General features: G+C 42.4%; 1 non-coding gene across 1 annotated transcript; it reads right to left on the minus strand.

Annotated features, from left to right (window-relative positions):
• Positions 1 to 34,270: 34,270 nt before the first annotated feature.
• Positions 34,271 to 34,384, minus strand: LOC125354050. The gene has a single exon (XR_007211435.1). It is a non-coding gene; the product is annotated as a U5 spliceosomal RNA (small nuclear RNA).
• Positions 34,385 to 72,089: the final 37,705 nt, after the last annotated feature.

Below are 72,089 nucleotides of genomic sequence, written 5' to 3' on the forward strand. Positions count from 1 at the left end.
AGAGATTAACACTATACTACAAAGTCCTGTCCTCTGGGAGTCTGCAGATTCCTTGGGAGAGAGAGAGCAAGCAAACAAACTGTGATCTGAGTCTCAGCACCCAGGTAGGCACTGTGGGAACCCAGCATCCAGCTCCTGGCTGCAAAGTACTAATCACACACCTCCCTGCCTTGTTCTGACATGGGCAAATGCACCACATCTCCTCCTGGCTGTAATTTCTGATTTCTTGCTTACGTTTCCTGGAAAGCTCAGTATGCCTTTCAAAAACTCAATGCCTGGGATCCTTGTTAGCACTTTTCTCTTTTGTTAGAGTTATTCCCCTCAAGTCTCCACTTCTCTGGATGCTACTAGCTTTTTACAATGCCTTCATCACCTGACAGACTTATGCCCAATGTCAACACTTTGCCAGGAGAAAAGGAATGCTGTCTCTCAGAAACTCAGACCCTCCAGTCTGCAAGCGACAGCCGGAAAATTATCCCCACCTGAAAGCAGCCCTGGGCGGGAAATAAAGATCACTTTTTCCTCTTGGCTCCAGAGCAGCAATTAGGCAATTCCTGGATATTCTTATCTGGCAATCAGTGCCCCTAACAACTATGGCTTTCATTTCCTGGGCTCTTCTATGTGCCAAACACTTCAGACAATGTTTCCCCTTTGTATTGGCTGGCTAGTGCTGCCATCTAAAACACTACGGCCTGGTGTCTTAAACAACAGGAATTTATTTTCTCACACTTCTGGAAGCCCAAAGTGCAAGATCAAGACATGAATGGATTCAATTGGTTCTCAGGCCTCTCTCCATGGCTATCATATGACCATTTTCCTGCTGTAAGCATCTGCACACTGATTTCTTCTAAGAACACAGCCTTACTCCCAATAACCTCATTATAATTTAATTACATACGTAAAGACCTGAGCATAGAGCTAGGCGCTGGCGGCTCACACCTGTAATCCTAGCTACTTGGGAGGCTGAGATTTGAGGATTGTGGCTCAAAGCCACACCAGGCAGGAAAGTCTATGAGACTTTTATCTGGAATTAACCATCAAAAAGCCAAAAGTGAAGTTGTGGTTCAAATGGTGGAGTGCCAGCCTGGAGCAAAAGAACCAAGAGAGAGATCCTGAGTTCAAGCCCCTGTACCAGCACACAACAACAACAACAATAACACACACACACACACACACACACACACACACACACACACACCTACTTTATCATCAAATACTGCTGTAATATACTGAAGATCGGCATTCATATGAAATGAGAACTTGACAGGGGACACAATTCAGCTTATAACACCATTTGAGCCCAAGGAAGTTCTTAGAGAGAAAGACCCCATGGCTCTGAAAGACTATACAGTATGCCTAAGCTCACGCCACTGGGGGAGCTGAGATTTGGAGCCCTGAGCCTATGGCCAGTGCTCTGCCCACACACCAGCTTTCACCTGCCTCAATTTGCTCAGCTGGAAATTGTTCCAGCCCTGGTCCATTCTCCCACACTATCCAAATTGAGTCCCAGAGGAGAGGTGTGCACAGTTTGATGGCCTCTTCCCGATATCAATGTGGCCTCACTGCCTTTCCCACCCCACAGCTCAAAGGCTGTGGGAACCCCAAGAACCAGGAACATCTCTGCTTCCCAGGACAACTTTATCCAGACACCAGAGCAACAGGTGTGATGCTGACAGTTATCTCTGGTCACAGTGCAGAGCCAACTCCACCTCCCACCACCATGCCTTTGCTGTGCCTCTACTGCCCTTCCTCCTCCCCAGAAGCCTCCTGTGGCCTGTTTCTGCCTCCAAAGCCTCCGGGGTGTGAGGAGCCCCATCGGAGGCAGAGGTCTGTGGCCATCCCTCACACAGGAGCAAAGTGGGAAACCGAGTTCAGTCAGCCTATATCCCCCCTCAGCTGTCAATCACCCAGAGATAACCAGAATTGCCAAGGAGACCTTCATAACTGACTTCAAAGACCAGTGTTAGAATCCATGCACAAGCTGGGTTTATTCTGCACTCCGAATCATTGTTCAGTATCTTAATGGGAGCACAAATACCTACTTAGCTAGCCCCTAACCCTGCACTATTTCCAAGGCAGCATAGTCATACAGATCCTGACTCTATCACCTCACCTCCCTCCTGTCAAGTCAGCCATCTGAGCTTCGGTTTCCTCACCTGTAAAATGAGTGGGGTTTTTTTGGTTTTGTTTGATTTGGGGGTGGGGGAAGTCCTGGGCCTTGAACTCAGAGCCTGAGCACTGTCCCTGGCTTCTTTTTACTCAAGGGTAGCACTCAGCCACTTGGGCCACAGCGCCACTTCTGGCTGTCTTCTATATATGTGGTGCTGGGGAATTGAACCTAGGGCTTCATGTATATGAGGCAAGCACTCTTGCCACTAGGCCATATTCCCAGCCTCACCTGTAAAATGAAAGTAACAATAACCCCTGTGTCTTATGATCATTATGAGGACTGAGAAGAGCAGTGAGGACAAGGCCTGTCAGACAGGAGGTCTGTGCGTGCTTCTTGTTCTATGTCCTTTCTTTCCTCCTGTCCTGAACTCCTGTGTACAACACACCAGCATCTCAGCACTAGAAACCCATGCCATGAATGACAAGACAGGCACTCACCGCTCCATTCCATGATGCTCAAGGATCCAAAGCTCCCAATTCAACTCTCTGCAAACACAAATGGGGCCTTCTGGCTTCCTATCTTTTGGGTTAACTTCTCCCTGGTGACCTGTAAGTCACTTTTTATTGCAAAGTAAGGATAGGACTGTTTGAGGTAAATGGAAATGCAGAATCACTTTCCCATTCCTCAGCCTTTTCAGTGGAGTTTAGTGATGTCAAGAGTCATAGTTTCAATCCTAAATAGAAAGAACACTGCTGGAGGAATTACAATACCAAACTACAAGCTGTATTACAAAGCTATAGTAATAAAAACAGCTTGGTATTGGCACAGGAACAGGCCTGAAGACAAATGGAACAGAACTGAAGACCCAGAAATGAATCTGCAGAATGATGCCTACTTAATCCTTGATAAAGGAGATTTAAAAAGTAGGATGGAAGAAAGATAGCTTCATTAACAAATGGTTCTGGCAAAACTGGTTCAACACCTGCAACAACTTAAAACTAGATCCTTATATATCACACTGCACCAAAAATCAATTCCAAGTGGATCAAAGACCTCAAAATAAAAACAGATACCCTGAAAACACTACAAGAAGGAGTAGGAGAAACACTTGAGCTCCTTGGCACAGGACGAAACTTCCTTAACAAAGACACAGAAATGCAACAAATCATAGAAATGTTGGACAAATGGGACTGCATCAAACTGCAAAGCTTCTGCAGGGCAAAGGACATAGCTCGCAAGATAAACAGAAAGCCCACAGACTGGGAGAAGATCTTTACCAGCCATACAAAGGACAAAGGCCTTATATCTAAAATATATGCAGAACTAAAAAAATTAAATTCCTCCAAAACAGAACCTCAAAGAACCAACAGCCCACTCAACAAGTGGGCTAAAGACTTAAAAAGAGACTTCTCTGAAGAGGAAATGAGAATGGCCAAGAGACACATGAAAAAGTGCTCTACATCATTGGCCATAAAAGAAATACAAATCAAAACAAAATTGAGATTCCACCTCACCCCAGTAAGAATGACCATTATCAGGAAAACTAACAATAACAAATGCTGGAGGGGATGTGGCCGAAAGGGAACCCTACTTCATTGTTGGTGGGAATGTAAACTGGTTCAGCCACTCCTGCAAGCAGTATGGAGATTCCTCAGAAGGCTAAACATAGAACTCCCCTATGACCCAGCAGCCCCACTTTTGGGCATCTACCCAAAAGATTACAAAGAAGAACACACTAAAGCCACCAGCACAACAATGTTCATCGCAGCACAATTTGTCATTGCCAAAATATGGAATCAGCCTAGATGCCCCTCAGTAGACAAATGGATCAGGAAAATGTGGTACATATACACAATGGAATTTTATGCCTCTATCAGAAAGAATGACATTGCTCCATTCATAAGGAAATGGAAGGACTTGGAAAAAATTATACTAAGCGAAGTGAGCCAGACCCAAAAAAACATGGACTCTATGGTTTCCTTCATAGGGAATAATTAGCACAGGTTTAGGCTAGTCACAGCAGAAGATTACAAGAGCCTAATAGCTATGCCCTTATGAACACATAAGATGATGCTAAGCGAAACAAACTCCATGTTATGGAAATGAGTGTTATATCAGAATTGTAATTACTCCCAACATGCCATGTGAAATGGTAGCATTTTTGTTGTTGTTGATGATCCTCTTGTATCCCCTTCCCGTGGTTGTTCCCTTGCTATCACTGTCTCTCATCTGAGTACCCTGGATACTGTATATACTAGTATTAGAACTAGAGAAGGGAAAGAGAATATCAAAATCAAGAGATAAAGGATAAAAAGACAAATGACTCCAAAAGCAATGCTTACAAAACCATTTGGTGTAAACCAACTGAACAACTCATGGGGGGAGAAGGAAAGGGGGTGGGCGGAGGGGGGAAATGAGGGAGGTGGTAACAAATTGTACAAGAAACACACCCACTGCCTTAAGTATGAAACTGTAATCCCTCTGTACATCACTTTGACAATATATAAGTAATTATTTTTAAAAAAAAGAATCATAGTTTGTTCTAATTTCACTGCTATCAAATGCCTGTGTCTCTGTCAGAGCCAGGGCTTTCCTCAGTACCCAATCAGGTTCATCATGACAATCATCATTTCAAGAATCATTGCATCTCAGTGTGAAGGTTTACTAAAGGGAGAATAGACTTACGTGGACATGTAGGCATGGCCGGGCATAACAAGTAGGAACAGAAGAGCCACCCCAACCCCCAGCTTTCCTCTCCTTGGGGCAGAGCTTCATTACCCTTCCAGGTCTCCTCCCACTTGGCTGCTCATCACCAATATTCGACTCTGAAGAAATGGAATCCATTTCTTTGAGAAGATGGAGAAGGAAAATACACCAACCTCCACACTCCAGCACCCATGTCCACTCACTCAATCCTGGACCAGATATCCATCCAATAGCACAAGGTCTAAGAACATACAGTCTATAGCTCCAAAAAGTTTAAAAAAAAAAAAAACTTTTTAAGCTCCTCTTCCAAATCAGCTTAAAAGCTTTCTGAAACAAAGACAGGTTTCACAGCAATGACTCCACTTATCTGGCATTCTATGTTAGTTTTTTTCATCCCTATGAAAAAATACCTTATGTAAACTACATACACAAAGCAGGAAAGAATGATTTTGACTCATAAGTCCCAACTCACATTCAGGATGGGTTCACAATCTCTAGAAACATTCTCATAAACACAACCAGAAATGTGCTTTACTAATCTCTAAGACACTGCTTAATCCAATCAAACTGACAATCAGGATCAACCATCCTATTTATACTATTCCTATAAGGGTATGTGTACATAAGTATATGTACACATATGTATACATGTGTATATATATGTATGCATACATATATATACTTTAGTCTTGGATTCTGTTGGGGTTTTTTCTCTGACCCGGCTCGGATGCTTATTTCTTTCTCTCTTATTACCCTCCGTATCGTCCTCTCCCCTAACCCTCGGCCTGCAGGTAAGTTAGAGTGAGACGTAGGGGTCACTCCGGCCTGGCGTGCACGTGACCTACGTGGTAATGTGGCCGCTATCCTTCCCTGGGAGCTAGCGTACATAGACCACGGAGTTGGCTTCTGAGAGCGAACTAACTTTATTGAGAGAAGGTCAAGGGGAGATGATTCCGAAGGAAGGGGGTTGGCCAGGATTCCGATAGGCCAAGAGCTGTCACATGACCTCCAAGGGCTATTATCACTCTGAGCGCACCGAACCAGGGCGGGGCTGGTAGGCGCCAGGCTGGCTGCCGGCTGAGTCAGGGGGCTATTTGCCCAACCGGTTTCTCTGGATTCCAATGTAGAGAGGGTGAAAGGGCCACATTCCCCAGCGGGGGGAGGTGCATCAAGCCCCTTCCATCCACGGGGGGAGATGGACCCCAACAGGATTCCATCTTCAAGATATCACATTATCTGTATGAAAATATTTCCAAGTCTTAAAAATAAACCAAATTTTAAATAAAAAATACCATCTGACTTAATTCTAAATGTGACTTGCTATATTATTCTTTGGTTATATATAAATCCATGGGCAGTGGTGTAACATGTAGGCAATTAAAATAATTTTCTTTTTATTCTTTCCATATTAAAATCAGCCCAGAAAACCAAAGGGTTATTTAAATTACAGCAGATATACCATGTGATAATGAGTATTAATTTGAAAAAGGTGAAAATATACACCAAACAGAATAAAAACACATTCTGGAGGAAACAAAAGGTTGTAGCAGCACATGCACACACACACACACACACACACACACACACACACACACTATACATGAGCATATGTTCAGCCCCTCATCTTTTAAAACGAAGCAGTTCCCATTCTTTCAGGATAAGATTTTTATGTAACCAGAAAGGTTAAGAATTTCTTCCTTGGCTAGGCATGGTTGCTCACACCTGTAATCTTAGCTGCTCAAGGGATCAAGACCATGTCTTATCTGGTCAAAAAGCAAAGGGGACCTCATTTCATTCAATATGCTAGGTATGATGGCATGTGCCTGAATTCCCCACTATAAATTAAAAGATAACAATTAGAGCCTAAGGCTGGTCCCACATAAAAACATGAGACCCTACCTTAAACAAAATCAAAACAGAGCTGGTAGGGTTGGGAAGCTAGCAAGTATGAGACCCTACATTCAAACTCTAGGGCAACAAAGAACAAACAAAAAGAAGGAAAGAGGGAGAAAAGAAAGGAGGGAGAGGAAGAGGAATGGAAAGGGGGAAAAAGAAGGAAAAAGATGAAAACAAAAAAGAAGGGAAGAATGGAGGAAGGAAGGAAGGAGGGAGGGAGGGAGGGAGGGAGGGAGGGAGGGAGGAGGAAGGAAGGAAGGAAGGAAGGAAGAAAGGAAGGAAGGAAGGAAGGAAGGAAGGAAGGAAGGAAGGAAGGAAAAGAAATAAAGTAGTTATCCTTAGGTATATGTATTGGTCCTTAGAAACACAATTTAATTTTCTTGGACAATTAAAGAGAGATCATGCTTCTGGTCCTAAGAAGATAGTATCCCCACTTATCACCAGGTATTAAGCAGATAGTGATCTTAATTTAAATGACCCACAGCATCAGAGCTTATTTGGTTGCCTACAATAATCTGTGTCATCATGATTCTGTCCTTTCTACCTAACTCCCTTAGCTACAGCAGCATTTTTTAACTTGGTTTTATAGAGCAATAGACCTGTGAGATGTTAATAAAAATATCCAATGTGGTAGAAATGTAAGTGGCTTTGTAAACAAATCCATTTGGAAAATGAGGAGCTAAATAATGTTTCAAAGGTTTTCTTACTCTAGGATATCCAGAACCTTTGTTTTTTTGGCCAGGGCCTATGAGCTATCTACCACTTTGAGTCATGGTGCCTTTTCTGGTTTTCTGATGGTTATTTGGATAAGTCTCACAGATTTTCTTGCCCAGGAGGATCAAACTGTGATCCTTGGATCTCAGCATCCTGAGTAGCTAGGATTACAGGTGTGAGACACCAGAGCCCATCTTCTCAGCATCTTTAATAGGCTAATATGTCTTATGAGTCAAAGGGATGAATAAAATTGTAAGATACACAGCACAGAGGCTGATACACAATCATCATCGATTGATATTAACTTTGTAAGCATTAGCTACCATAATCTGAGGCTTCCAAAGCTGACACATTGAGAGTCTCTTTCTTCCATAGGATAACTTTAATAGTCCTTGGAACACACTTAGTATTAACTTTTAATAAGTGTTTTTTATGTCCATGTGCCAGACAAAGTACAATATGATGCTATGTAAAATAATACAAGATTCAATAAGATCTTACACCTGACTTTGGAAGCATTTAACATCCAGAATTAAGACTAGTTTCCATTTAGCCAAAACTGTACTTTTTCCTCCCTATGTAGAGTTAATGGTTCTAATATCTTTATACGATGTTAATTACTATACAGTTACAAAAAATATAGGCACAATCATGCCTTAACAAAAATATTTTTTAACAAAATTTTTCTTACCAAAATATTTTAATAAGGGAAGGACTTTAGAGATCTAGAGAAAAATCACAAGTCATCTTTATTTAGTTATTCACACCAACACACAAATGTGCACAAATGTGTGTTATATGGGTGCATATGCACATATCTGTAGACAGTTCATTAGGTACAAATGCTGTGCATTGAGCCTGGTATGGTAGTATATACTATAATGCCTGCACTAGAGGCAGGAGGATCACAAGTTCCAGGCAAGCCTGGACTACATGGTGAGACCATATTCCTAGAATGAAACAAATCTCAATGAATTGAGTTGACTACATGAATAAATGAGTAAAGATATTGTGTGTCAGTGTATGTGCTCTAGAGAAAAATAAATGAGGGTCAGGAAATTCGGGAGTGTGGGGTCGGGTGGTGTGGGGCATGCCCGCCCGATGCCTTGCATCATTAAGAGGCGGTTCTAGCTGGCCCCACCTCCCAGCCTTGGGACCACGCGTAGCCAAGATGGCGCCTGGTGGTGAACCCAGAGGCGGTCCACATAGATGTAGGCTGCCCCTTAGGGAGGTCTCTCAAAGCTCCACCCTGATGGACAGCTCAGGCATCAAATCCCAGCCCCTATGTAGGTGCACATACCCCTCCCCTTCTGCTGCCCTCTGACCCTTTTATAAGAACAGCTCATTGCCGCCATTAAACGAGTCTTAGCACTGACTGGCTCCCGGACTGTCTGTGTGTCCTCCGTGGAGAAGGGGGCTAGGTGACAGTCTGTCAGCCCTCTTATCCTCTTCCTGGACCCATCTGCGTGGGGTGTGCTATCCCGTCTCTCCTGCAGGACAGGAGAGTGTGGGAGGCTAAAAACCCCTGACATTTTGGCACCCAACGTGAGGCACGAAGCATGAAGGTAAAACTTTTCGGCAGGCCAGGCCAATTGGAATCTGAGGAGGGGGGCCCCCGAAAAGATGGGGCCTGCTCAAACCCAGCATGATGACCAAGCACTCAAAGCACTGAGCTTCATGCTACAAAATGTAGGTTTGTGGGTCTCGAACTCTCAGACCAGGAGGGTCTCGAAAGCGTTGAAACACGCCGCAATCTGGCTGGCGGCTGCCGGCCTTTTCAGCCTGGCTGCTTGGGAGGGAGCAGCCCTCCCGCTGCCCTGGAGGGGAGGGAGGGGCCTGGACCAAGTTCCCCAGGTCCTGAGCCAAGCACCCCTGTGCTGCCGGAACGCGTGACAGACGAGCAAGATGGAGGATGGCTTCCGCCATGCCCCTCTCCCGCTGGGGGCGCTCCAATGCAAGCCTGGGGCCATACCTTGCTGCTGCCGCTGCTGCCGCCTCCTCCTCCCCCTCCTCCACCAGAGGTTTCCCACAATGCTTTGTGAACCAGGGAGAGGATGGCTTCTGAGGCAGCCTTAAAGAGCCTGGGAAACATTTGCTGAAAAGTGTTTTGTATGGAGGGGAGACAGGCCCCTGGCTGCCCAGGAGGAAAAAGAGCTTGCTTGCTTAACATCTGCTTTGAAAGAGACAGGAAAGGCCTTAGGTTTTTTTGTTGATGATGTTTGCTAAGAATGGGTTTTAACAAGCACCTCCCACCCTTGCCCCAGATGATGGGCGTGCCAAATTCCTGGAGGCTGGGCAGGGATTTGGAGATTCCAGCTCCTGGTAACTCTCTGTAACTGCAACGAACATGTCTAAGAAAAACTCCAAAAAGTTCTAATATACAGCAATGAGTGATTTGACTGGAATTTCTGAAACTGCCCCTTGAGACATAGTAGGAATTGGAAAAAGTTTTTTTATGGTTAAAAATTTTATTCATCTGATGTGATTTGATTCCTATGCTATTTTTGCAATTTAGATATATTAAAAAAGCAAAGATGCTGAGACCAGATTTCTTGTGTTTGTAATTCTGGTGAACACTGTTAAAAGTACTTTGTTACAATTGTTTTGGATATCAGTCTAATGATTCAGGTACTAAATTCTAAGTGTATACTGTGATGTAATATGTAAGACTCCTAACTATCTTAAGTTACATATAATCAGGCAAATATTTTAAAGTATGTATAATAAACTATTGGGGATAAAAATAAATTCTCATTAACTCTGCCTGTAGAAAAAAATGGGGGGGGGGGGCAAAGCAAGCTAATGTTTCTCACTAATTTATTGGAAAGCTAAATGGATAAGTGTTTCTAATTTTGTAATTGTAATTCTTGCATTAAGGAAAAATTGTCATTTGAGTTCAAAGGTCGTGCAGTAGCCGGGACTGGGGAAAAAAAAAAAGGTTCTTTTAAAACAGGAAGCCAGGAGGCTAGATGCCCCCTGGGTTTCAGAGTTTTTTCGGATGCAAATAAGGCTGAGGCAAAGATGTAAAAGACTCTACCTTTAAAGGCTTAAAAAAACATTTCTAGATAAAGGATTTGAGCAGCCAGAGTACTCAGAGCAACCAACCAGGAAATACTGGGGGATTTCAAATGTCTTTAAACAGTCTGTGTAGAATCTTGCAGGAGGTGTGACAGCCTGTCCAGAGGACTCTCTGAGATGCTACTACAGCCTTACTCAGATGCAACCCATCTCTCCTGCTGGCCTGCTAATTTTGGATGGAAGACACAGTCACTTCAGATCCACTGAAGCTGAGATTTTTACATTGTCTTAACCTTGCCGTCTTGATTATTATTCATTTGTGCTCTCTTCCACCTGCCAGTAAGATCAAATGGTATGATTTAAATTAATGGCACATAGATCTCATTCAGACTACTGTTCTCTAAGTGTTATGACAGAACTCTGACAAGCAGTTGTTGGTCAATTCTCAACAAGTTACAGATGGGGCTCTGTTCCTATTGTTCTCCTTGTTGCTTTAATTGGATATAAAAAGGGATTTTATGGCTAAAACTCCTCGGATCATAGTTCAAAGCCAGCCCGGGCAGAAAGTCTCTCTAAAACTCCATCTCCCAACTAACCAGCAAAGAGCCAGACTGGAAGCTTGGCTCAAGAGAACCAGTGAAATGCTGAAAGTGGCACCGTGGCTTAGGTGGTGGACCACTAGCCTCGAGTAGAAGTGCTCAGGGACAGTGCCCAGGCCCTGAGCTCAAACCCCATAAATGCCATTGGGAGCATACCATCCCAGCAACAAGCACCTGGACCCCTGGGACTCAGCCAGTCCAGGGAACAAGGATCATAGAGAGGAATAAGAGGAGAATGATGTCACATCCTAAATGGAGTCACTTTGTCTCGCCCTTTCAAAATTAATCAGAACCGGGAGATAAAGGGGAATAGTTGTTTACCCACCTAGAGGAATAGTTGTTTATCCACCTAGTGTTCATACCTGTCCATTTTCCATCTGGACAAAAAAAGACTTGCATTCTTACCTTTGTTACTTGCTATTTGTATATATATCTATATAGCCTCTGACTGGTTACTCCCAACTAGTCCACTATCCCTAAACACTTCCTTCCTGCGCCCAGTCCAGTTATTTCTCCTTCCTTGTAATGGGCCATAATTGGGTTTATGTTCCAAATGGAACTTTTCTGGTTCATGCCAAGGGTATGTTCTCCCATGTTGTTCATGGTAACTGGTCCTGTAAACTTGTCAGCCTTTTGCCTGACCTTTTCAAAAGTCTCTTTTAACAGGATAACATCCCTCACTGAGGTTGCCACCTGGGAACTTGCAGTTCAAGGCCATCTTCTTACTACACTGCTGTGCCCAGCGCAGACCTGGACCCTGAAGGACCCCAGTACCAGGGACTCCTTCACATGCCCAAGCTGCAGGAGGTAGCCAGATGAGACCATGACACCCTCTGGCCCTGATAACCATTCTCATGGAAATGATGAGGACTTTTACCAACCAAACTGGACGGTACCAGGCCAAATGATGAATCAGGGACCCCTGACCACTTTGCCCCTTTTCAGCAGGAAATAGTTCCAGAAGAGACAACCTCTGCCCATACTCCCAGCCTGGTACCCCTCCTCTATTAATAAAAAACAAAAGAGGGAGATGTGGGGCACGCCCACCCGATGCCTTGCATCATTAAGAGGCAATTCTAGCTGGCCCCACCTCCCAGCCTTGGTACCACCCGTAGCCAAGATGGCGCCTGGTGGTGAACCCAGAGGCAGTCCACATAGATGTAGGCTGCCCCTTAGGGAGGTCTCTCAAAGCTCCACCCTGATGGACAGCTCAGGCATCAAATCCCAGCCCCTACATAGGTGCACGTACCCCTCCCCTTCCACCACCCTCTGCCACCATTATAAGAACAGCTCATTGCCGCCATTAAACAAGTCTTAGCGCTGACTGGCTCCCAGACTGTCTGCGTGTCCTCTGTGGAGAGGGGGGCTGGGTGGCAGTCTGTCAGCCCCCTATATCCTCTTCCTGGACCCGTCCACGTGGGGTGTGCTATCCCGTCTCTCCTGCAGGACAGGAGAGCGCAGGAGGCTAAAACCCCCGAAAGGGTGGGATCCAGTTGATGAAGAGTTGAAGAAGGCTTCACTGCAGTCCTGAGTTGCAGAAAAGGAGAAGTCTTGCTGGTGGTGGGCCTGGTTGGAGCATAGGAGTCATTCTGAGAGAGGCCAAGTCTGAAGAATATGTGGTGCAAGATGAGGCTAGCTCCTTTTCCATGACCCTGCATGCATTTGTAAGTACTTTGGTATTTCCTCTGAGGAATTGCTGCCGGATTTTGAGCAGAGGAGTGTCGGGTCACAGCCCCCAGCATTCTCCCAGCCTGTGGGAGAGACGGGGAAGCTCACCCCAACTGGGGTGGGCCAAGAAAGGAGAAGGGTCAATGGACTGCCCGCAGCCAGCCCCCACTCACAGGAGTACAATCAGACAGAGTCCGGGAGAGATGTCAGTGCACTTCTAGCTTTATTGGAAGAGCTCCACTCTTAAAATAGGTCAGAGAGCAGCAGGAAAGGGAGGGGTTACATGCACTATCTAGGGACGGTGAAGGGCAGCCTGAGCTGTCCATCAAGGGTGGAGGGCCGAAGGACCAATCCTAACAGGCGGCCTAATTTTACGTCACAGCCCACAGGACCGCCTTCAGCTTCATCACCAGGCGCCATCTTAGTCACACGTGGTCCCAAGGCTGGGAGGCGGGGCCAGCTAGAACCACCTTTCTGAGTTCTGGCATAATAGCCACACGTGGCCCCAGGGCCAGGAAAACAGGTGGGCCAACTAATTGCCTCTTAATAATGCAAGGCATCCGGCAGTGGGCCCCACAAAGGAGGATATACTCTGGCACTATAAAGAACGCACTGCATGCTGGGCTGTTTGACCACTGTGACTATGGCATGAAGGGGGCAATTGTGAAAGCAGGAGCCACAACCCAGGCACACAGGACCATAATGGGCTTCCACTTCTCCTGAGCTCCACTTGAAGACAGCAATAAAATTAGAAGATGCCTCTGACATCATTTAGCTCCTCTGAAAAGCCTGTGGGATGGGAAAATGATTCTGTGCTCCTGTTCAAGATGGGCGAGAGGGAAGGACCTCCCATCTGGTAGGCACCATCTTCAATGTTCTGTGTATTTTAACTACATAGCCCTTAGAGTGACTGTAGGATACAAGAGTTAGTGTTGTTCTCATTTTACAGGTAAGGAAACCAATGCACAGACTTACAGAGAGGGAGGTGGTGGGCTAGGATTGGAACCCATGCCCATTCTTTAGCTATGTGACTATGCTGCCTTGCAAACAGTGCAAGGCTAAGGGTTAGCTGAGGAAATTAGACTGGCTCCCCTACCCACTTTCCTTCCTTAAGCCGGTGTTCTTTTCACTTTTAAAATGAAGAGATTAGCTGTTCCTCTCTCATAGGGCTTTTATGATTATTCCACAAAATATATCTAAAATGCTTCATAGGCTGACACCCAGATAACTCCCAATAACCACATGCAGTTTGAAAGATGAAAGGAAGAAGACATTTGGGCAAAGATTATTTACCATTCTAGTATGGAAGAGGACCCAGGATCTAGAACAGCTGACAGGTTAAATGAGCTCAGTGCTGGAAGAGTTCAGTATCTACAGTAGTTTTAGACAGTAACTACATGAGGCTATTGAGCATTCGACATGTGGCTAGTGCTACCAAAGAACAGATATTAAGCGTATTTAATAGTAATGAACTTAAACAGCCAAACAATGGTTACCCATAATGTGGAAAAGTAGAGACTGGTGATGTGAAAGTATGGTAGTGGAAGCTGTGGTGGCTACCCTGTGAAGAGACAGGTCCAGTGGGAGGAAGAAAAGTCTCTTGGAAGGAGCTATGAAGCAGAGTGAAGGAAGGCCATCTACCATTGGAGGATGAAAATAGTGGACAGCCATTATGAATCATTGTTCAATGGGTAAGTCAGACTCCAGCTTGTTAGCATGTGCCATCTTCTTCCCACCCAAATAATTCATGAAATCACAATGTAAACCAGGAGACCTGATGGATTACCATGGCTACAGGTGCTTGGCAACCAGGATTAGACAGATAGCTATAGATCTACAGATACAGTCTCCCCAGGGAAATAGTGTCCAAAACACGCTGGGCATCCAGACTGCAGAAATAGCCCAAAGCAGAGGGAAACACATTAGGTTGCCATCTCACTCCATCCAAGTCCCACAGAGAAAGGGCCACTTCACAGGCTAATGCCAGATTCAGGCTTTAAAGGGTCACACTCCAGATAGGAAATGACCCAAACTAACCATTTGCAGAAAGCTCTAGAGAATAAATGCAAGTTCTGAAGGTAGTCAAAGGAACTAGTTATTTGGACAACAAAAATGGAGGAGAAAGGAACATATTTGGCAGAAACAATGAAAGGAAACAAAACTTTATGAGAGTGGAACAAAAATGAGCATGAAACAGTAAGAGGGGATCATTCAGATGCTAACACATTGTGGTCCATAGGCCAAAGGACCCTGATAGTTATTTGTAAACAATGTTCTTTGTTGGCAAATAGCTATACTTGTTTTTATCATTTGCATATTGTTTATGACTACCTTAAAGGTAAAATGGAAGAGTTGAATAGTTATGATAAAGACCTGAAGATAATAAAACCTTCAGTATTTACTAGTTACTCACTCCAGGGAGGGCAGGCTCAGGTGCTGGTGGCTCCAGACTGTAATCCTAGCTAGTTGGGAGGCTGACAATGGGAGAATTGTGGTTTCAGAGCACCCAGGCAGAAAAATGCATAAGTCTTAATCCATTGAGACTAATCTCAATGAAGGGGAGCAGGCACAGTTGCACATATCTGTTATCCTAGTTATGATGGAAAGCCTAAAATAGATGAATCATGGTCCAGGTGCATTCCCAGGCAGGAAGTGGGACATTATACCAAAAATTACCAGCAAAAAAACAGGGCTGAGGGCATGGTTTAGCAGTAGAGCTCCCACCTAGCAAACACAAATCCCTGCATCCACATCTCTACTGCCAAAGAATCCAGCTCTGCTCCCTCTTGGTCCAGCTCCCCCAAGTGGGCTACAGACTATTTCTTCTTACTATAGTGGGACTTGAGGATGCCAAAGACTATGACCACACTCCAAATATACAGCCATTGGAAATATGGCCTAGTGGCAAGAGTGCTTGCCTCATATACATGAAGCCCTGGGTTCGATTCCTCAGCACCACTGTCAGGGTCTCTAGCTCCCCCGCGCTCTCCTGACCTGTGGGAGAGATGGGGAAACACACCCCTACCGGGCGAGCCAAGAAGAGGAAAGGGTCAACAAACCACCCACACCCAGCCCTCCCTTACCGGAGGACAAACAGATGGCTCGGGAGCTAAGTCAGTGCAAAGTCTCATTTATTGAGGTAGATCCTTCTATTAAATAAGGCCCAGGAGCCAATCAGGTCAAAGATTGGCAGGAAGGGGAGGGCTGTACGTGTTCCTATCTAGGGACTGTGAGGGGAGGCCTGAGCTGTCCGTCAAGGGTGGAGGGCCAAGGGACCAATCCTAAGAGGTAGCCTTATTTTACATCACAGCCCACCAGACTACCTCCGGGTTCACCACTAGGTACCATCTTAGCCACACATGGCCCCAGGGCTGGGAAACAGGTGAGGCCGGGTGGGACTTCCTCTTTCTGATGCAAGGCATCCAGGCATGCCCCACACACCACATATATAGAAAATGGCCAGAAGTGGCACTGTAGCTCAAGTGGTAGAGTGCTGGCCTTGAGCAAATAAAGGAGCCAGGGACAGTACTCAGGCCCTGAGTTTAAGGCCCAGGACTGGCAATATATTTATATGTGTGTGTGTGTGTGTGTGTGTGTGTGTGTGTATACATATATATATATACGTATACATGTATATATATATATATATATATATATATTTATATACAGCCAGCCTTCACAGTGAGGGAAAGCTGGGCATCCTGTGACCACAAGCTCATCTCCTCACCTTGGCAGGCTGAGTGCAGGCAGTATGTACACATGAGGACCCAATACCATTCCCAGAAGAGCAAGAAACAACAGATATACAGAAGAAGGAAAAATAACAGATGATTAAAAGCTGCTTTTGCTTAAAAACACTAACTACTTATTCGAGCTCATAAACTAATTAAAAGCAAGAAAAAAATCTTGGCATCCTTACCTCCATTTTGCATTATCTTTTCTCTAAGTGATTCTCTCTGCAATTACTTTGCAATTGTCTTGGAATCTGGAACCAAACAAGGGACCAAAACGACCCTTAAGGAACCATAGAACCACCTCAGGACAGGCCACCCATGGGGACAGAGACTTGCTGGCATTCCCTTGAGTGATGACATGATAATACCTTCTCTGGAATCCTTCCAGATACAGAGGCTGAAATGACAATTGGTGAGATCATATGTTGACCAAGAGTATTTGGTAATAATACACACTTCCCCCTTTCTTTGCCTTTTGTTTGATGCTCATGTCTACCTGGAAGGTGGCTGAAAATAGATAAAAGTGCTGTCTTCCCATGGCATGCCTGCATTATGTAATAAATTTCCTTTCTCCACTCTCACCTTGTCTTTTTGTTTGGCATATAGAGGTAAATAGCCAGAGTTGACATTTAGAACTCGTGAACTTTGTGTGTGTGTGTGGGGGGGGGGTCTAAAACTCCAAGTTCAAAGCTACATTAGATCCTCAGTACTGTCTTACCCAATTGTGTCTGCTCTAGATTCTTGTGTTAAATCCCTACACACACCACCTTTGGAAGGCATTAATTTTAGGTGAAGTCTTTTGGATGGAGTCCTCATGACATGATTACTTCTCTCATTAAAAATTACAAATATAGCATATACATTTAAAGAGTATAGAAAGTCAAGGTGACACTGTTCAAAAAGAAATGTTCTTATTGCCTGACTTATGTAATTGTAACCCCTCTGTACATCACTTTTACAATAAAGATGTTTTTGAAAAAAAATTTAAGTAAAGAAAGTTTTTCAAATGTAAGCTTGAATTTTTAATTACTAAGAAATGTTCTAATTTTTTCTCTATTTCCATAGGGAAATGTCTTCTTTAGAGATCATGATTAATTACACAATCAATATCCAATCAATTAGTTTGTAAACTATATTCTCTATTAAGTGTTCCCCTAACAGAGCATCTAATTTGTCATTCTCTCTCTCTTTCTCTCTCTTCCTCTGTTTCTCTGTCTGTACCTCCATCCCCTCTCTCTTCCCTCCATTCCTCCCTCTCCCTACTTTCTCTGCCATGAGAGGACACATTCAGAAAGTAGCTGTCTGGAAATGAGCTCTTGTTTGAATCCAGACTCATTGGCTACATAATCTCAGACTTCTATCCTCCAAAACAATGGAAAAGTAAATCTCATATATAGGCCATCATCTGTTGTGTCTCATTATGATGGCCTGTGCTGGTTAAAATTTTACCCAGGTGTTTCACCCCATCCTTGGTGTGACTGACAACTATGCAATTAAGACTGCTGAGGGAAGAACACAGAAATGTCACAGCCCCTCCTCCACTTTGGGGCCTGGACTCTCCTTCCCTAGCTCCTGAGAGGCCACATTTCAATGTTATCTCTTCCAAGCACCCAACCAGGAGTGGACATTGGACCTGGAACAAGATGTTAGTGTCACTTTTCCAAGAACTGATTCCTAACTAATGGCCCATGGCACCTTCCCACAGCCCCACAACCTCCTGCAGGGCTGCCATTTGCTGCTAACTGCTTTCTGGGATCAGAGCCCTTAGAAATGAGCTCCAAAAGCCTTCTAAAATGGCCCAGGCTTCAAATTTTCAAGAATTCTCATTAGCTTCTGTTTGTTTGCAACCCTAAGTTTTTGGAGAATTCTTAGTTGATCATGAGACTAGTGGTCACCTAAATTGTCACCTCTACTGGCTGGAAGGATTTTAGGAGATTTGGGATCCTAAACAATTCAAACATCTGTCCTAAACTTCAGTAGAGAAAGGTAAAGAAAGAATTATATTATGTTATAGTTCACACACACACATACACCCCACATTGTTGTCTCAGAGAGAAAGACAGAGAGAGAGAGAGAGAGAGAGGCCTATTAGACCCCACCAATCTTGCCTTCATAGCCCCAGAAATAGTTCAGAGGTATGAAATAGTGTGGAAGACAAATATTTTATTCTACAAGGGTCTCCAATCCCTACCTTTCTTATAAAAACCTATATAGCCAAAAGCCTTTTACTGCTTTGTTGAGAAATGGAGTTCTACTTGATTTGATAACAAAGTAATTTAAGACATTTCTCTAAAGTTGTTAAGCCTGGCCCCCAAAATGCTCTTGACAGTGCTGGAATTGTCTGATGCCTTCAAGTGGTGCATTTTCTGGGTTCCTGCCCCATCTACAGAGGGGCTATCTGTCCCTTCCTGCTCTGTAAGTCACAGGACAAGCAGGTCCCAGCAGCAGCTCACTCTTTCTCAAGAGCTGGAGGCAATGATAGTATTTTTATGCTATGTGCATTTTGCCCTTTTCAGGCATTCTCTGCTCTTATCTGGTCAATTTCTCTTCACCGTTGCTCTGGTAAACCTCGGAAGGGTGCAGAGGGAGAGAATGCTCATGGGCTTTGCCATCTCACACGTGGACACTGGCACAGCCGGTCCTTCACAGAGGAGGCCGTGCAGCTGGGAGCTGGGCCTCTTCTTTCAGAGCCTGTTGAAGGATTGATCATATTTTTTAATTTCACTAGAGTTTTGGGAGGGAATGATGAAAGAAGTGACATTGATCAAGATATATTATACTCACAAATTGACATGTTGAATTGAAACCCATTCATACAACTACATAAAAGATAATAAAAATAAATATTTTAAATGTTTTTTGCCAATTACAAAGGCTGACAGAAAGACTGGCTAACCATAAAGAGTTCAGGAACCAAAGGAAAAATAAACATTCTAATAAATGCCAAATTTCACAATAATCAAAGTTGTGAATGCAAATTTGAGCAGTAACAGTCTATTTTCCTCCACCAAATTAGCAAGGTCCTAAGAAAAAGAAATAAAAATAAACTACTCTATTTAAAAATCTTGTAAATTAACCAGGCACCAATGACTCATGCCTGCAATTCTAGCTACTCAGAAAGCTGAGATCTAAATATCTCAGTGCAATCTTTCATATCCAATTATTTTATCCTTCGGTCTTTTATCCCCAATATACCAGCAAAAAGCCAGAAGTAGAAATATTACTCATGCAGTCAAGCACCATCTATGAGAAAAAAGCCAAACAAGAGTGGGAGGCATTGAGTTCAAGCCCCAGCCTGGCACACAAACACAGTCATAACTTTATATAAACATTGTACTCCAGAAATATGTTCTATCTTATATCTATAAATAGATTAAGAAAAAGCATTCCATCGGTAGGAAGAACTCATGAAACTTATGATCGTTAATTTATTTGTCAACTTGAATGGGCATAGAGGCAGTATTCAGTCAGAATTACCTCAGGTATGCTGGGCCCAGTGGCTCACACCCATAATCCTAGCTATTCAGGAGGGTGAGATCTGAGGATCATGACTTGAAGACAGCCAGGGAAGAAAAGTCTTTGAGACTTATCTCCAAGTGCTGTTGCTCAAATGGCAGAGCACTAGCCTTGAGCACCCAGGACAGCACCCAGGCCCTGAGTACAAGACCTGGGATTGGCAAAAAAATAATAATAATCTCAGATGTTTCTTTGGGGGGAGTTTTAGGTGGGAATAACCTTCAAATTGGTGGACTCTGAGTAAAGTAGATGGTCTTCTGTAATGGCTTGACTAAAATGAAAACCGGACACCCAAGAGCAGGAAGAAATTCTGCCAGCAGATGGCTTTTGAACTTGAATTACAGACAACATCAGCTCCTTTCTAGCCTCCCAGTCTGCTGACCTCTCCCACAGACTTTGAACTTTCCATACTCTGTAATTGTGGGAGCCAGTTCCTTTAAAACCTTCTGTATATGCAGATAGATGATAGCAAGCTAGACAAATATGTATTATCTCTCTCATTCTCTCTCTCTCTGTCACACACACACACACACACACACACACACACACACAATTGGGTCTATTCTCTGGAGAACTCTGACTAATTTGGTTGCTGTATTCTTTCCCTCAACTCTGTACCTTTCAAATATTCTATGGAGCTGACTCATCTTGTCCCTTGAGCAAAACATGGGTGAGCCCCTGGTGATTTGTAGCCATATTTATGTAATAAAAAGTCATCTGATCCCTTCCAGTCACAAAGCAGGAGCTCATCCCTGCTGCGTAGACTGTCACATGAATGCTGAGAACTGCAGAAGGCACTTACCTCTCTAAGGCCCTTCCTCCCTCCAGACCTAGCTGGCTTTTCACTGTCTTCCTGCCAGCTCCCCTAGGCACTTCTCCCTAGGCTGCCTCCTGCTCCTTCAGGGGATATATGAGGGAAAAGAAGATGCTCCCATACAAGAAAAAAATCTTTCCTACCAGATAATGACAAGATCAGCCATTGGGGACCACCTATGATCACTGTTGAAGATTGGCTTCTATGGGACAATTTCATGAACTCTTCGGAGATGCCCCTCTTCCGTGCCAGCCCATTGCTGGAGTCTTCTACCCACTTCTTCTCAGGGACAGCACCTCTTCTCACTGGTCCACAGCTCCCCTGACTGCCAGGAACCCATTCTACACAGACATTCCTTTTCCATTCCCACCTGTGAGGAGCACACTCACCCAACCAAGGTCAAAGAATGAAGTGTAGCAAAAGTGAGACATTGATGGCCACCTTGCAAGATCAGGGTCTGCTTGATGGCAGGCATGCTCTTTGGAATTACAACAATTACATATCTAGTACATAAAGATCCCACCTCCTAACTCCTCCCTGGTCCAAATACTCTGAGGTACACATTCTCTCCCAGACACTGCATCAGTTACATTGTGGTGCTCAGTGGAGCACCCAGTGCTTCAAATCACCCAGTGATTCAAATATATATGCCTCTTGAGGGTGATTGAACTTTAGAAGGGGTTTGGCTTTCTCTACTCCCTTTGGTTCTTTTATGGTGGGAAGGCTTTTGGGATTTTTAGCATGTATCCAGGTTCTGCCTATTTTCTTATTTTATTGCAGTCCATTCTTCCCCTTTGATCATCAGTCCCATTCTAATCCATCCTATTTATCTATGAGCTTTCCAGTGTGTGAATTTTGTCACATCTACAAGTTGCTTTACACATAAGCTACTCATAATTTTCTACTCAGGGTCAAATGTCTTCTCTTAAAAATGGGCCACCACTGGCTATTTCTAACATACAAAGGTGGCTTTAAGCTGGTTCCATCTCCCATGCTAACTGAATGCTGCATAAGACAGACGGGGTCCATGCCATGCGAGTGAGAGTCAGCTGGGCTCTTCCCATAGCTGTCTGCAGTGAAAGCACACACGTATAAGCACCGTCTCTTGGGTGGTACAGTTGCCTATTGGTGTCTGTGAAGGGCTCATCTCCAGGACCCTATGCTCTCCAGGATATCAAACCCCTGCACATTAAAGTCCCTTATACAGAATGCTGTCATATTTGCATAGACTCAAAAGCAATGCACCTCCAGAATACTCTAAATCATCTTTCAAATAGATTTCTTATGATCCTTACAATAATGACAATGCTAAGAAAGCAGTGGTTAGACTGTAGCATTTACAGAGGCAATAGAAAGATAATTGATTGATGGTTGGTTGATTAGAAGTTAGAGGTTGTTGGTAGGGAGGGCTACCTGCCCTGTTCTCAGGCAAGCTTTGTCCCTCCTTGCAAGTGCTGCTTAAGAAGCCTGTCTAGTCTCACATTGGAAAGTTAAAGTAGATGATGAAGGAGGGACAAAAATGGAAAGTAGGCAGATCAACCTACACAGCAGCCAAGTGGAAACAAGGCCCCTTTCTCCTTCTAAAGAGCCTGCAAGACAGAGGGAGCAGCCCAGACAGACGCAACACCCCTGAGCACCCTGGAGCAGACCTACACAGGGGACAGGCACCCCTCACTTTGGGGTGAGGTGAACAGTGGCCCAACCAGAAGCCAGAACAGCCGAGACTTGCCCAAAAGGGCTATAAAAGAGGGACTCCATGAGCTCTGCAAAGGGCTACTGGTGTCCAGGTCACCTTCTCTTTCTCTCATACCCCTTCCTCTTCCTCTTTCTTGCTGGAGAAGCAGGTGAATGGCTAAACGTGGCCTTCCAGTTAGGAGTCCTAGTTGAGTGGGGTTAATCTTTATACCAATCTGCCAATAGCCAAAAGGCTTTCCTCAACTTTTCTGATGACTTACTCTCACTTTTCAATCAACTTTGCCTTTGCTCCCACTTTTTCTGCCTCATAACTCTTTATTTGGTGGAGGAAATAAGGGATGTAAGACACCCTTAGATTTTATCAGTGGCAACTGTACAACCTGAAAAAATCCCACAGGGCTCTCCTTTTGACATCCTTCTGTAAAACCTCTTACACCTTCTCCCCACCCCCTAACAATCCCAGAAAGGTGATCACAGCTTCACACATGCCAAACATTAAATCTCACTGAAATTAAGACTAGTTTCTAAGATCAAACAGTCTTTGGGCAGGCATGGATGTCAACAAATAATTGTCTCCAGCTCAAGTTCTTGGCATCACATCACAGTTACCATTGAAAGGCTTTCAAAGAGGGTTGGTCTCAGTTCATTGTTCAAAGTACAAAGACACCACAGAGTGGAGCTGATTCGGAACTGGGGTGAACAGAGCCTAGAAGTAAAGGCTGCTCACTGCAGGAAATCTGGGGCAGCCCCTATCCGGTACAGCAGCACCCTCAACCTAGCAAGACACTGACCGATGGCTCACACCTTATAATCCTAGCTGTTCAGGAGGCTGAGATCTGTGGATCAGTTTGAAATCCTTCTGAGCAGGAAAGTCTACAAACACACACACACACACACACACACACACACACACACACACACCCTCAACCTAGTCCCTCTCATTTCAGAATATTCCCCACACCATACTCTCTTGAGAGATGGACACAGAATAAGAGAAAAAGAAGGAAAAAAAAACTCTCTTTACAGTGTAGCAAAGATAGGAAAATCACCTTCCAAGCATTTGCTTAATCACATTTCTGTACTGGGAGAGGAAATTACCTGTAAATCTTTCCTTCCTGTTAGGTGTGAAGCTGATGGGTCTTCCCTTGGGAGATGGGTATTTATAACTCCCTAATGACTAGAGAGAGAGCAGAGCCCTGCATTCCTGTGCCCACCCCAGGGAAGCACATCAAAGAAGCTTTTCACAAACTGGGACATCCCCCTTTCCCCTACACCCTGGATGGAATGTATAATAAGCTCCACAGCTGACCCTAGAGGTCACCCCACAAGCTCTTTCCTGTTGGAAACTTGTTCTGTGAGCGCTGAGTCATTATGTAGCAGCCCTGACATTCACATCCCCATTAGATGCAAGAGCCTCAGTGTCTACACTACCTTGAACACAAAGGCTGTGGGATTTCGGGTTGCTTGGATTTGCTTTCAGTTTTTAAAAAATAAAAACCCAGGTTGCACTTTTTTTCCCTCAGTACAAAAGCAATACATGTTTGTCATAAAAATATTCCAACAGCACAGATAAGCAGAATGGAAAAATAAAAAGCTCCCATTATTGCATCAAACAGAGAATAAACACGGTGAGCATGTTGGGATACATCTTTCCAGACTTTTTCTCTGCAGAGATCTATCCATTTACTGTTGCAACACAAGAGTATAGACTGAACATCCTGGCGATAAACTTGCCACCCCCGCCCCTTTGGCACTGTGTTCAGAACATTTTTCCATGTTATTAAATATCTACACAATATTTTTCTATTTTGCAATGTGAACAAAGTTTGACAGGTTTGTTTGAATATAAAAGAATCCACACTTAAAATTTCATATCCTTAGATATAACCATCCTAAATATCTACACACCAAATACAGGAGCACCAAACTTCATCAAACAAACACTACTGACTCTAAAAACACTCATAGACCCAAACACATTGATAGTTGGGGACTTTAACACTCCACTATCACCTCTGGACAGATCAACACGCCAAAAACGGAACTAAGAAACCACAGAACTAAACAATTGCATAGACCAACTAGATGATGCTAAGTGAAAAGAACTCCATGTTATGGAAATGATTGTTATACCACAGTTGTAACTACTTTCAACGTGCCATGTGTAACTGTAGCTTCTATTATTGATGATCTTCTTGTAACACCTTCCTGTGGTTGTACCTACACTATCTCTGTATATTGGTATTAGAACATGGAAGTTGAAGGGGAATACCAAAATTGAGAGACACAGGGTAAAAAAAGACAAACAACTACAAAAGTAATACTTGCAAAACTGTTTGGTGTAAATGAACTGAACAACTCATGGGGGGGGAAGGAAAGGGGGAGGGGGGGAAGGAAAGGGGGAGGGGGGACGGGGGAGGGGGAATGAGGGACGAGGTAACAAACAGTACAAGAAATGTATCCAATGCCTAATGTTTGAAAATGTAATCTCTCTGTAATTCAGTTTGATAATAAAAACTTTAAAAAATGGAAAAAAAAATTCATATCCTTTGCTTTAGCTGTTGTGCCCCTGGAGAAACTGGGGAAACATTGGGGTCAATCAAAAGAACCCATACTTGGTGTTTTTTCTTTCCATTGGCAAACCAAGGACATTGCCAATGTTCCCTCTAAAAACTCTCCTAAGAGTTAATTATGATCATAACTGATTTAAGGAGCTCTGCAACTCTCAAGCTTCGAACACGTTCCTATCCATCTAAGGTCTTCAAGTCAAATGAGAATATGTTGGAATAGATCTTTCCAGACTTTTTCTCTGCAGAGATATAGCCATTTAATGTTACAATCAGAGATCACATTGAAGATCCTAGTAATGAAATTGTCTTTCTTCTTTGGCTGGAAACCCCCTTCCCTTTTTAACCCTCCCCATCTTGACTACCATCATTGAAAATGATACTCACTGTCAAAACTGTCTCTCCATGTACAACACACATGGCATTAGGTAAACAAAGCTTAGAAGGAAAGGTGCAACTCAGCTCTTCCACTGAGAGTGGGAGCTCTGGGCTCCAATGCCACCATCATCAGTGCTTCCCCCTGTCCCTCTGCAGACATTTAATGCTCTGGAGGTGGCAGCATGCCAGCTCTCAGAAGTGATGCCCAGCCTGGCCATCGTCCAATTCCTTCCACACTCACAGCTGCCACTGTCTTGTGAGGGAGACTGTCTTTATTCTCCACCACAAACCCAGCCCCAGGCATCCCTCACTCTGACAGGTCCTCAAACACAGCACCCACAGACGACTTTGCTCTGTGACCCTCTTTGCTAACTTTCTGATTCAACCAATAGGGAACTGTGCAGGTAAGAAGAGAAGTGACCTCCTCCAAGGGTCAGAGTAGCGAATGGGGCGCTTTACTCCTGACAAGACTCACCTCGTGCTCACCAACCAAAAACATGCTAGGAAGTAAAGTAGTTTAACGCTTCTTGCTCAAGTAGTGAAAAAAAACCAAAAGCCTAGTCCAACTTGAAGTGGGTCACTCTACTCCACTACTCTACAACAAAAATTAATCTTTAGTGGATCACCCTGTGGATTTTTTTGGAGGGTGGGGCTGGTCCTGGGTCACTGTCCTTGGGCTCTTTTTGCTCAAGTCTAGCACTCTTCCACTTGAGTCACATCACCACTTACGGCTTTATCTGTGATTAAAGAATCTCACAGACTTTCCTGCCCAAACTTGCTTCAAACAGTGATCCTCAGATATCAGCCTCCTGAGTAGCTAAGGATTACAGGCGTGAGCCCCAGGTGCCCAGCCACTCTGTGGATCTTCAAGTGATCAATTACTGGCTGTCCTTAGAGAAGCAATCTGGTTCACTAAAGACACCATCAGGCTAGATTCAGAAAACCCAAGTTGTTATTTCCCCACGAGTAAACATACGTAGACATGTTGAGTTAGAGCCAAACCCTCAGAGCTCTCGAACGCGCACTCCTCCTGCGTGGACTGGCTTTCCTATAGAGCCTCGATGCCTAAGTCCTAAACTAGCATCTATCCTTCCTGCACTGTGCTTAAGAGTTCATTAACAACACTTTCTATGGTAACTGGCTTTTCTGTTTTCATTCTAAAATTGCCCCCAAAATAAAAACTGCAGAGCTGAGGTACTAGTGGTGCTAAGAAATGGCAGATATAGGATTCAAATACAAATAGTCTACCTAGCCCAGGCTCATGGTTGTAAGTCTATACCATTCCATCCTCTGGCTTTGAGAATATGGGATGGTTAATTGGAGTTGGTGAAAGGGTTAAATATGATCAAGACCATGTATTTGGCACATACTAAGTCCTAAATACATGTGAGTCAATATCACTTTGTATCTTCTGGGTGAATTTAATAAAGCATACGAACAGTTGAAAATTATGAAAAACTGAACAGCTACAGAAAAACTGAGCAACAACAAAACTAATGGATTTGATATAATACACAGTGCATTAAAGTAAAACTTTAACTTTTTAATTATTTGTATAAAGGTGATGTACTGAGGAGTTACAATTACATAAGTCAGGTAAAGAGTACATTTCTTTTTGGACAATGTCACCCCTTCCCTCACTCTTTTCCAATTTTTCCCTCCCATCCCCCACCCACAAGTTGTATAGTTCATTTTCAACATAATGTCTAGTGAGTTCTACTGCTGCATTTGTCAACCCTTTGCCCCTCCATTTCTGTGCCTTCCCTTACATTCCCCAAAACATATAAATGAACAAATAGGACAAAAAGTAGAAAACGGAAACAGCAGCAAACAAAAAACCTCTTGTTTCCATTTCCAGGTGTTCATTTCAATAAATAGTCATTTGTATGATCCGATACACATAGGCATTGCACCTTTGTGCTCTCCTAAGAGTATCCTCATTTAGTCTGTGTGAATGCCTAGAGTCTTGTAAACATATGGAATATATGATAGTATTATTATTATTGTGTGTATGAATCTACATGCATGCTGGAGCTTGAACTTAAAGCCCAGGTGCTGTCTCTTTTTAGCTCTTTTCCCTCAAGGATAACACTTTACCACTTGAACCATAGTTCTACTTTCAGCTTTTTGCTGAGTAATTGGATAAGAAACTTTCCTACCCCAGCTGGCTTCAAATGTGATCCTCAGATCTCAGCCTCCCCAATAGCTAGAATTACATATGTGAGCCACTGGGAGATATATTTCCTTTACTTAAGATGTTTCTCAGAATATGCCAAGCAGAAGAGGTTGAGTAAAACACCAATGCTCCTTCAGACCCCCAGTCTTCCAATTGGTTCCTAACCCCTCCATGCCATCAGATCACCTGCAGCTGCCTTCACTTGTAAAGGCAGTTAAAAGAAAACTGCCACCCACCTAAAACCAAGACAAAAGACCAGACCATGGGAGCCATTACAAACACTGGCACCAGACTCTTTTATTTCAAATGCAATTATAATACTCATTACATGGTAGCTAAGACTAAAAATGCAAATAAAAATCAACACGCTACAAAGAGATTGTTTTGGTGAAGCAAATAGGAAGATCATTATTTGTTTGTAAGTGTCCACTTCAACCCATCACAAATGACCTGACAAGCAGCTGATGAAAGGAATAGCTAAATGTAAGCTGCCTGTCAGCCCTTCCAGAGAAATCCCACAAAGAGGCTGCCAGCAATTCCCTTTTCTTAGAAATAATAGGCAATCATATTAAGTCCAATAATAGAAAAATCACGGAGTCCAAACTCTTCTGTTAAAACTGGGTCACTCTTTGCCTGCATGGGCTTTGTGTCTCAGCCATCTCTCAGCAGCCCTGAGGTTCACCTGTTGGCAGGCACACTCCTGAGTAGCAGCCTTGGGGGCTGGTAGAAATCCCTCTGAGCTTCCACCAAAGAGCTTCCAAATGTATCAGCCCTCACATCACCAAAGGGAAGAAAATTAAGAGATTAAAAAAGAGGCAGTTTTTAATAGAGTTTTATGACCATTTCCCTGCAGAAACTTGGCTCAGCATGCAGCTAGCAGTGGCTTCCCCAGCCCCCATGCTGTTTCCACATAAAGACCTCAGAAAAGGCAGCCATATTTGTGGAGCCACCACCACCCCACACCTCTGGTCTTGCTGTCTCACATACAGACATGGTGGTTTGGATATGAAATGCTCCCCAGAGGACCCATGTGTTAAAGGGGAGGTTGCTTATGGGAAGTTCCTGAGAAGGCCTAGTAGGAGTAGGTGGGTCACTGGGGACATGTCTTGTCTGGGACTGTTTTTGTCACTATCTTCTCTACCCCTCCTCCTCCTCCTTCAGTTCCTCCTCCTTCCTCTCTTGGTCTTCTGTCCCTGTCTCTGTCCTCCTCCTTCTTCCTCTTTCTCTATGTCTCTGTCTCTCTCTGGCTTCCTCCTCCTCCTTCTTCTTACTCTCTGCCTTTGTCTTCTGACTCTGTGTTCATCCTTTGCTTCTTCCTCTCTGTCTCCTTATCTCTCTCCCTGTTTGTTTGTTTTTTTCTCTTTCTCTGTCTCTCTCCTCCAGCTTCTTCCCCTCCTCCTTCTCCCCCTACCTCTCTCCCTTATTTCCCTCTCCTTCCTGAGGCAGGAGAGGTAAGCAGAGTCCAATGTCATCATAGGCTTATAGCAACAAAGTCCTCACCACCACACCCCCTCTCCCCTCAGGCCTGTAGCAATGAAGCCAGCCAACCACCAACTGAACCTGTGAAGCCAAACAAATCTTTCCTCCTTTGAATTATTTCTCTCAGGTATTTGTCACATGACAAATCGTTCTCTAACACAGTGGGAAGCCATGGACAATCCCACAGAGGTGGGAAGAAACTGGCTGAGGGCCCAGAAGTCTCAGCACATACAAGCAAGTCCCTAGAAAAGGCTGCAGGGGCTCAGGTCCCAGCTGTCTGTCAGGACACAATGCTCTCTATACCTTCCCTGAGGTCTCTTGTTTTCCTGCTTCCTTTCCTCTTGTCTTGATAGTCTTGACCTCTCTCAAGACATGGCCTTAAAACTGGTTTTTAAGCAGGAGCCATGTTTACAGAATATGATATGGCTGAACATCACACAGAGGATGGAAGCTATGTTCTATGACTCATTCAAGGATTTTGTTTTCCACATAATGGAGGTTACAGAGACTATATTGAAAAAAGTAGGGAAGAAGAGTTGGGAGGACTGGTCAAGGATGAGGGAAGAAAGTAGAACCCATGGGGATGAGGTTGTAGAAACAGTACAAATCAAAAGGGGAAGCACAGGACACTACTGTAGGGATGAAATTCGGGGACACATCAGGAAAAGTGAGCCACTCACAGAGACACAGCACAGCAAGAGTGGCTCAAACATGCGGTCCCAACTGCTTGAGAGCTAGAGATCCAGGGATCATGATTTGTGCCAGTTGGTGGCCAAAACGGTTTAAAGAATCCTTCTCAAACAATGGCTGTGACTATCATCCAATAGTATGTGCCTATCTCCCCAGTGATGTAGAAAACATAAGTAGGAGGGTTAAAGTTCAGACCAAGCATAAAATGAGACTGCATAACTAATAAAAATAACTAACAAAAAGCCTAATGCAAAAAAGGCTGGCAGAGTGGCTCAAGTGATAGACCACCTGCTTATTAGCAATTTCAAAATCCTGAGTTCAAACCTCAGTACTGCCAAAAAATTAAAAGACATGTGATATACAATTCCACATACAACATGGTTAGAGAAGTTAATTCATAGAAACAGAAAGCAGAATACAGTCAACAGGGACTGGGAAGGTGAGAATTGGGAGTTAGTCTTCAGTGGGTACAAAATTTCCATTTGGAAAGATGAAAAAGTTCTGGAGATGGATGACAGTAGCAGCTATGCACCTATGTGAATGAACCTAAACCAGAGCAGACACTCAAAAGTCATTAAAACAGTAAATCTTATGAAATGCACATCTTAGCACAATAACAATGGGTAGTATAGGAGAGTTCAGGTATATGAAAGACTGAATCTGACAAGGAGCTGTTTCAATATCACTTAAAAAACTCAGGGACAGAAAGGGGATAGCAAAGTGCCAGCAGGCCATAGGGCTCTTCCAGACATGCCTTTCTCACTGGTGTCTGAATTTAGGCACCTGACATCTGTGTTTCTTTTCTTTCTATTTTCTTTTTCTCATGTGTGTGTGCATGCATGTATGTGTATGTGTGTGTGTGTGTGTGTGTGCACACGCACATGCTAGGGCTTGAACTTGGGACCTCTCACCTTGCTTTTTTCACTCAAGGCTGGAGCTCTACCACTTGAGCCACATTTCCATTGATGCCTTTCTTGCTGGTTTCTTGCCTTGTTACTTACCAACTTTCCAAGTCAATGCTCAGGTCTTAGCCTCCTGAGTAGCTAGGGTTACAGGTCTGAGCCCAGGGGACCAATTGGAACCTTTCTACATGACTGAAAAAAAGAAGAGGAATCCTTGATTGGGAATTACTCCAAATACATGCCAAATACGTTGCTCTTCACTCACCTGGAGGTGATCGGGGCATGGTAAGTGGTAAGGATAGTCTTCTCTAGCATCCCAAAGCCTCTTCTGAGAAAGCAGAGGATAAATGGCGAGAAGTTCAGCATGGATTGTACATTAACAGCCTTTAGGTTTGAGGAATAGAACACCTAGAAACTCTGACCCCACAGAATGCACCCAAATCATAGACAAGAATCCAGGGGGCCAGAATGCTGAGTCCCAGCTGTGAGTGAGCTATGAACTGGGCCAGCAGCACACACTCAGTTTGGGGACAGGACTTTCCTCAGATATGATGGGTTTTGTTTTTGTTTTATGAGGTTCCCCTTCCCATATTCAGTTTGGAAACTGTCGCTGAGGAATATTCGGTCTCAAGAAGGAGTTTGGTCTGGCATCCAGTTTGCTGCAGGCCAAGATCTTTTTTGTTAGTTACTTTTTCCCTTCCTTCCCTTCCTCCCTCCCTTTCTCCCTCCCTCCTTCCTTCCTTCCCACCTTCCTTCCTTTCTTCTTTTATTTTTTATCGGTCGTGGGGCTTGAACTCTGGGCCTGGGTGCTATCCATGAGCTCTTCAGCTCAAACTTGAGCCACAAAACCACTTATGGCTTTTTCTGAGTAGTTTATTGGAGATAAGAATCTCACTGACTTTCCTGCCTGGGCTGGCTTTGAATCACAATCCTCAGATCTCAGCCTCATGAGTAGCTAGGATTACAGGTGTGAGCCACTGGCACCGACTCACTCTTTCTTTCTTTTTTTTTATTAAACTTTTTTCTTTGTTGTCAAAGTGTGGTACAGAGGAGTTACAGATTCATATGTAAGGCAGTGAGTACATTTCTTGTTCAACTTGTTACCTCCTCCCTCATTCTCCCCCTCACCTCCTTTCTTTCTTTCTTTCTTTCTTTCTTTCTTTCTTTCTTTCTTTCTTTCTTTCTTTCTTTCTTTCTTCCTTCCTTTCTTTCTTTCTTTCTTTCTTTCTTCCTTTCTTTTCTTTCTTTCTTTCTTTCTTTCTTTTTCTCTTTCTCTCTTTGTCTTTGTTTTTCTTTCTTTCTTTCTGTGTGTATGTGTGTGTTTTCCAGTAGTGGGACTTGAACTAAAAGCCTAAGCACTGTCTCTCAGCTTTTTCACTAAAGGCTATCCCTCTACCAGTTGAGCCACAGCTCTACTTCCAGCATTTTGGTAATTAATCCGAGATAAGAGTCTCACAGACTTAACTGCCTAGGTCAACCTCAAACTTTGATCACCCTCCTGAGCAGCTAGGGTTGCAAGCATGAACCACTGGGCCCAGCTCTCTTCATTCTGTGTCTGTCCTCAGCTGGTTTTGTCCAATGCAGCTTCTTAGCTTGTAGCATTACTTCCTTGTTTTATTAAAAACTGAGATAAATCACCTAGTAATTCTACTTGAGGGTTTTTTTTCCTTAAACAATTGTCAAAGTCACAATGCCACCTCTTTCACACAACAGGAAGCTCACAAATAGCTGATGTGTTCCTAGAAATATGTAGCTCAAGATAACAAAGGAGAAATAGAAAATCTTCAGTTATGCAAGAACCTACTCCTGGTACAAATTTTACTTACTTTTTTTACTAACTTTTTACTTACTTACTTTGGTTTGGATTTAAAGAAAGAAGCAGGGCTGGTGATACAGCTTAGGAGTAGAGCACTTGCCTGGCATGCCCAAGGCTCTGGTTAAATACTCATCATTACAAACACAAAACAAATAGGGCAGGAGAGCAACATCTGGACAGTCATGCCCATGTGGCATGCCCATCTTCTCTGGAAGGCCATCCTGCCACATAAGACACCTGCAAATTAACCAGGGGAGATGGGAGGGGGAGAGAATGACTCCCAGCCCTGCATGCATACTCACAAACCTCTGTCCCAACTCCCCTTCAATTTCTGAACATTGTTGACTTACAGGATTTAAAGGAAGGCAGGTGGCTCTGTCCTAGAACCCCAATTTCCATAGACTCACAGAGTCTAAGGGTTAAAAATCTAGTGTGACCACAAATCCTCCATCAGATGTCTTACAACGCAGGTACACTTGGACTCCACTAGTGTTTTAACTGTACCCTATTACACTATACTCACATAATTTAGCTATTTCTTTAGAAGTTTTTAAATTTTTCTTAATGTTTTTGTCCCTATAGACTTTCTCATTTGTCTGGGTTCCCATGCCCAAAACTTAGATCTCTTCCTCATAGCTGTTGGAGGCTGGTTCTACTTTTTTTCTGCCAGTCCTAGGTCTTGAACTCAGGGCCTAGACACTGTCCCTGAGCTTCTTTACCTCAAGGCTAGCATAGCACTCTACCCCTTGAGCCACAGCACCACTTCCAGATTTTTCTGTTTATGTGGTACTGAGAAATTGAACCCAGGGCTTCGTGCATGCTAAGGCAAGCACTCTACCACTAAGCCACATTCCCAGCCCTTACTACTACTATTGTTGTTGTTGTTGTTGTTATTATTATTATTATATTGTTATTTTCTGGTACTGGGGCATGAACCCAGGGCCTTGCATTTCCTACTTGGCCTCCTTGGCTTTGCCCTTCCAAGGCTGGTGTTCTACCACTAGAGCCACGCCTCCACTTGCAGTTCTTTGCTGGTTAATTGGAGGTAAGAATCTTGGCTGGCTTTGAACATCTATCCTCAAATCTCAGCCTCAGTAGCAAGGATTACATGTGTGTAATTCTGTATATGTTTAATGAATTACTTTATTAAATCCTACTTAATTCCTTAACATTTTTTCACTTTTTTTTTTTTTTGAGTTATGAGTTCTCTGAGGTTGGGGACAGGGAGTAAGAAGGTATGCATAGTTGAAACAATCCTAAGTCACAGGTGTGTTCAAAGAAGACACCAGGTAGTCTCATTGTCTGAGGATTGGTCAGGTAGAGCCTTGCTATAAATAAGTCTTTGCTGCCTGGCAAGTGGCTTCTTGAATTCCAAGAGTACTGGTTCTAAAGTAATTTTCCTGAAAGGCTCAGGACAAAGACCATAGATTTAAGTATGGGATACCTTCCTCTTACAGTGCTTCCAGTTTTTCTTCTTACCACTTCCAGAGCTTGAGCTCAGGTGCTGTCCCTGAGTTTTTTGCTCAGTGGAGGTGATACTGTGCTACATGAGCCACAACTCCCCTTCTAGCTTCTTTGGTAGCCATATACAAAAAACTCACTAGCAATGGTCTATCTGGCTTGCACAGATTCTTGCAAAAAATGCAAGAACCCTGAGATGTCAGCGTACATGGGTAACGCAATGGACTATAGAAACAACTTTCTTTTCAACAAGTAAATGTAGCTGTGGTAAACTGAGGCCTCAAAAAATTTCTGATTTTTGCACAACACCTTGTCAAAATAATTTGTGTTCAATTAATAAATAAATTAAATTTAAAAAAATCTGAAGACTCAGAATCATTTCTCTCCACAGAAATCTTTAATAAAAAGCAAAAGATTTTTATGATGTGAATAGAAACAAGAGTATCTCTTTACAATATTTTAAAAGTAATATGTTCATATGACAGTCATTTTGAAAGGTAAAGAATATACATGCCTAGCTTATAGCTATGTAATTGCTAGATAATGTTCACTTAAAATTTTAAGTATCTTTCTTATAATACTCTCTTTATAAGCACACAAATCAGCTCCTGCACTTTTTTTCCAGACAGTTCTGTAGTGTTCTATGGTGTGGATAGTCCATAATTTGGAGACATTTTAGTTACTTCCAGTAATTTTTGTGAGACACTATGCATCTTAAGCTGGCCTCTAATTCTCCATCTGCCTGCCCAACCCCCACCACCATTCATGTGTATGTTACCATGCCTGGAATTCTCCCCATACTAGTTGTTACAAATAAAGTTACAATGAGTAATCTTATACTTATGGTAATTTGCATCATTATTTCTTTAGGATAAACTCCCCAGAGTGGAATTGTTGCATCAAATGGTATGTGCATTTACAATTTTGATTATTATTGCCAAATTTCCTACACTATTTGCTACTCTCACCCATGATATATGACAGCAGTGGCTTCCCTAGAGGAGCTTCATAGTGTGTTTCAAACTTTTTTCTATATTTTAATTTATTTACCCATTTATCTCTGTGGTCCCACCTCCTCATTAGAATATGAGCTCTTCAGGATACCCAGAACCTAGTATAGTATATGGTACATAATAGTGTCAATAAATATATGAATGAATGAATGAATGAATGAATGAATGAATAGATTATAGAGTTCTCTATCAAAATTATAAACCATGGCCTCATTTTTTCCATTTTATGAGTTTTGGTATGCACCATTTCATTTTTATTTAAGTGTTATTCAATTTGTATACATACTCTGACAACTTTACAAGTTCTTTGAGACAGAAAATTCATTCTATCTCTTTTGCTCTACTGCCTATTGCTATTTAAGGGTCAAAACACTAAAACCCTAATCCTCTCTCTCTCTCTCTCTCTCTCTCTCTCTCTCTCTCTCTCTCTCTCTCCCATTCTCTCTCTCTCCTTTTCTCTTCTCTTCCTTTTCCTTCCCTGTCTCCTCTTTTCTTCCTCACCCTTTCCTCTCTCCTCCTATCCCCCCCATACAAAGCTAAGATTCCAGCCCTGTTACCTAGCACCTGGAATCGAGCTCTTCTGACAATGTACCTGTAGCCTACAGACCAAGTACCTGCTTCCAGAAGCAATTGGACTACTGTAAGCCCTGTCATTGCAAATGTTCCTTGCTAGGTGTTTTCAGCTATAGATGGGCTTTCTCAGGCTAGTCTTCTCTAGGAAGCAAACTTTGGGGACCTATATTGTAAGACAGTTCCCAGGTAAGAACATCAGCTCACTGCCTGTGGAGGAAAGGGGAGGATATGGGCTAGGCAGAGGAAGAGACTGGACTGTAGATCCATCTCAATGCATGCATTTCTGAAGAGTTCCAGACCTGGGATCGCCCTTTAAAGATGTCCTAAGGATGGATAAAGGTCCCAGCTTTTATTCCCATTGTGGTCCATCAGCAGTCATGTGCTGCCCCTGGGAAGTGGGTACACCCTGGGATGAGGTGGCTCTTTAGCCCAGCTGGTGGATGGAGGGCATCTGCCAGCTGCTCCTCCAGCAAGGGAATGAATCTAGAGGAAATCCCTGGATTATGCCTGAAATTAGAGACAGGTCATCCCTCCAAATCTGCCAGATGCCACCCCTAACCTTTGCTACTGTTCATTAGTGACAAATCATGGTAGTAGCTTAATATGCTAAGTCTAGAGCGACAGGGCTGCACAACCTTATCTAACACCCCACCCCATCCCATCCCCAGATACCAGGTAGAATATGTCCCCCACTCCTGCTGTGCAGTTGGCCAGCACAAAGTTATACATGAAAGCATGAATAACTGCAGGGACCACCTCTGTGTTTCCAGCACTAATCTGTGGTCATGGTTTTAAGATGGCACCATGCCAAAACATGATGTGTCCATGTGGGGAAATGACCCCTACATGTGGTCTCTTTCCTCATCACAGGGAGCAGAACGTGGTAGAAAATGTTCCATTCTTCTCTAAAAGTTGGTCTTTTCCAAAGCAAAATTTTCCATAGACACAGCCTTCTATGGCTGTGATTGCAGGCCAAATGTGAGATCTGAGCATAAAATGAAGATGTGGGAGATGAGGGAGTACAGGCCCCATTGAGTTTGGACTTGATAGATATTGCCACACAATGGCGTTCAAAATCTTTCCCCCCCCCCCCACAGATTTCTATTTTATAAAAGTGCACCAATTGCACAAAGGTGGCAGTAGTTGGACATAAGAAAACTATTTAGACCCACAAATTTAGGGGTTTCTTATAACTAGGGCATGGCTGTTGCAGGTGGGGGGACGCAGGTAGTAGCTTCATCATCTCACTGAAGCTATGTTCTCAATGCCACATAAATGGGAGGCTTGTGACTCCTACTGATTTTGTAAATAAGCTCTGATATTGAGCTTCATTGTCTAGATCAGCTATGTTTTCCCTGAGTTTTTGTTAGAACTTCTGTGCAGTGAGTTCAAGAGCTCAAAGTCATCTCTATCTTCCACTGTTAATGGATTATCACATACTTCTCAACCACATTATCCAAAACATGCCTCTTCCTTGTTGTCCGCAGGTTAAAATTCTCACAAGCAACTATGGCCATTCATAATGACCAGAGATCTATGGGAAAGACGAGGAAAGAATATATTGCAGAAACATAAACAATTTAACTCAAACCTGTATTTTCTAGAACAAAGTAGCACAGGTTGGCTGACACCAGACACAGCACTTTGTTTCCTTACAGATCTGGAGGCTGGAAGGTCAAGGTCAACATGTTGGCAGAGCTGATATTTTTGAAACCTATGTTTTGACGGGCACAGAGTAGGCTTCTTGTGTTTTCACATTACCTTTCCTCTGACTATTACAATCTTCCTCTTCTGAAGATGTGAGTCATAGTGAATTAGGGTCTATACTCATGACCTCACTTAATCATGTCTTCAATTATTTTTAAATAAGATCACGTGTTGATGTACTGTTGATAGTACTTCAATATATGAGTTTAGGGAGGGGAATGGTTCAGCCAAGTTTCCACAACATCCCAAAATAGCACCACCATCTGGGGACCAAGTATTCAACAAGCCTAGTGAGGATGTTTCATTTTAAAGCCATAGCAACAGAGAATGAAAATTGGTTCAACCACTCTGGGAAACAGTGTGGAGGTTCCTCAAAAGACTAAACATAGAGCTCCCCTATGATCCAACAATCCCACTCAGGAGCACTTACCCAAACAAACACAAACAAGACCACACTGAAGCTTCCAGCACAACTATGTTCATTGCATCATTATTTACCATAGCCAAGATATGGAACCAACACAGATGTCCCTTAGTACATGAATGAATGGATGGATCAAGAGAATGTGGTAAACATACACAATGGAATTTTATGCTTCCATCAGAAAGAATGGCATTACCCAATTTGTAAGGAAATGAAAGACTTGGGAAAAAATAATGTTAAGTGAAGTAAGCCAGACCCAAAGAAACACAGGCTCCATGGTTTCCCTCATTTGTAATCACTAGTGTATGCCTAGGATCATCCTAGCAGAGGAGCACAATAGCTCCATGGCTATGTAGAGATGACCATACAAAATGATGCTAACTGAAATGAACTCGAAGAAATGGAAACAAGAGGTGGTTTTTGTTTTGTTTCTAATGTATTTTGTAACATCATTTCTTTTTTCATTCATTCCCCCACACATCCCCTTTCTGATTTATCCCCTGTTGTCACTGTTTTTTATTTTGGTACCCTGTGTCTTGTATATGTGTTTATCTGATTTGAGGAATGGAAGGGGAATAACAAAATGGTGAGACAAAGGACAAAGGGTGAACCAAAGTAACATTGATACTCACAATGAACTCTACAACTAGGGGAGAGGGGTAGGGGGAGGGAAAGTGGAAGAAAATGAAGGAGGCAATAACACTGTGCAACAAGAAATGTACTCATTACCTTACTTATGTAACTGTAACCCCTCTGTACATCATCTTTACAATAAAATAAAATAATGTTTTAAAAAAGCATAGCAGCTCCATTTAAACAGACAGGGGGTAGGGGGCAGGGACTATAGGTAGATGACGTTTTCTCGATTTTCTTCTCTCAACTTACTGCCCTTTTAAATCTCCTGTCCTGATTGATAGTCTTGGGACTAACCCTGGTTTTTACTAGGTTCAATCATGGCCATTTCCAACAAAAAGGGATTCCTTCCTACTCAGAATTCTAATGCCAGCTGTTAGATAATAAATTATTTACTTCTAATAACCTATCTTGATTTTGAAATGTGCCTTTTTATCTCACTCCTGCAGAACAAACAAGCATGTGGCCCTCACTTCCCAGTCTACATGCTTCTAGTGATACCTTTCCCACATGCATTATGGGTGACACGCTCTGTGCTTACGGGCTCTGCAGACCACTAAACTCATACCGGAACCTCTTGAGATGAACTCAGTACTATTGAGTAAACTCTTTGAGTTCACACAGCTAGTGAGAGATGAAGAGAAATTTGAGACTAAGAATATCTATCTCCAAATCCAGACTCCTTAAACTTAATAATTATACATTTTCCAAATATCCATCCCCCCAGGACTATGCATCATGATAGGGAGGCGCTGAAGCAGTCAACATCCTGTAGCAGAGACAACAAATTGGCCCTCCAATATCACCTCCCCTTCTTTCTTACTATTAGCACCCAGTTCTGTGTTGGGATAATAATATGCTCAAACAGAAAGGTGTATTTAACGGCCTCCTTTGACCAAGGAGAGATGACAACAAATCATTAAAGGGTACTTTCTGAGAAATATTTTAAAGGGCAATGACTCTGACAACTACTTTGAGCTCCTGTACAAAAAAAAATCATATCACAGGAATGAACAGAGTGACTTCTAGAACCCTGAGCTTTGAGAGTTACCACATCTGCCCTCAGCTGCCTACTCAAGATTCTCTCTACGTGAGAAAAAGAGAGCCTTTAATGACTGATTGTCTGTACTGCTGAATATTTATGTCACTATTACTCAAGGCCAAAGCCATCCTATCAGACACTGGCCCTCTATGATGCTTACACCTATGCTACAGGTAGAAGGCTCATTCTCTACAATCTTTTGTTAATGGGTCCCACAGCTATGGCCACTGGCAGTGTCCTGAGGCATGCCCTAACACAGCAAGGTGTAGACAACCTCAGGTGGTCAGGCCTATGTCCAATGAGTCCTGGCCAGGACAGAGAACTTATGACTCTGTTTTTACTCACATCATTGCTAACACCAAATGTGTGTTTGTTTATCTCACAACAAACAATTCTCCAATTCTCTGCATATCAACTGGGTTTCTTAAAATTCAATTCTATTCAAACATCAGCAACTTGGAGTTAATGAAGACCCCTTCAGCCATAAAGCCTGCCCCACTCTAGACACCTATTGCAAGGTAGTTCTCACAAGCTCCCTACTCAAGGTCACTACTTTGCTAGAATGGCTCACAGAACTCAGGAAATTACTTTTCTTACTATTTTCAGTTATTATAAAGGATAAAGCTCAGGAACAACCCAATAGGACTGATATATGGGATCAAGTATGGGCAGAGAGCTCTCATGCCCTATTAGGGCTCCAGTCTTTTAACATCTTAATGTGTTCTCCAATCTAGAACCTCTCAAAAGCCCATTAGGCCATATATACATACCCTCTTAGCATCCCACTCTCCCAGAATCTCACTCCAACCTGGAAGCTCTCGAAATCCCATTAGGTCACATATGTATAAACACAAACAGCCTGAAATGTGGTGTGTGCGGGAGGAGAGGAGGTGGGGATTGCCACGGTATGACTCCTTTGAACAACTAGTACACAGTTAACAAAATAAATACTAGAAAGTTGAAAAATGTTTTGTCAACAGTTGGTAGGGGTGGCAATTAGTGGGAGTCAAACAAAAGAGGAGAGGAGGAATTGGATGGATATAGTCATCATATTCATGATATTCAGTGTGAATATGTGTATGAGGAATATGGAACCAGGTAACTTGAGAAGATGGGTGGGATTGGGAGAGATGGGGGGGATTGATGGAAAGGACAACATTGACCAAGAAACATCACACTTAAAACCTGATTTATGAAATTGTAACCTCTTTGTACAACATTAACATGGTTGATTAAATAGCAGACCATTGCTGAATGACTCCATCTCCAGCACCTCTCTCCTCTCCAGAGGCCAAAGGGTGGGGCTGGGAATTTCAATCCTCTGACCACCTATTAGATCCTCTGGCAATCAGCACCCATCCTGAAGCTCCCCAGGAACACCACAAGCATGATTTCATTACAACAGAAGACACTTCTATTGAGAAGTCCTGTGCTAGGAACCACGGAAAAGACCAAATAAATATCGGAAGATAAGAATCAGCTCAATTCCGGCACTTTGAAGCAAATTTGCCAGGCTACCAACTGCCTATTTTAAACTAACACCTGAATTACTCATTGTTATCAGAAAAATGAGCTACACACTTATTCCAGTGAATGGATTCTTGGTTCTAAAAGCCTATTCCATCTGTGTGGATTGCACACTTTCTGACAAGCTAGACAATGTGGACATGAGCTCTGCAAGCACCCAACAGATGCATCCCTTGTGAAGGGAAGATGCGATATTTCAGGCAGCATAGATATGGTCGAAGACACTAAGTAACTTTCACAATTTTCAAGAATTCTACAATTCTGGACTGAAAATTGACAGAAACAAAGTGATGCTAGGCAGCCAGAATTACTGAAAATTCCACCATATGATTATACTAAGACTCATCCCATGGGAATGACATAGAACAGAGCCAAAGTACCTCAGTTAGCACAGTATACCATTAGTTGTCTCTACAATAACACTATTCAACAAACTATCAGTGACACAGAATAAGCATGACACATGTAAGTGTTTGATGCTCTTGTGCAGAGGGCTGGAGAGCAGCTTCATCGTGGGGCCATCCATGAAGTTGCATGTTGGCCAGCTACTGGGGCTGCTAGAATAACTTAACTCTGCTCCACATGGCTCTCATCTCCAAAAGTCTAGACCAGTCCTGTTCTTCTGGTGATGGTGAAGGAATCACAATTGCACCCAGTGTCTCTTGAGACCTAGCTTTGGAACTGCCAGCACCCTTGCTTCACTGGTCAAAGCAAATCCCAAACCAGCCATCCCAGTTTTAAGGAGTAGGAAGACAAATCTGCCCCTCTGTGGAGAGGAATTACAAAAATCACTCCACAAAGGATCTGATACAGGGGAAGAAGCTAAGGTCATTGTTGCAATCAGTCATGGGAATCTACCACAAGCATTTCTCTATCACTTCTTCCCTGCAACTACACATCACTTCCTCACTACTACCGCTCCCTGCATAGCTTCTCCATGCTTCCTTGCATCCCAGCTCCAGATCCAAGGCTCCAGACAAGTCATTGGGACAGTCAGGTCCAGAGCCTGTGCTTCATTCTCTTAGGTACAGAAGCCCTGGGAGAGCAGAAATCTCATCTTTTTTCCCGCTTTCTCAGCAGATATGTCCTGTACCCCACCAAGACTCATGAGACACCAAACACAGGTGTTTGCTATTCAGGTAGTGAATAGCCAAAAACCAGCCAGATGTTGTCCTCAGTCACAAAGTGTCTATTGTCGTATATTACAGAAGATCTCCACCTCTTTAGCCCTTCAGGTGTCAATGTATTTCATCATATCACTCTTCAGCAGCCTGCTTCACTCTCTGATACTGTTCTCCACCATAGTGACATGAAATTCTCTTCTCTCCCAACCCCATCCATCTTCTCAAAATGCTCATTGGCATCACAGTCCCCCTGGCTCCAAAGCTAGCAACAACCACTAGGATTGCAGGCTTTTAGCAGGCAACACCTGCTTAGTGTTGCCGCACAGCAGCAGACAACGTCTGCCAGTGTTGCCTCTTCAGTGCAGGCCACCACAGCTATGGCTTTCTTGGATTCTTGTCTCCGAAATTTGACAAATAAAGTCTAGGACAGCAGAAGATGAGTGTAAAGAACTTTATTCAGAGATGTATCTTGATCAAGGCCTCGGCCATTCTGTCTGTGTATCTGCTTTTCTAGTCTTTTGTGTAACTCTCTCTCTCTCTCTCTCTCTCTCTCTCTCTCTCTCTCTCTCTCTCTCTCTCTCTCTCTCTCTCTCCCTCTCTCTCTCTCTCTCTGCTTCCAGCTCTGTGTCTAGGGGTTTTTTAATACCTTGAGCTGTGTTCTGATTGGTAACCAACCCCTATGCAAATGAGGCACCGGACAACTGATCCTTCAGAGAAGCTCTGCTAAGTCAATGCAGATCTTCAGACTTGAAATTGTAGTTCTCACTTAGGTCTCTCACTTGTACCCCTATACCCTCAACTAGGATTATGAGGAGTGAGTATGGATGGAGGTGGGATATTCTAGTCTCTACAGCTGGGATTTTTGAAATAATGCTTTCCACTGTAAGATGTTCTGTAGGTACACTGGACCCTAACTAATCTGCTGAATCTTCTAGCTTTTTAGCCAAATTTGCCTTTTCAGCAGCTCATGTGGGCCAGTAGGATGCTAGCAGATGTATCCTAAACCAAGGTTTGTCATGGCCATGTACATTAGGGCTACTCTTTTTCACCTCTGTATCATCCTGAGAACACACCCAAGCTAGTCTGAGAGAATGAGTGATAAATGGACCAGAGCCACGGGACCCTAGTTGTCTTAGCCCAGATCAGCTTGCTGACAGCTTGACAAGCCAGCCCAGATGGGTGCAACCATCTATCTAATCCTCAGCAGACTCAAACGTGTGAAAAATAAAAAAAACTGATTGTCACATGGTCCTGAGGACCTGACATTATCACTTCAATGGTTAAATGACACAGCCTTTTGGCATATTAATAAATCCATTTCACTCTCAGCCTATGAACTAGATATTGAGATTTTCGTTGACACAAGGCTGGAGGCATGGCTAAATGGCAAGCACAGGCCCTGAGTTCAAACTTCAGTACCACTAAATCAAAAAAATGCACAAATCAAAAATCCTATATAGGAATCAGTGATATGGACAGTAGGTAAGCTGCCTAAAGTCTGGCTGGACTTGAGGGCCTTCACACAACAAAAGTAACTCTTATCCACGTATATTTACACTTGTAACCCTGACTTGAGCATTTTTTGTCTAGGCCAGAAGTGACTCAGAAATGAGTCAGGAAGACTTGAACAATAACCAAATAACTATTCAAGAGTGAACCCTGGATACAATGTCAAATTATTTCCTGACCTTGAGAGTTCTTAAGATAAGGTCACCACCAACCATGATGTAGAAATCCTTTTACTGCTTGTGGTTTCTCCTTGTAACTGGCTTAACTGTCGTAAACTTGGCCTGCCCTCTGCTGAGAATGTATAATAGACATAGATGCCCCATGGGACATAAGCTATTACCACAGATGCAAAGTCTATGCCATGTATCAAAATGCCTAGCACACAGTAGGTACTCACTGGACCATAGGCCTTTCCTTTGACTTTCTTATCTCATCTATAAGTACCAAATCATCACCGGGTGCTGGTGGCTCATGCATGTAATACTACTTACTCAGGAGGCTGAGATCTGAGGATCATGTTTCAAAGCCGGTCCTGACAGGAAAATCCATGAGACTCTTACCTCCAATTAAGCGCAAGAAGCCAGAAGTAGAGCTATGGCTCAAGTGGCAAAGTACCAGCCTTGAGTGGAAAATGTCAAGATTGACTTAGAGGCCCTGCATTCAAGTCCTAGTACTGGAACATACCCACATACAAAGCCATATCATCAAGCCTTTTTTATTTTCTATAAAATAGTAGCTCTTTGAGTCTGATAGATTCAAAGTTATTTGTTTCAATAAATACGCTATAAGACCACTATATGCTAAATATCAAGAATACAAACCTAAAGCTGACCTTGAGAAATTTAAAAATAAATGGGAAACAAATTAGCAGGAAACATTCTCAGGAGGAGATTGAATTACTAACCCAAAGTAACTAGCCTAAGGTAAGTGAGCTATCATAGGCACCACATTTGAAGAAAAGTAATGAAAATGTCAACCATATTACATTAAAAGGAGATTTTATTCATTTAATCTCTATAAAATATGCTGTATTTTCAACTTCTGTAAAGAAAAATATACTACTTTAATTTCCCACATTATTGAAATATATTGTTAATTTTCAATTTTAATACATATCTATATTAATTAATCTATATTACTGTTGATACATGCCTACATTTGCCTAAGCCCACAAAGTCATAAAAGTATCATTTTATGGTTGAAGGTAAAACTTCATATCATAATAAAAGCTCAGTTTATCCACTTATTTAAGTTTCATAAAAGACATCATTTTAGTGTTTTTGATGATAAATAGCTTTCAAAGAACAGGATCTTTCTCCAGAAAACTTCTGTCCTCCATGCTATATTTTAAGAAAAAATTAGCAGAATAAAGCTCAAGAGAAACACAATAAGGTATGTTCTAGTGAAAGAATTGTTAAAATGACAAAATTGAGTAGCCTGATCTTACCTTGATTACATACATACATACATCAGCCAGCATTTGCTAGGAAGAGCCAACTGTCATCTTGTCAGGAGAACTCTGAAGGCTATTAACTTAACTCCTACTTTTTTTTAATTTTTATTTTATTGTCAAATTGATGTACAGAGAGGTTACAGTTTCATACATTCGGCCTTGGGTACATTTCTTGTACTGTTTGTTACCTCCTTCCTCATTCCTCCCTCCCCCTTCTCCCTTTCCCCTTTCCCTCTCTCTCCATGAGTTGTTCAGTTGGTTTACACCAAATGGTTTTGCAAGTATTGCTTTGGAGTCGTTTGTCTTTTTTTCCTTTGTCTCTCGATTTTGATAATCCCTTTCACTTCCCTAGTTCTAATACCATTATATACAGTATCCAGTGTATTCAGATGAGATATAGTGATTGCGCATTAACTCCTTTCAAGGCCCTTCTTTGAAGGAGTTCTGACTCCAGAGGTATTAGCTTCCCATTCAAACCCTATCTGAAACAACTCAGATATTAGTGTCCGCAGGACCAAATCTGCACCAGTGCAGCCAGCTTCTATGAAACAGGAAGCAGAGCACTGATGGGATGGAGGGAAAAGCAAGTTTGGCAAAGTACTAAGGAAAGTCAGGGAGCATGGGGACAGGTGAGAAGCAGAACAGCCCTCAGTGTGAACCATCAGCTAGTAAAGTGCACTGAGGTAGCAGTAGAGTCCTGAATGGCCTCCTCAGGAGAGGATGGACAAGATGGAGGACTGGTCAAATCAACAAATTACTATTCAAATGACTCTCTTTACTACAGAAGGATGTCAGCTTTGGCTGAAGTCGTTCCAAGAATAAGGTTTAAAATAAAATCACAAAAGGCAAAACTACCCTTGAGAATCCAGCAGATTGCCCATAAAAAAAAAAATGGGGATTTTTCTCTTGAGCCTGAAAGGCCAGATTGTTGTAGCCATGTTACTTGCTACATGTTGCAAACCAACATGGCCATCTTATCACTGATCCCATCATGGCCAGGGCCCCCTCCAGCAGGGGAGCCCATGACTCCTTTGAAAAAGGGCCAGGTAAAATAGGTGGCTTGTGTTAGAGGCTGTATTTTAAGAAATAATGAATATGTTAAGCACCATAAACACGCTGACTGTAGTAAGAGATATACAATGGAAGAGACATGGTTATCAGAGAACATAGGACAGAGAAAGCTCACTTCTTCTATGACAGTACACAAGGAATCACACATAAAGCACTCCTCACTGGTGTGTGTGTGTGTGTTTGTGTGTGTGTGTGTGTGTGTGTGTGTGTGTGTGTGTGTGTGTGTGTGCTGGTTCTGGGGCTGGAACTCAAGAACCTCAAACTCACTCAGCTTTCTTGTTCTCAGCTCATACTCTACCACATAAGCCATGCCCCCAGAGCTTATTTTTGCTAGTTAATTGGAAATGGAGTCCCACTGATTCTTCAGCCTAGACTGGCTTCAAAATGCAATCCAACAGATGTCAGCTTCATAAGTAGTTAGGATTTCAAGTATGACCCACAGTTATTTGGCTACCCACATTGTTTAAATTTGTTTTTCCTTTTCCGGAGGGAGAAGAAATTGTAAACTTAAATTGGAATACAGCTGGATGCTGGTGTCTCACACTTGTAATACTAGCTACTCAGGAGGCTGAGATCTGAAGACTGACTCAAGGCCAGCCCAAGAAGGCAAATACAGGAGACTCTTATCTCCAATCAATTACAAAAGAAGCCAGAAGTGGCACTATGGCTCAAGTAAGTACCAGTCTTGAGTAAAAGAACTTGAAGACAGTGCCCAGGCCCTGAGTTCAAGCCTCAGGACTAGCACAAAAATAAATAAATAAATAAATAAATAAATAAATAAATAGGAATACAATACAATTGAACTTGCATTTTGCCTATACCTGTACTATCCAATGACCAAATGAAAACTCCAAATTCGGATGGGCTATAACTATAAATATACTACACATCAAAGACTGTCTATATAAACATGTAAAGTATCTTGTTAAAACTTTATATAGATTATATCTTAAAATTATATTTAAGCATATCTGTTTAAATTAAATCTTACTAAAATTTATTTTCACTGTTTTTTCCTACTTTTCATTTTAAGGAGACTACTAAGAAATTTAAATCATGTGGCTCTTATAGTTCTGCTGAATAACATGTTAGTCTTGGTTGGACTCCACATCAGCCTAGAGGAAACCTTTCAAGAATCCACTTAATCAAACCAAGTTGGTTGTCATAGTTCACACCCATAATCCCAGCCACCTCAAAGTATGGGTAGAAAGATCAAAGTCTGGGTCAGTCAGCCTCAGGCAAAACCACTATCTTAAAAATTACTAAAGTAAAAAAGGTCTAAGGATGTGACTCGAGTTGTAGAGCTTCTATCAAGCAAATGTGAGGCTCTTGGTTCATACTCCAGTACCACCAAGAGGAAAAAAGAAGAGGCACTGATTCAAAGTATTCTCTCTCTCTCTCTCTCTCTCTCTCTCTCTCTCTCTCTCTCTCTCTCTCTCTCTCTCTCTCTCTCTCTCTTTCTCTCTCTCTCTCTCTTCAAGTCCTGGGTCTTGAACTCAGGGCCTGGGCACTGTCCCTGAGCTTATTTGTACTCAAGGCTAGCACTCCACCACTTGAGCCACAGTGCCACTCTGGCTTTTTTGAGTGGATTACTCAAGATAAGAGTCTTATGGACTTTTCTTCCCAGGCTGGTTTCAAACTGCGATCCTCAGATTTCAGCCTCCTGAGTCACTAGGATTGCAAATCACTGGCACCTGTATCTTTCACATTTCACATTTAATCTGGTAATCTAGGCCATCCCACTCCCCATCTATTCTGTCTTCAAAAATAGTTCTAAAATAGTCAAGTTCCAAAGCCATGTATAAACCTACAGTATGTATGCATCACATAATCTTGACTTTCTGTGTTTAATAGAAATGGATCTGATTTTGAGGTTTTTTTGTTTTTTTGTTTTTTTGTTTTTTTGTTTTTTTTTCCCCAAAAGTCTTTTATTGTGCATGTTGGATAACTTTTCTATGTAACAAATACCTTCACATTGGGAGAAGAGAGTACATTATGTAAAATATGTTGCAGTTGAAACTAAATACAAATGATTAGTTTTACTGATTTTCCTGCCTTACAAATCTGGCTTTTTTTTTTTGCCATTGTGCTTTAATACTTTTTTTTTTTTTCTCAAATTTTTATTATCAAACTGACGTACAGAGAGGTTACAGTATCATACGTTGGGCATTGGATACATTTCTTGTACTGTTTGTTGCCTTGTCCCTCATGCCCCCCTCCCTTCCCCCCTTTCCCTCCCCCCCCAGGTGTTCAGTTCACTTACACCAAACAGTTTTGCAAGTATTGCTTTTGTAGTTATTTCTCTTTTTTTACCCTGTGTCTCTCGAATTTGGTATTCCCTTTGAATTTCCTACTTCCAATACCAGTAAACACGGTTTCCAATATACTCAGATAGGATTACAGAGATAGTGTAGGTACAAACATAGGAAGGTGATACAAAACATTATCAATAATAGAAACTACACATACACATAGGACGTTGAAAGTAGTTACAACTGTGATATATCACTTGTTTCCATAACATGGAGTTCATTTCAATTAGCATCATCTTATGTGTTTCTAAGGGTATAGCTATTGGGCCTTGTGATGCTCTGCTATGGCTTGCCTAAACCTGTACTAATTATTCCCAATAAGGGAGGCCATAGAGTCCATGTTTCTTTGGGTCTGGCTCACTTCACTTAGTATAACTTTTTCCAAGTCCTTCCATTTCCTTACAAATGGAACAATGTCATTCTTTCTGATAGAGGCATAAAATTCCATTGTGTAAATGTACCACATTTTCCTGATCCATTCATCTATGGAGGGGCATCTGGGTTGCTTCCAGCTTCTCGCTATGACAAATTGTGCTGCGATGAACATTGTTGTGCTGGTGGCATTACTGTGATTTTGTTTGTGGGCTTTTGGATAGATACCCAAAAGTGGGGCTGCTGGGTCATAGCGGAGTTCTATATTGAGCCTTCTGAGGAATCTCCATACTGCTTGCCAGAGTGGCTGAACCAGTTTACATTCCCACCAACAATGAAGTAGGGTTCCCTTTGGGCCACATCCCCTCCAACAATTGTTATTATTAGTTTTCTTGATATATGACATTCTTGCTGGGGTGAGATGGAATCTCAATGTTGTTTTGATTTGCATTTCCTTTATGGACAGTGATGTAGAGCATTTTTTCATATGTCTATTGGCCATTCTCATTTCCTCATCAGAGAAGTTTCTTTGTAAGTCTTTAGCCCACTTGATGAGGGGGCTATTGGTTCTTTGCAGTTTTGTTTTGGAAGAAGGTAATTTTTTTAGTTCTGCATATATTTTAGAGATGAGGCCTTTGTCTGTTGAATGTCCGGTAAAGATCTTCTCCCAGTCTGTGGGCTTTCTGTTTATCTTGAGAGCTATGTCCTTTGCCGTGCAGAAGCTCTGGAGTTTGATGCAGTCCCATTTGTCCAACCTTTCTTTGATTTGTAGCCTTTCAGGGTCTTTGTTAAGGAAGTTCTGTCCTGTGCCAAGGAGCCCAAGTGTTTCTCCTACTCCTTCCTTTAGTGTCTTCAGGGTGCCTGTTTTGATTTCAAGGTCTTTAATCCATTTGGAATTGATTTTGGTGCAGGGTGATATATAAGGATCTAGTTTTAGTTTGTTGCATGTGTTGAGCCAGTTTTGCCAGCACCACTTGTTAAAGAGGCTATCTTTCTTCCATACTATTGTTTTAGCTCCTTTATCAAAGATTAAGTAGGCATAGTTCTGTGGGTTTAATTCTGGGTCTTCAATTCTGTTCCATTGGTCTTCATGCCTGTTCCGGTGCCAATACCAAGCTGTTTTTATTACTATAGCTTTATAATACAGCTTGAAGTTGGGTATTGTAATTCCTCCAGCACTGTTCTTTCTGCTTAGGATTGTTTTTGCTATTCTAGGTCTTTAATTGTTCCATATGAATTTCTGGATTGCTTCCTCTATTTCATTAAAGAATGGTGTTGGGATATTAATGGGTATTGCATTGAATTTGTAGATAGCCTTTGGCAATATTGCCATTTTGATTACATTAATCCTCCCAATCCAGGAGCATGGGAGGTTTTTCCATTTTCTTAGTTCTGACTTAATTTCATTTTTCAAGCTTTTAAAGTTCTCTTCAAAGAGGTCTTTCACTTCTTTGGTTAAGGTTATTCCTAGGTATTTTATGTTTTTGGGGGCTATTGCAAAAGGAGTTGCTTTCCTGATTTCAGCCTCGGTCTTCGGGTCGTTAGCATAGAGAAAGGCCGTTGATTTTTGAAGGTTTATTTTATGTCCTGCAACTTTGCCAAAGTTTTGTATCAGCTCTAGTAGCTTGGGGGTAGAGTCTATGGGATTCTTTAGGTATAGGATCATGTCATCTGCGAAGAGAGAAAGTTTAACTTCATCTTTTCCTATTTGGATCCCCTTTATATTCTCTTCTTGCCTAATTGCTCTGGCTAGGAATTCTAGTACTATGTTGAAGAGCAGGGGAGAGAGTGGACATCCCTGCCTTGTTCCTGATTTTAAAGGGAATGGCTTTAGTTTTTCACCATTTAGAGTTATGCTTGCTGTTGGTTTGTCATAAACTGCCTTGATTATATTCAGGAATGTTCCCTGGAATCCCAGTTTTTCCAGGGCTTTTAGCATAAATGGGTGCTGGATTTTATCGAACGCTTTTTCCGCATCCAGCGATAAAACCATGTGGTTCTTTACCTTGCTCCGGTTGATGTGGTGGATTACATTAATTGACTTGCGTATATTAAACCAGCTTTGCATCCCTGGGATGAATCCAGTTTGATCGTGGTGTATGATTTTTTTGATGACCTGTTGAAGTCGATTGGCCAGAATTTTGTTGAGAATTTTTGCATCTATGTCCATCAGGGAGATTGGTCTGTAGTCCTCTTTCCGTGATGAGTCTCTGCCTGGTTTTGGGATGAGGGTTATACTGGCTTCATAAAATGAGTCTGGCAGTGAACGTTCTCTTTCAATTTCATTGAAGAGTTTGAGAAATATTGGAGTGAGTTCTGTTTTGAAGGCCTTGTAGAATTCTGCGGTGAATCCATCTGGACCTGGGCTTTTCTTGGATGGGAGATCATTTATTGCTGTTTCTATTTCAATACTGGATATGGGTCTGTGTAGAAGGTTTAAGTCTTCATAGTTGAGTTTGGGGGTATCAATTTTTTCTAGGAAATCATCCATTTCTTCCAAGTTCTCGAATTTGTTGGCATAAAGGTTTGCAAAACAGTCCCTTATTATTTTCTGAATTTCGGTTATTTCTGTGGTGATGCTACCTGTTTCATCTCTTATCTTGTTTATTTGAGTGTGCTGCCTTCGTTCTTTGGTCAGGTTTGCCAGGGGTCTGTCTATCTTGTTGATTTTTTCAAAGAACCAACTCTTTGTTTTGTTGATTCTTTCGATGGTTTTTTTCGTCTCTAATTGATTTAATTCTGATTTGATTTTAATTATTTGCTTCCGTCTATTGACTTGGGGTTTGGCTTGCTGTTCTCTCTCCAGAAAATTAAGGTGCTTCCTTAAATTACTGAGTTGCTGTTTCTCCAGTTTGTTGATGTATGTACTCAGAGATATAAATTTTCCTCTGAGTACTGCCTTTGCTGTGTCCCAAAGGAGCTGGTACTTTGTGCCCTCAACTTGGTTGAAGTCCATAAACATTTGAATTTCTGTTTTAATTTCTTCAATGATCCACTGATGGTTCAGCAGTGTGTTGTTTAGTCTCCATGAATTGTGGGATTTTCTGTGGTGGCTGAATGAGTTGAGCTCTAATTTTATTCCATTGTGGTCTGAAAGAATGCAGGGAATGATTTTGATACTTCTGAATTTGTACAGATTTTCTTTGTGCCCTAAGATGTGATCTATTTTGGAGAATGTTCCGTGTGCTGCCGAAAAGAATGTGTATTCTGTCCTTGCTGGGTGGAATATTCTGTAGATGTCGATTAAGTCTAGTTGGTCTATGCAATTGTTTAGTTCTGTGGTTTCTTTGTTCAGTTTTTGGCGTGTTGATCTGTCCAGAGGTGATAGTGGAGTGTTAAAGTCCCCCACTATCATTGTGTTTGGGTCTATGAATGTTTTTAGAGCAAGTAGTGTTTGTTTGATGAAGTTGGGTGCTCCTGCATTTGGCGTGTAGATATTTAGGATGGTTATTTCTTCCTGTTGGAGAGATCCTTTTACTAGTATGTAGTAACCTTCTTTGTCTCTTCTTACCTTTTTTAATTTGAAGTCAATTTTGTCTGATACTAGGATTGCAACTCCAGCCTGCTTATGGGGGCCATTTGCTTGATAGATTTGTTTCCAGCCTTTCACTTTTAGAAGATGTTTGCTTTTGCTGGATAGATGTGTCTCTTGGAGGCAGCAGAAAGATGGATCTTGATTTTTGATCCAACTTATGAGCCTATGTCGTTTGATTGGAGAATTAAGTCCATTAATGTTGACAGTTAGGATTGAGAGGTGATCGTTTGTTCCTTTCATTATCACTGTCTTGTTTAAAACTGTGTCTTCCCATTTCTTGATCTAGTGTTTACTAATTAGGGTTCATTTCTCTGTCTGTGTTGGGATCTTGATTATTTTCCCTGTATAGTACATCTTTAAGGATTTTGTGTAAAGCTGGTTTGGTGGAGATATATTTTTTCAGTTTTTCCTTATTGTGGAAGACTTTTATTTGACCTTCGGCTATGAAGGAGAGTTTGGCTGGGTACAGAATTCTTGGTTGGTAGTTATTTTTATTTAGAGTTTGGTATACTTCATTCCAGGCTCTCCTTGCTTTCATGGTCTCTGCTGAGAAGTCTGGGGTAATTCTGATTGCTTTTCCTTTATATGTGATTGTTTTCTTTGCCCTAACAGCTTTGAGTATTTTTTCCTTGCACTCTGCTGAAGCTGTTTTAATCACAATGTGTCGGTGGGAAGTCCTATTCTGGTCTGGTCGATTTGGGATTCTAAATGCTTCTTGTATATGTATAGGCCTTTCCTTCTGGATGTTTGGGAAGTTCTCAGCTAATATTCTGTTAAATAGGTTGCCTATCCCATTAACCTCTTTCTCCAAGTTTTCCTCAATACCTATTATCCTTAAATTGGGCTTCCTGATTGTGTCTTGAATCTCCTGTAGCGATCTGTTTTGTTGCTTGGACTGGATTTGTATTGATTTTTGATCTTTCTCCATAGAATCTAAGGAATCTTCAGCTCCTGAGATTTGATCCTCTGCTTCAGTTAGTCGGGACTGTAGGCTAGCTACTTGATTTCGAATCTCTTTTCCTTCTGACTGGTCTTTCCTGATGATTTCCATGTCATTTCTTAGGTCCTGTATGGACTTCTTTACTTCATTAACTTCATTACTTTGGTTTTGAGTGTTGTCTCTCAAATCTTTAAGTTGGGTAGCTATCTTTTCATTTGACTCTTGAAGCTCACTTATCTTTCTATTTGTGGATGCCATGAAATTCTCCATTAATTTTTGCTTTGCCTCCTCACGCTCTAACATAATTGACTGAAGTGATTCAAACTTTTCATTTATCATGTTTATCAGTAAACTTTGTAGAGCATTTTGGGGGTTTTCTTCTATGTTTTTGATTGACTGCTCTGCTTCCTGCTTGTTTTGGGTGGGGGATAAGACTTCATTATTTGCCATCTTTCTTGTGTTTCTTCTGCCCATTTGAATTGGGAATGCCAGTCTACCAGCACCTGTGAGCACTGTTTAAGACCCAAAGCAGCCCTTACCAAGCACTGTTGTGTAAATCTTACAATTTCACAATTATATACAGATAACTTGTATACCTGTCCATAAAGTTAGATTTGGTGTTCCTAAAGAATACAATTTCAATATAACATCTGATCCTGGGCCCTGTATTCAGTAGTTACTTATTTACTGTTACAACCTTATACGCAATTCTTGTTTTTATATTAAGTTCTTTTAGGACTGGCTTTCTCTATGAACCCCTTTGATTCACTCGTATTAAGCTGGGATATCCTCTATCCAATAACCAGGAGTCAATGGAGCCTGGAGGTCCAGGCAGTAAGTCAGGGGGGTAAGTTGGAGGTAGTAAAGAGAATAGAGTAAAGTGTATTGGGGGGGTGGTGGTGATTTTGGTTTAGTTTCAGTGACGTGGAAATGTGGAGAAGAGTAGAATCAGTAGAAAGCACATTGATAAAATGACAGACACTGGAGAGTTAGCAGAAAAGGGTGTAGGTGTTATTTATAGGAAAGTAGTTTTTAAAGGAAGAGGACGCAACGAGAGAAATGAAGTAAAAATACTGGAAGACAGATGCACAAAACAGAGAAAAATTATTTAACAAGGAAGCATAAGTAAATAAAAAGGAAAATAACAGAAAAGGGACAACCCAAGCAAATAAACAAACACACAAAAAAAAACTTGATAAAACAAACCAGTAAAAATGGAAAACAAAACAAAAAAAAAAAAAAAAAAAACAGCCAATGATGTTTCAGGTGTGAAAAAATTAAAAAGAAAATTTAAAAGAAAAGTTAAAAAAAATGTTTGAAAAGAAAAAGAAACCAGTCTCTGGTTTCTCTGCAATGGACTGCAGTCTATTTTCCTGATTGGCTGGTTTGACTTGATTTCAGTTGGCAAGGGGTGGATCTGTTCTGACCTTCTCCCCTGTTGGTGCAATCGTGGGTCTCTGAGGTTCGCACAGCTTGCAGGCAGGCCTTGGGCGTCCTCTGTCGATGGGAACGTGGGCAGTCACAGGAACTCTGGGCAGGAACGTGGGCAGTCACAGGTGCTCTGTCTGCTGTGGGGCCGTTGCCTTTGATGCCTGGACTTGACTAGACTGTGAACTCAGCAGAGCGTGGCGCCTCTGGCCTGTTTTGCTCCACTAAGAGTTGCTTGCCTGAGGGAGGTGGCCTCTTTGGCATAGGTAGCTATGGAATGCAGCTCCGTTTTGGGCTGGGAATTAGCTTCCTCTGTGATGGGACCGTTTAGCTGTCCCCGGAACTGTTTGTTCCTCCTTCTGTTGTTTCCGTGCCCCTGGTAGCTGCTCGCAGCTTTTGCTTTAAGTTTAGAAGTTCCGGCGGGGAGGGCGGGGCATCTCTGTATAATCCCCGGACTCGCCTCCCGCCAGGGCAGGAGGCGTTCTTCTGGGCGGAGCTGGTTCTCACTGATTCTGCCCCTCCTGCCCTTTTCAAAGATGGCTTTTTTGACCTCGCTTTCCCCAGGCCCGCTTCAGTTCCAGTCTGGTCTGACCCTATGCCAGTGGCAAAGATGGCGCTTTGCTCTGGCGGTGGGGACAGGGATGCCTTCCAGAAGCTGGACTGTGGGCACAAGTGAGGATAACTTTTGTGCGGTACTCACCCTGTCTCTGTGATGTCAGGTCCTCCGTGCTCGGCTGCCGTCTGGAGTATTTCTCGCTTTAGCTGCGCGGAGTGCGGGGGGGCTGTGCCCGGCACTGTGCCGGAGCCGGCGCTGGCGCCGCGGCGGGACGCCGCCCGGAGCTCAAAACTGTGTTTTCAGACCAGCAAAGTCGATTTTTCCTTCCTGTTCAGAATCCCTGTACTGTTAGAACTTACTTTGGCTGTCTTTCTCGGAGAAACAGTTTCTATGAGGTGAGAAACTACGATATCGGAGGGAGCTCTGCAGGGCTCAGCCGCTCCTCCGCCTTCTTCCCCGGAAGTCTGATTTTGAGGTTTTAATTCCTTTTTCTTTTAGATGTAATACATTTTATTCAAATGTGTAGAAGTTAGTTTTGTTTCAACATTTTATTATGAAAATTTTAGAACATACAGCTAACATTCATATAGCAAAAGGAGGAAAGACCTGTGGTATCACTTAACTATAAGGGAATCTATAAGGGAACTATAAGGTATCACTTAACATGCAGGGAAGAGAAGCCAGAGGCAGGTGGCTAGCAGTCAGATGATTTCTCCACTCTAAAGAAAGCTGTGAGCCAGCTCTGGCAATCCACACTCATTATCACAGTACATATAGGGTCAGAAGGGTCTGGAGTTCAAAGGCAGCTTGGGCTATAGAATAAGACTGTTTCCAAATTGAGAGACAGTGTGCATGCCTAAGCATGAGAGAGAGAGAGAGACAGACAGACAGACAGAGACAGAGAGACAGAGACAGAAAAACAGACACAGAGACAGAGAGAGAAGCAAGCTACCTTGCATGTTTATTATTCTAGTTCTCAACAAGCAGAGAAGGGGCTCCTGGCTGGTAACACACACCAATGTTATCTCCTAGAAATAAATACTAAAACTTTAGAACAGTAAGTAGATAAAACAAGTAATAAGACAGCTTTGACTGCACATCATTGAACTACCTCTGTAGTCATTGCATTTGTTACATTTTTCCATTAATATTTTCCTAAGTGACATGAGAATTGATTTTTGGGTCTCCTCTTTGGGGAATGGAGATAAATTCATATGACACTTTCCATTTCCTAAATAGAAAGTAGAGAGCATAGTGTAGAGAGGAAGGGCATGGTCCAAGGTCATCATCAGGAAAGTCCCAGGCTCTACTTTGGAATGATGCACAGTAACAATTGAGTGAACTATACCAGTATGAATAAAGTGGAACAAGACTTCCGTGCACAAATGTTCCTGTCAACCCAAGCTTCCTCATTATAGTGTGATAAAAGATAATCTTTTCTGTCAAACCAAAGTGTCTCCATCTTGTAACCAGTCACCATTTTGTGCTGGTATTTCCTGGAATTATTTCCTTCTTAACTTCAAACTGCAACTACCAGCTGTGTCAAAGGTGTTAGAATAGACTCCCCTCCCCTGGTGAGAAAATTTTCACTGATGGGTGAAGTACTTTCTAAGTCCTTCGTATCACCCCATCACGCTGGTAGCCAGTTGTGAACAGAATGTGATCTGGACTCCTGACAGAGAGGAGGGACAGTTCCATCCCTTGGGTTGAGATAAAAATAGAGCACACCGCCCTCCCCGTGTGCCTGCCTTACTCTGAGTAGATGGCGCCCTTCTGCCCAGGAATAAATTACCTTGACAACATCTCCTTTATCTCTTGTGTGTCATGTTGTTTTTTGTCTTTTTCTGATGCCAGAGGGTTGTGTTTTTCCAATAACAGCAAGTGACATCAGTGTCCCTCATGGATCCCTTCAGATTTCCCTGCTCTCAGTGCCTGGAAGTTCATGTCTCCTCCTTTTTAGCCCTTATTCCTTGGCTTGTGGCTAGGGGCTGTCTTGTAGCCGAATGTCCTCTCTGGAGTCGGGGTTTCTGGATGACCATGCTAGGCTCCTCTCTAATGGACTCTGAGGCCTCACAGTTTTGTTTTTTACTTTTCCTACTCCTTCTTTTTTTCTCCCTAGTTTCTTTTTGGAGCCTTTCAAGAATGTCCTACCATCTACTTTAGCCTATTTATCAACCCAAACCACTCATGAACCCAGACCCTCCTTCTCTCTCACCTCCTTCTCTCATCGTAGCAGTTCTTACAGCTCCCAAATTATTCCCCCTGGATAAGTTCATCCTAAACCCTACTCCACAGAACACTGTTTACCACGCCCAAACTCAGAGCACATTCACCTGTCTCCTTGCCTTGTTGGTCTACATAGAATTCTCAGTCCCCCTGTCCACAACAGCTTTCCTGGGCTCTCCCAGGCCACTGGTCAATCAACTGTTCTCTCACAGTCCTGTGTGAACACTACCAACAGAATAAAGATGACTGAAGCCGCACTGCCTGGCCTCAGATCTGACTCTGCTACCTCCAACTGGATGCCCAAGATGAGTTACTTAAATCTCTCCACTCGATTTCCACATCCGTAAAATGGACATGAAAGTCAAATATCCTGTTCCTCTTCCTGAGCAAATGAAGGTAATTTACATGCAAAGCACTTCCTTCCACATGGCTGGTATTGCACCATAACTCTTTCTTCCTTCCTTTCTTCCTTTTTTTCTTTTTCTTCCTTCCTTCCTTCCTTTCCTTCCTCCCTCCCTTTCTTCCTCCTTGCCTTCTTTCCTGCTTCCTTCCCTCTTTTCCTCCCTCCCTCCTTCCCTCCCTTCCTCCCTTTCTCTATTCCTCCCTTCTTCCCTTCCTCCCTTCCTTTCTTCTTTTTTTGTGCTGGTACTAGGGCTTGAACTCTTCCTCTTACTTAGCTTTTATGCTCAAGGCTAGAGCTTTACCTATTGGGCCACATCTGCACTTCCAGCTTTGAGGTGGTTAATTGAGATAAGAGTCTGACAAACTTTTTTTGCCCTGGCTGGTTTCAAACTGCATTGCTCAGATCTTAGCTTTCTAAGTACCTAGGGTTATAAGTGTGAGCCACCAATGCTCTGCTTATGGGTCTATTTCTTGTTAGCTCCTCAAAGGCAAAAAGTTCTATCATACTTACCTTAAGTATGTGGTAAGTAATAAGTGTTCTCCATCCAGTAGCACTTCCTTGGGCAAGAATAACACTTGAAGTTGTTAGTGCCAAATCCCTCTGGGTCCCATGATATGCATACCACCTTCAAGATTATTTCCCATATCCCCCTGTAGCCTAAGCTACTGTGTATTTACTATTCTTCCTTAGGTTGTTTTTATAGCAATTTTTTTGACAGTACTGAATATTGAACTCAGGGCCTCACATTTGCATTGCAAGCCCTGTCTCACTTGAGCCCTTAGAGCAAAAACCTGGCTTTATGCTAAGAAATAGACTAAAATCAATTGCAAGGTTAATATAGTTTTTCATATTTTCCTTAGTATTAATTAAAATAAATACGTAACTACTGTACAATAATCTCAGGTACCCCATCCAACCCCCCACTTCACTTTGGAAAACTGAGGAAATAAGTAACTAGTCCAGAGATATTCAAGAATGTGAATGGACTCTGAATAAATATCAAAGCAGCAAGAATCCATGAGACCACAGGATAAAAAGATCTCTGTTCTGTACCTGTGCTAACTCCCTCTGTGATTGTCATCATTCAACTGCTATTAGACAATTGCACAGGCACAGAAATGTGTTGTGTATTTTGCCTCCTCCAGTAAAGGAAGGCCAGTGTCCCACCAAGAACCAGAATGCTTTGCAATTAAAGTTAAAAACTAAAGTTACACATCACACCTATCATCCTAGCTATTCAGGAGGCTGAGATCTGAGGGTTGTGATTTGAAGCCCACCAGGGAAGAAAAATCCTTGAGGATCTATTCCTAATTAATCAGCAAAAAGACAAAAGTGGAGCTATAGCTCAAGTGGTAGTGCACAGCTCTGGACGAAAAAATTAAGGGACAGAGTCCAGGCCTTGAATTCAACTTCAATACCAGTACATGCGTGCATGCGCGCGCGCGCACACACACACACACACACACACACACACAGATTTTTTAAAGTTTTTTCTTTTTTTTAAAAAAGCACACATTGATGAGCCTTGGGATGGGCATGTTAAAATGTAAGTTTAGACTCCCTGGCTTGTTGGAATTTGCTTCCATAGAGTATGAATTTGAAGCCAGCAAGAATTTAACAGATGAAGAAGGAAAGCAATCACCTCAGCATTTTAGGGAGAAGTCAAACAGAGAGGACCCCACCCACCCTGTGATGAACAATTTGGATGGTCATCACAGTCACATCTGTCTAAGGTGACCCTGTCCCCAGCTTTTGCTGTTGATACCAAGGGAAATCATATAGGAAAGTCTCCTGGGGCTTTCTTGCCTCCATTGCTCTATCTGAGCTGTGAAGTGTGCAGTTTAATTACCATGTGGTAGCATGAGCTATATCTGACAAGAAAAAATTTAGAACATTGATGATCAATTGCACTTGGAGTTAGAAGTAAGCCATAGATAAACAAGAAAATACTAGAACCTGCAAAGATTCGATCACATTCTAGAAAGGCAGAATAGCTAAATGACTTATGTTCCAAACAGCAGGATCCAGGGCCAGCAGTTAGATGGGAGCAGAGGAGGGAATTGTCCCCAGGTGGTGGTTTACACGCCTGCTCTCCTAGCCTAGGTACCTAGGCATCTATCACCTGGGAGTGGAACTCAAGCGCCCCAACAACACATCAGACCAGCATAATCAAACCTTCACTTGTCTTTTCACATTTATTCATTGAATATTATGACATTGAGGGGAAGAATGGGGTTGGGAGAGATGGAGGAGAATGATGAAAGGGGTGACATTGATCAAAATGCATTGTACTCAGAAAGTGGCATGTTGAATTGAAACCTCATTGTGCAACTACTACAGGAAAATAACCAAGAGACATAATATATAAATACCAACACTATTCACTTCTATACACATTAAAGCTTGATGCAGTCTTCCTAGCCTCTCTGTCTATGGGATCACAAACCCATCCGAGCAGGCTCCAAAGCCCCAGCTTTCCTTCACCCTTATTAGCCTTTTCTCATTACCTCTGTGCCAACCTGATCAACAACGTATTTCAGTGCTCATATTTGTCCTGCTTTATGACCTTTACAGCTACGGCTTTCTTTGCCTGGAACTCTCTTCAACTTGTCAACACCACCTCTTCCATCAGTCTCCACTTAAACATCAGCACCTGCTGTCCCTCACTCTAACACAGATCCCCCCATTCATGTTCTCTGTAGCCAGCAGCTCCTTTCATTTAGAGCAGTCGCTACAATCTGTAATTACAAATCAGCTTGTTCATGGTAGACCAATGCACTACAGTCCACCTGGCACCTACACAGAGCCTGAGTCAGAATCGGCACTTAGGGAACACTGCCTGCATGAATGAATAATTGAAAACAGTATCTTTCCTGTAGGATTCCCCATGCTAATGAGCATCATCAATGTACAGAGAATAATAAAGCATTCAGTGTTTTGAAAACTGATTTGTTTCCCTGCAGAAAATCTATTCTGTGTTCTAGAGAACACAGAATAACATTTGAAAAAAATCCTGGGGTATATAAAGGTAAGGGAGGAGAAGGTTCCTTGAAGGCAGGATGTCACAGAAATCTAGAGAATATTAAACAATAATATGACTGTTCACTTTTAAAGCCGCTGAGAAGCACCAAGACAGATTACACTGTGTCCTCATCTTAATTGTATAACTCCCCCAGACACTGGCATTTAGATTTATCTATCAGTGAAACTAGAGGGACATCACAGACTCCAGTGGAGGGGAGAAAAGCACGCAAATCCCCAGATACCACTGCTAAAGTCACATGGCAGTTAGAAAGCATCACCATCATTTAGACATCAGTTTGCTGAGCTCTTTCCCTATGGCCACTGCATGGCCCAAGTACAATAAAATTGACAAAACAAGGCAGAAATATGTCCCTTTTGAGGATACTACAAAGTGAAGGAGTTCTGGTTGCCATTTTTGGAGAACAAACCATCCCAAATGCAGTGGCTTAAAACAGTACCAATCACTTCTTTGGCCTGCAGATCTCTGATTGGTGCAGGCCTCTGAGGAAGGCTCACCTCTGCTTTGTGTTGTTCAGCCTGAACAGCCAGTCTATAGCCTGGAACAGCCTATGGAGAGAGCATACTTGGAGCAGCCATACCTAGTGTTGTGTCTGGGGGCTGTTAGGCTTCTGTTTCTCTTCACCTGAGTTTCTTCAAGGGTAGTGGGCCTGCTTCACAGTATGACTGCAAGTTTCAGGTTTACATGTATACCAAGACAGTCAGAAAGCTTTACCACCTTAGCTAACATGACCACAAAACTCACAGAGCTCATCTAGTCACAGACATAGTTATAAGACTATAAAGGAAAAGAACTGGACACCACTTCCAAATGGGTACATGATCAAGATGCATGGTACTATAAATCAATTTGTTGAATTGAACATTCCTTGTAAAGATAATAATAAACAAAACTTTGCTGGGGACGATGGCAAAACTCTTGAAGAAAAAACAGGATGGGAGAGACAGGGGGAGACATCTTTGGGAAATACAACCAGACACAGAAGAAGAAATGTAAAAACAAAGCAAGAAGCATGAAGGAGGAAAGGGAGGGAGGGAGGGAGAGAGGGAGGGAGGGAAGGAGGGAGGGAAAAAAAAGCATGTGAAGAAAAATCCTCTCTAGATCTTCCTTTATTGTGGAGGAAATGCTAATATGTGTCAGGGTAGAGTAATAATAGATTTATTTCCCCAAAATGTGGAGACTTGACCTAGGAAACTCTGCACAGATCCAATGGAAACACTAAGAACACAGCTCACCCCACCAGGCTATGAAATTGAGGAAGTCTAAGCAGTAATTGTTCAGGAAAGATAAAAACAGGTGAAAGTGCTAGCAAGAACACACTAGAAGTCCAGCATTGCTGGCTCATGCCTATAATCTTGGCTACCTAGAAGGCTGAGAGCTAAGGACTATGGTTCAAAGCTAACCTGAGCAGACAAATCCAATAGCCTCTTATCTTCAATTTGCCAACAAAAAGATGAAAGTGGAAGTGAGGCTTAAGTGGCAGAGCACCATCCTTGAACAAGAAAGAAAAAGAAAAAAAAGCCAGAAAGTAAAGCCTTGAGTTCAAGCTCCTGTACTGGCACAAAAACAAACAACAACAAAAAAAAAATTCACACTCTAACAAACACAAAACCTGTTCTTTCACCTAGGAGAATGCTCCAGGCTGGCCAGCAAGAAGGATTGGAAAGCACAGGCTATCAATTAAGTCCCTGATTTTTGGGGGAGAGTTTCAATTTCTGATGTTTTATCACCATGACAATCCTGCAAATGAGCCTTGAAAGATAAGCAAGATTTAAATATTCTGCCAAGCAAGACAACCAAACAACAGACAATGGGGCATGAAGAATGAGGGGGGTGGGGAGAAGCGATCTCCTTTTGTTCCTCTTATCTTCTTTTGCTCCAAGTGTTAGAAGACACATGCCTTGTGAATGCATCCAACATACATGAGGCCCTGAATAAACATTTGTAAACAGGAAAAAAATGTCTCCTTCCTCAGTCTGTCACAGGTTTGAACATTTCTTTCTTTTTTTTTTTTTCTTATTTATTGTCAAAGTGATGTACAGAGAGGTTACAGTTAGGCATTGGATACATTTCTTGTACTGTTTGTTACCTCCTCCCTCATTCCCCCCTCCCCCCTCCCCCTTTCCCTCCCCCCCCCATGAGTTGTTCAGTTGGTTTACACCAAACAGTTTTGCAAGTATTGCTTTTGTAGTCGTTCGCCTTTTTATCCTGTGTCTCTCGATTTTGGTATTCCCTTTCACTTTCCTAGTTCTAATACCAGTATATACAGTTTCCAATGTACTCAGATAAGATACAGTTATAGTGCAGGTACAACCACAGGAAGGGGATACAAAAGGACCATCAACAATAGAAGCTATGGTTTCACATGGCATGTTGAAAGTAATTACAACAGTGATACATCACTCGTTTCCATAACATGGAGTTCATTTCACTTAGCATTATCTTGTGCATTCATAGGGGCATAGCTATTAGGCTCTTGTGATCCTCTACTGTGACTAGCCTAAACCTGTGCTAATTATTCCCTAAACATAGAGCTCCCCTATGACCCAGCAGCCCCACTTTTGGGCAACTACCCAAAAGATCACAAACAAGAACACACTAAAGCCACCAGCACAACAATGTTCATCGCAGCACAATTTGTCATAGCTAAAATATGGAACCAACCCAGATGCCCTCAGGAGACGAATGGATCAGGAAAATGTGCTCCATAGACACAATGGAATTTTATGCCTCTATCAGAAAGAATGACATTGCCCCATAAGGAAATTGCCCCATAAGGAAATGGAAGAACTTGGAAAAAATTATACTAAGTGAAGTGAGCCAGACCCAAAGGAACATGGATTCTATGGTCTCCCTCATAGGTCTGAACATTTCTACTGTCCTTTTTTTGGTTAGTACAGCAGACTTAGAGACACACCCCTCCCCAAGAGAGGCCTCAAATGCCAGGTGTCAAGGAGAATAGGCAGTTGTCAATCTCCAGCTACCAATATCTTAAGGCTGCCTCTACTTTCAAACCAGGGTAGCCACGGCCTGTGGACCGGAATCACTCCTTCCCTCTCTGGTTAAACAGTCTTCCCACAATCCACCAAAAGCGAACCAGAGACTAGCAGCTCTGTTTACTGCAGTGTCTTCTCACAGATTCTTCTTGCTCACAGTATGAAATTCTGGATATTTTCTACTTCAAATTCTGTGTCTTCTCAACTACTGCTCCTGCTTCTCAAGGCCTGCTAGGGTTGAGATCCACCCATAGCCACGCAGATGGCTTGTAGGAGGCTGACCTGTTCCCTGCAGGACAGATCACTGATGGCTCACAGGAGTTTGTCCAGCTCAGCCGCATTCCAGAAGGGTAATGAGTTAATGACTAGAAGGTGTGACCCTCAGCTGTTAGGGGACAGAAATGAAAGAGCGAATTCATTGGCTTTTATATCTGCCAGAGGCTGATTTTTAACATGAGTCCTCCTTGCCTTCTCAAGGAGTCTGCAATAGGACTAGGTTTCAGTCCACACAGTGGCAGCTACCCAGTATTCTTTTATGTTTGTTAAAAAAGCAAACAACGAAAGTCGTGCCAATATTCAGGCTTGAACTCAGACACTGCCCCTTTTTTTGTTCAAGGCTGGTGTTCTACCACTTTAGGCACACTTCTACTTCCAGCTTTTTGCTGTTTAACGGGAGGCAAGAATCTCAAGGACTTTCCTGCCCAGGCTGGCTTTGAACAGTGATCTTCAGATCCTCAAATCTCAGCTTCATGAGTAGCTAGGATTACAGGCTTGAGCCACTGGGAGCACTCAGCTCCCAGTATTCCTTATTAGTATTCTCTCCTCTGTGTTTCCTTATTCCCTACTTGCACCTCCTAAAGCCACCTCCTGAACAAACTACCCACAACCAAGTCCTTGTCTCTGGTTCTATTCTTGGGGCACATGACCTAAGACATGTCTTAATCAAAACACCAGGAGATTTCCCTGGTAGCTGGTTTTCCCCCTTCCTACTGCCTACTTGTATTTAGACACAGTTAGCCATACCACATCACATCCACACCACTGCCCTCAGTTATTGACTATCCTGGGGTCTAGATCACTGGTCCAAACACTCCAAGTAGAGGTGGGTTGGGTTAGCATGAACATAGCCTTGAAGAGCTGCTTCTTTGTCATGCATGGGGCCATCTCTTTTAGAAGGACTTTGAGCAAGACAGGCACTCTGACCAACTGGTCAGTGTAGGATGAGAATATCTATATCTGTGTCTTCACATATCCTGGTATAGGTATGACTTATTTTCCCATCATACCATGCACAAACTATTATAGACAGCAATATTTATTTATCCTTACAAGTGATTCAAGCAACTCAGAGACTTGTGGCTTTGTTTTTCTCTTTCAGTATTTTCCTTCCTCCAGTATTCCCTGGTGGACTCTGTAAAGAGGCATTATCAGCAAATGTCTTTGTGAAAAGCCATAGGGAAGGAGCAGAAAAGCCTGAGAGAGTGGTGCAAGTGTGACTCCCATAGAACGGGAAGTGGAATGGGAACTGGGTGGATGCATACTAGGTCACACTACAGACAAAGGAGGCTTGATGGAGATGGGGGAATCCTAGAACCAAGTTGGCAGACAAAGGCATTCTCTGGCTCTCAAAAATTGGTCAGTATTGGCAGATGCTGGTGTCTGGTATCTGTAATCCTAGCTACTTTGGAGGCTGAGATCTGAGGCCCACAGTTTAAAGCCAGCCAGAGCAGAAAAGTCCATGAGACTCTTATCTCCAATTAGGCTGGTAGTTGATATGTGCTTCAAGTGGTAGAAAGGCAGTTTTGAGCAAACATGCTAAGCAAGAGTGGAAGGCCTTGAGTTCAAGCCTTAGTTTTGGCACCATAATACCAGCACATAGTCATTGGTAGAGAGAAGCCCATAAGAAGAGTGGTCTTGGCACAAACACGAAGCCAGTTTTCAAGATGTAGCAGCAGATGCCCAACCAGTGATACTCCCCCTGTACTCAAGTTCTGGTAGAGCAGGCCCATACTTGCTTACGGATGATGGTGTAATTGCCCTCTTATTTGGGACACCACCCCATGCTGGAGGATCTTCTTATCTATGATATAGCCAAGTGATTGGCTTTGGCCAGGAAATGTATCAGAAAATGAGGTGCCCACTGCATGGTGTGCCATGTTGTTCTTTATTTTCTTCTTCTCAACAACCAACAATGCCCCAAATAGAAGCATCAGAGGCAGGGATCAGAGTATCTTAATTCAAGGTCAATTCAAGCAAAAAAAGAAGTTCATGAGACTTTGTTCTGACCAATGGGTGTAGTAAGGTGCATGTATCAATCACCCCCCCTCCCAAGTAACCTGGGAAGCACACAAGTAGGAAGATTGCAATTCAGACAGCCCAGGCATAAAACAAGACCCTACCAACAAACAAACCTCAAAAAGCAAATGGAAGCACAACTCAAGTGGCAAAGCACTTAGTAAACACAAGGCATTGAGTTCAATTCCAGTACTGTGGAAAAAGGGGGGGAAAAGAAATGTTTGTTACTGTATTTCATTTCAGTACCCTGGGTACTGTGTATACATTTATCTGAATTAGGGAAAGGAATAGCAGAATGGAGAGACAAAGGATAAAGGACAACAAAGAAACATAGACTCTATGGGTTCCCTCACTGGTAATAATTAGTGCTTATCTAGGATAGTCCTAGCAGGAGATCACAAAAGCTCAATAGCTATATGAACACATAAGATGATGCTAAGCAAAATGAACTCCAAGTTTTGGAAATAAATGGTTTATCACTGTTGTTGTTATTTTCAATGTACCGTGTGAAATTATGCCTTTTTCTTTTGTCTTTCTTCCTCATGGTTTTGCCCTTGATGTCACTGTAACTGGTTTTGGTCCTCTGCGTATTGCATATATGTTTATCGAACTAGAGAAGAAAAGGAGAATATCAACATGGAGAAACAAAGGATAAAAGGTGAGCCAATGAAACAGCAATACTTACAAGACAATATGCTGTAACCAACTGTACAACTCGGGGGGAGCAGGAATTGGGGAGGGGAGAAGGCAGGAGGAAAATGAGGGAGGAGGCACAAGTTTGATAAGAAATGTACTCACTGCCTTACATATGAAACTGTAAACCCTTTGTACATCACTTTGACAATAAATAAATTAATTAATTTTTAAAAAGGATAAAGGGCAAACCAATACAATAGTGATACCCACAAGATAATATGTTAGAAATTAACTGTACAACTGGGGGGGGGGCAGGTTGGGAATAGGGAAGGTGGGAGAAAAATGAGGGAGGGGGTAACAAGTATGACAAGAAATGAACTCACTACCTTACTATGTAACTGTAACCCTTCTTTTAGTTTTTTGTTGGTTGTTTTTTTTTGCCAGTCCTGGGTCTTGAACTCAGGGCCTGAGCACTGTCGCTGGCTTGAATTTTTTGCTCAAGGATAGGATTCTACCACTTGAGTCACAGTGCCACTTCAGGCTTTTTCTATATATGTGGTGCTGAGGAATCAAACACAGGGCTTCATGTATACAAGACAAGCACTTTACCACTAGGCCATATTCCCAGCCCACACTGTAATTCTTCTGTACATCACCTTTCAAAGATTAAATAAGAACTTTAAAAAGAAATGTTTGTCATTGTATATCAATGAAATGTTCATTCTTTTGTTCTCACAGTGTACCCCAGCCTATGTCTACTAACACACAACTTCTCCCATCTCTACATCTCTCTACATTTTCAAAAAACTACATTACTGCACCAGGATTTGAGAAAATGATTGTTTTCTCTTCTTGTGTTTCTCTATATCCCATTGCTATAAGCAATGAATTTGTTGTTCTTATTGTTTGCTAGTATTCTCATCAGTTAACACTATTAAGAAAAATGCTGGGGGCTTTTGTATTCTGAATAGAATATTTTTAAAGAAAAAATATAGGTATCTTGATTTTACGGTCTAGAACTTCAGTGATAGAGTATACACTTCATAGCCCTGTTGAGATAGATACCTCCTTGGAAACATTTTCTTAAAATATAGACCCTGCCTGGCTTTATATTTTCTTCCATCATTTTCCATTATGTGACATAATTCTTTTTCTTTTTTCTTTTTCCTCCTTTGTAAGTTCTTTACTGTGTATTCAAGGGAGTAAAACCAAATTTAAGAACTTAATGTTCTGGATGAATTTAAACAACTTTAGATGAATAGGAAAATAATCCTGACAAGTGACAAAAGATTCATAAGTACAAATCCATTTTGGCATCTGTTTTCTCTATTATAAAGTATGAAGAAAAAAACTGAAGCATGCAACAGATGCTGATTTGGAGCAGCTCCATTGGTCCCCCAATCCCTGTTGGCCAATGCCAGCACCTGCTGCTACAAGACTGTCGGGATTTGATGTATGACCTTCCTGCTTGCCAGAGATGCAAGGGGCTTGGGAACAGTGTGGGAGATTTCTTTTGATTTAATCATAGATTAAAACAGGCTTTGAAACTTTTGGCAAGAAAAAGCACATCGAAATTTGTAGAAACAATGTTTGTGAGGATGCTTGTTCTTTGAGTAAAAAATAGAAAGAAGACAGAATGCTGACTAATTAACACGCTTAATCATAGGGATTTCTTACAGATGAATGATCCCATTAGCTTCTCTCATGTCATAATGGTCATTACTGATTTCAAGTCTGAAGAAATGAGAAAATTATACATGATACCTGGGAATTGCTGTCAAAAGAGAATGCTGTGAATACACCTGGAGATATCTTGTCTTCAAGATCATGTGTCACACAATTTCAGGTTGATGTCCACCTCCCCTGCCTTGATCTTTGTCCTCCGACTCTCTTCTCATCCAGAGATTTATTCTTTGGCCACTTTAGGTACCAAACACATTTGAGGTCTAATAAAATCAGCAAAGTGAGTTCCGTTTCAGGCTTCCAGCTGTAGCAAGATATTCCAACCTGTAGAAATCAATCCAATTGAAGTACCCTTGAGCACAAATCAAATGAGACTAGACTGCAATTGAGGGAAATTATAGTCATAACTTTACTTTAGAAGCTAAGTCGGCTTTCTCTCTGCATGATCTCTGGAAATAGTATGAATGCTCTCGGCCATCGGCAATGATGCAGGTGCCAGAACACATTTATACTAAAGAGCATTATTAAAATGTCTTTATCTATCTGGGGTGTGCCATCATTATTAAAAAACAAAAAAAAAAAAAAACAAAAGCAGAGTGGAAAATAATAAAGTCAGATCACATTGAAGGGGTTCCAGGCCTGATGTGCTAACACCACGATTAATGCCAGCACCCAGGGTGAGTTTCTAAAGTGTCCCGTCAATCAACATGAAAACATATCACTGGTGCAGAATAGCTAAAAGCCTACTTTTCATAAGTGAGCTCTCCTACTGGGATTCCACGGGCCATTTCCATAGCTTAGTGTCTTGTAATTGTGCATATCAAATCAAGCTTCCGGTACATCCACTCATGGCATCATAGACTATGGAATGAAAGGGAACTATGAACAACTGCACACTCACCCCCTTCACACTGTGACCTGTGGAGGCCTCCATGAGATAAGGAAGGAAAACTGAGGCCTACAAAGTTCAAAGGAGGTCACATAGTGAGTCAGATAAAACCAACATTAAAATCTCAATTCAGAACTGTTTCCTCTCTAGAACAGCCTCAGTATTAGTCAGCAGCTTCAATGTATTTTTTAATCAGAAGTGAGTAGGGTATGAATTATAAATAAACTAAGAATACTTCATACCAAATCCCGCAAAGGTAACTAAGTAGGCCTTTGCTTTGTCAAGATGCAATTAAAATGCAGCACATTCTTTTTTTTTTTTTTTTTTGGCCAGTCCTGGGCCTTGGACTCAGGGCCTGAGCACTGTCCCTGGCTTCTTCCCGCTCAAGGCTAGCACTCTGCCACTTGAGCCACAGCGCCGCTTCTGGCCGTTTTCTGTATATGTGGTGCTGGGGAATCGAACCTAGGGCCTCGTGTATCCAAGGCAGGCACTCTTGCCACTAGGCTATATCCCCAGCCCTAAAATGCAGCACATTCTTAAAAGCAGATGTACCAGAGTCAATCACCCTAAAAGCAGACCAAGTAGGTATCACCACATGTGGGGATCCTGGGTGAAAATCATTACACAAGCTAGAGGCTGGAGGAAGATATGATGAAAAGGACAAGAAGAAAAGCCTTTGGGTCTATTCAAAGATTAACCAAAGAAAGGGGGGGGGGGAGGAGTCAAATTGAGAGTTAGTTGTTATCTCTGTGTGCAAATGAAGCCCGAGATTGAGAGATGGAGAGATCAAACATCTTTAGTCATCCTAATTCTGTTTGCTTTGATTGAATTCAGCCTTCTAGAAAAACATTTACTAGAGCACTTGCTAGGTGCCAGGCACGAACTTAGGCATGAGAACTCATATCATGGGGGACCAAATCTATTGCCCTGACCCTCAAGAAGCCTGTAGTCTTACAGGAAAGACAGATCAGAAAGAATCTGGTTCAGTAGTTGTTCAAGTTCTGTGTTTAGACTCACAGAATGCTCTGGGAGCACTCTGAGGGAGTATTATGAGGGAGCATAGTGAGGGAGTACTATGGATTAAATCTCTACATTCTTTCTACATTCCTTTCCTGCCACTTCTAGGAATCAACAGACCAACAATTTGGATGAGACTGTGCTCACCCCTAGCTTCAGGGGTGAGCTCCTCATAAACTGAAGTCAATCCACATGTGACATTTCTTTAGCCCCAGTGATTGGTTCCAGATGAGCACATGACTGAAGTTCATCCAATTAAAGTGGAACTCACTTTTTCAGTGCTTAGAGGGAAATGAGATGCCCTCTTTTGTATAATGAGGAATATGAATGTGAGGCCAAAAACAACAACCACTACTACCAAGTCACGGCTAAGTGCTGGATGGTTAGTGTGGTTTTACTCTAGCTAATGATGAAAGGAGAAGTGAGTAATTTGAGTCCTGACCACATTGCAACCACAAAAAAATTCTTGTTCTGTCACTACATCTAGGGTAATTTGTTACACAGTTTAGTAAGTGAAATAAGGCCAGACAGAAGTAAGCATGAACTATAGGATCAGTCTTGTGAGCCACAGAAAAAAGCGTGGATTCAGTCTGCATGACCAAGAAGTGTTGGAAGTGTTATAATCCAGTTAATTTTATGAAATGATCATGAGAGTGTCAGAGGAAAGCCTGTTGTCCAGGAAGGATACGATGGTGGCCTGGAGTTAGGAGGTAAGCAGTGGGGATGGCAAGAAGTCAACAGACTTGCAATGTGGTCCCCACTTTGCAGCACTAGTTAACTTTTGGAAGAAAAAAAAAGCCAAGCACTGACAGCTCATGTCTACAATAATAAAATAATTCTAGCTATACAGGGGGCTGAGATCTGAAGATCGACAGTTTGATGCCAGCCTGGGCAGAAAGGTCAATGAGACTAACTAGCTAACCAGCAAAACCTGGAAGTGGAAGTGTGGCTCAAGTGATAGAGTGCCAACCTTGGGCTAAAAGCCAAGTGAGAGTGCAAAGCCCTGAGTTCAAGCTCCAGTCTTGGAACCAAAAATAAATAAATACATAAATAAAAACTTTTCCGGATAATGGCTATTAGGTGCTCCACACAAAGAAAGCTAGTAAATGACAGTTCTAAGAAGGTGGAGAAGGTTGAATGCTCTAGGTAGGAAAGGACAGAGTGAATAAAAGCACTCCAGCCTGAGATGCTGGAGGAACCAGAAACAAGGTCAGAGCAGGCAGGCCTCTCTGAAGTCTGTACCATGGCTGTGACTCTCTCATAAGTGCCCTAACCATCTGGCTCCCTTAATGGGCCTGGCTCCTAAAAGCCCTAATAACACAGCCGTGATGCCAAGAGCATGGCAAGAAGGCACTGTCTCAGCCTCACTTTCATACTATGTAGATTTCACTTCAGCCCTGTCCCAGACAGCTCTGGGATTTTTCTTTCTGTGCCTAGGCACTTGCACTTGATTTTATCAGTAAGAATTTGCCAGGAAGACAGGACTGCATGATCAAAGGAAGAAGAACAGGCAGCACTCATGGAAGGAGGAGAAATCAATGGAAACCTGAGGATGCAAAGGCTTGGGTCCTTCTTAGGGCTTGACATTTGAGAAAGGCCCAAGAAAGGTTGGGAATCTATGACCATTTCAGAAAATATCAAATTAAGTCCCCCAAAGAACTTCTAGACTCAAGCACGGCTCTTCCTTTCTTCTCCCTTGTACCTATGTCTGCTGTAATACAGGTTATATTGGGGAGAAGGGTA

Source organism: Perognathus longimembris, chromosome 6 (genome assembly GCF_023159225.1).
Source record: "Perognathus longimembris pacificus isolate PPM17 chromosome 6, ASM2315922v1, whole genome shotgun sequence".
Taxonomy (NCBI): domain Eukaryota; kingdom Metazoa; phylum Chordata; class Mammalia; order Rodentia; family Heteromyidae; genus Perognathus; species Perognathus longimembris.